The following is a 72,089-nucleotide window of genomic DNA, read 5'->3' on the forward strand; positions in this document are numbered from 1 at the left end:
AAAAGAAAATGTCACTATGTAATTTTACGCAGGGGCTTCACTTTCGTTGAAGCTTGCAACAACAACACAGCTGAATGGCCTTGCTCAGTCTCTTCTCTGTCTTTGCCACTTATTTTTCTTTACGTCAACCCATACACGAACCCATATGTGAACCTACTCAGGTATTTCATGCTCTAGTGACCTTCTTCACGGCTTCCCTTGCCTTTTTGTAGTCTGGCATCTGTTCTACCCTTTAGCGAACCTCTGACGAACTTCAAGTAAAAATAACTTTAGACAGATACTACCTCAACAGCTCATATGATAGACCAACGATACTCAAATGCAGAAAAAAATACCACTCTTTATTATTTCAGAAATAGATATGGATTACAAAGATCTTTTCATGATGTTCTTTCTCTGAGATTGACTGTGTTTGCATTTATCAGACTTGGCTTCTCAATATATGAGATAGCTTACTGAAGGCTTCATAGAAGATACACAGGCTCATTCTTTGACCATATTAACACACATATAGACTGACTCTATATTGATATGGCCACTTTAGGTTCTTATCTGTGCCGAGCACACAGATCACAGGCTTCTTAGATCACCTAAGACTTAGAGATCTTTCGTGATGCAAGCAGATCAGACTGGCATCCGCAGTTGTAGGGTAAGAAATTCTCTCGACACTTGGACTCTCTAAAATTCACACTCCAACCTCTGATGCCGCAAATGAGCCTTACCCCTTTCTTATATAGGAAAAGGAGGGGAAAGATATCCGACCATCGGGCAAACAAACTAAGTACTTATTATTATGTCAGTCAGGGAGATGTGGCTCAAAGCGCACCAAAAGTCGGAGAAGTGCTCCGAGTCTCATGACTGAAGAATCTTTGTACATAATTACACTGTGGAAGATTATAGCAAATCCCACGAAAAGCATAAACTTTACATAGTGGAGGATTTTTGAACAGTAAAGCCCACGAGAAAATTGGTCACAAACTGTCTTGTGTCTAGACATCATTATTATAGTGTGGATACTTTAAGGACAAGCCCATGAGAACCTACTGTTTAATGGGGTCATCCAGGGCCGTGATTCTTGGAAAGTGATATTTATTGTACAAGTGTCCATCCAATGCTTTCGTATATATCCTTCTTACTATCATGGGTTTATTTAATACATATTGATGCTTTATTTTGGTCATGACAAGCCATTCAAGATGTCTAGTCATGTACTGGTGTAGGATTCCGTGTTCTGAGAGCTGGAGGAGATCCCGAACAGTCTTGCATGGGACATGAAAACAATCTCCAATATTCTATTCAAAACATATGTCACACTGCATATGATAATAGGAATCATAATAAACAGGATTAATGGCAGTTTTGTTAACACCATAATCTTTCCACCATTCATGTAACCAATCACATTACTGATTCCCTTATGAAGAGCCTATTGTACCAAATTTTATTTTTGTATAGTGGGTTTCACCTTTCCCATCCATGTTCAAGATATCCCACCATAAATTCTTATATCTTGCAAAATTGTAGACAGTATCAGGAAATATTAAATTAGGATCATTTCCAGGCCAAAGTGCAGCATTATTTGTCCTTTTTGGCCAATAGGTGTTTCTAGTTCTGTTTATACAAAAATATCTGTGATAGACCTTACATCTATCTCCCCCTTCTGACCAAATCATTGAGATATCATGGAAATCATTTGTTAAAGCCTCTTCTGCTTGATGTGTAGCTGTCATGCTCCTTGAATAGACCATATCATGAATCCATCAGCTCCCCTTTGGATAGACTTTTCTTTCAGGGACTAGATGTAGAATATCTGTCTGAGCTTGAAGATTTGCATCTAGCACCTTGGTGTTTCGTAACTTCCATGTTGGTCTCCATTTATCCCGATAGTCTGACCAACTTTGATCTTCATGAATAGATCTTAAAACTTCCTGCTGCTAGTTAGGATTCCATTCAGTGACGATTATCATGACTTGCTACGACTGTTGTATATATTCTCTGCTGAGAAAATCAGGAAAGCAATTTGATGATCCTTTGATATGTTCAACTTCAAAGTTGAAGTTGGCGAACAGAGCCTGCCATCTGGAAAATTTCGCCTCTTCTGGCTTCTTAATGTCTTTTGTCAGCACTTTCTTCAGCGTAGAAGCATTTGTTCTTAACAAGAAATTTTTGTTAACTAAATTGATCTCAAATTTATCAATGGAGTTCCAAGTAGCTTTAACCTCTTTCTCAATGGTGGAATAATTTCTTTCAGTTGGGTTCCAAGTCCCAGAAGAAAATTGAACAATCTGTTCCTCGCCATCTTTTTTCTGTTTAAGAATACCTCCCCATCCGATGTCACTAGCATCTGATTCAACTATTTTAAAAGCATGATCATCAGCAACATATAATATAGGGAGTGACTTTACATTGGCTTTTATGTTCTTGATAGCATTTGTGTGCTCATTTGTCCAAGGTGAAGGATCTTTAGCCTTTGGTTAAGTAGGCTCCGGTCTGTGGCACGGTCCTGGTAAAAAATGTTGACATAGTTCAAACAACCAAGAAATCTTTGAAGTTGGGTTTTGTCAGTAATTTTATCTGGAAACTTATTTTCAAATTCCAAGGCATGTTTCTGTAGAGTTATTTGTCCTCTCTGAATAGTATGACCAAGGAATTTAATAGAAGTTTGAAACAATTCAATCTTCTTTTTTCTCAGGACTAGGCCATTCCTCTTGACAACTTGCATAAAAATCTGTACGTGTTTAAAGTGGTCCTATACATTCTTAGAAAAAATAAGAATATCGTCTATATATAAAAGCAACCAATCAAAATAAGGCTTGAAAATAGAATCCATGACTTTTTGGAACTTTGATGGAGCATGTTTCAATCCAAAATGCATGACGTTCCACTCATAGTGTCCTACTGGTATGTTGAATGCTGTTTTAAACTTATCCTTCTCTGCAATGGCGACTTGCTAGAATCCTGATTTAAGATCAAATTTAGAAAAGATCTTTGCTTCGACAATCCTACTCAAAAGATCTCCTTTGTGTGGAATAGGATAAGTGTTATTTTCCAAGACAGAATTCAGAGGTTTGTAGTTTATTACTAGTCTGGGAATACCTCTAATCTGTTCGAATCTTTTATTTACATAGAAACCATAACAATTCTAGGGGCTGTCAGATTCTTGGATTAATTTTCTATCCAGCAATTGTTTGATTTCTTTTTCACAAAGAGTCCTGTATTCTTTGTTCATGGGGATGGCCTTGCTCTTATAGGGTTTTCCTGTATGTTCTGCTTTATAAGGCAGTTCAACAGAATGTTGCTTCCTATGCCAGAAAGCATTTGGTTCCCCAGAACAACATTCTTCAATTTTTCTTCTCAGGTCAGAAATCTTTTTCTGGTTTACAGGATTTTTCAGTTGTTCTTCCACCTGAATAGTAGACTTCAAATCTTTGAGGTCTATTAATTTCAATTCTGCCTTATCCAATTCTTTCATTGCTTGGACCATGGTGGACACCCTGGGATTTGACACATATGGCATTTCAATCCTTTTGAAGTTGCCATCTGATGTAGGAACAGTGATAAAGTATCCAACTCTATTTCCTTTAAATCTAATTGATCCATGGGGTTCTACAGCGACGAAAAAGACATTTCCTAATATACAGTCAACAGGAATGTCTGCAACTGCAAACTTCAGCTTGATGCAGTGTCTGTCAAAGCATAAGGAAGCCTTAGGGACTTCATATTTAAGTGTCTTGTTTCCCAACCCTATGACTTTCCGATTTGCTGAAACCCAGTACTTTGCTGGAATGACTTTAGTATTTAGGATATTTACATCTGCACCTGAATCTATTAGTGCAGTTAAAGAAAACATTTCATTTTGTATACAGATATCTACAAGAACATGATGCCGCTGGTATTCTATTGCTAGAATTCTCATTTCTCTAAAACCTGCTGCAAGATCTCTTTTTCCTTCAAAAATTTCAACATTTTGTTCATTGGAAACTGGTGCATCATGCCAACTATATGTAGTTGTATTTGCAGAGGTATTTTGTGCTAGAGGGTGTTTTCCTTTCTCTAGCTCTTCTACTTTGGACTTTACTGTAGAGATTTCAGATTTGAGGTGATGGATTTCTCTACTTACCTCCCCAAAGTGAGTGAACGAACTTTGTCCTGTCGTTGGTGTCTCTGAAAGGATTTTGTGTTTCATTCATAGGAGGCATCTATAAAGAGCGACTTATTTGAGCTGCTTTTGGAAGCACTGGAAGAGTATAACAGATCAAGAAAGGCTTCAAGAAGTCTATTCTTCATATCTCCTTCTTCCATACCACGTATCTATGCAAGAATTTTCAGTTCATCTTCTTCAATTTGTGCCATTAACACCTTTTCTTTGTGATGTTTCTGTTGCATTTCTGGTGGCTCATCTTCTAAGAAAGCATTGGAAGAGTCAGAGTCATAATTAGAGGAATGATAACACTGACAATCATCTGAGTCTGAATAGAAACATGGCTGTACATGGGCATTAAGTTCTTCAGCTGAAGAACTATAAGATTCTGCTGATGAATCTTCAAGCTATTGTTGTTGTGTTTGTTCCCTTATCACAATGTTAGGGCAATGGTCTGTTCTGTGGCTTATGGATCCACATTTCATGCACAACATAGAACCTTCTATTTTCATAGCTTTCTTTTGTATATTCAGAGGTTGAAATTTCTTACCTCTGTTTCTTTTTTATTCTTCACCAATTGGACATTTATTTGAAGTATGAAGTTTTTTTTGCCACACAACCAACAAGTCAGTTTATTCCATTTCTCCTGCTTGGAGCTATGGAGATGAATGTCTGATGGCTTATAATAGTGTGTCTTTGGGATATATTTATAATATCCTTTTCGAGGCCTTGATGGATCCTTCCTTTTCTTCTGTCTCCTCTGGAAGTCTGTTTCTTTGCTTTCTTTGCCTTTCTCCTGGCTTTTCTCCTTTTGACAAGAGGGTCATCAATGTTCAAGCCATATTTGCTACAGATGGACTAACTGTCCGGCAACCTTGAAAGATTTTCTAGAGATTTATTCACTTTAGAATTTGTACACAGACTAAGCAAAGCTTTAGTAATAATTGAATAAATTTCTCCCCAAGTATACAATTCAAATGGTAATTGAAAAACTTCTTGCAGTCTGATAAAATCTACAAATATGGAGGGAAGGGCTGCAAGGCATACTTGTTTCCAAAGGAGGTTCTTAGAATCTTTCACCTCATAGATGTGTTGCATCCAGTCTCTGTGAAAGTATTCATACTGAGACATCTTGTTGCACTTAAGGTTCATTAAAATAACCTCATGCTTGTCTGCAATCTCTGTCTCAGATCCACACCAATGTTCAAGGATCATGGAGGTGAGGGCTCCAATCATATTATTTTGTGGTGTGCTGTCCAGATTGTGGATAATGTCTCCAGCTTCATCTTTAACCAATTCTTTCTCCATTCTATCAAGTAATGTTGGAGATGATTCAATCTCCCACCATCTTAGGAGAGTTCCAGTGAAACATTGGATGATAGTTTTACAAGCTTCTAATTCATTCTTTCCTCTTAAACACATAAGCTTGTACTCTGTAAACATCATGTCTATCATCTGTCTTATTTGACCAACACTTAAATTATCTATATTCCATTCTCTATGAGAATATAGAAAGAAAGTGTGTGTCTCTGGAATCTTTCCTTTGCCACTCAGATCAGGAGCAACATATCTGCTGAACTGACTCTCAAGGGGCTCATAAATAGGGAGTATCTGGGACTCTAGTTCTTTGAACAAAGAAGCAATAAAAATTTGTTCTAGAGGATTAGTATTTTCTTCTAAAGATTCTGCTAAAGACTGAGAAGCTTCTTTTGGAGTTTCCTTGGGAAATAAATGAGGGAATCTATCAACTGGTTTGACAGGATTCTGGATCTGTATATTCCTTTTTCTCAAGAAGGAAGCAGGCACTAGTTTTTCAGATTTAGATATATGTAACTTATCAAATTTTTCTACTAAATATGATATAAGTCCTTTTGTAGAGTGCGTCTGGTCTACAACTTTATCTTCTACCTCTTCCAATTTATTCAGTGATTCTCTAGTATAACTTTTCAAAACTGAAGATGAAAACTGTACATCATTACATGGTATTTTTTCTAGTCAAAATAATGCTGGTGTTTATTACAATCAATCGTTAATTTTGTAGAGGATATCAATGTTGTTTTTTTTTAGAATTTTTTTTATCAATTTAATGAGAATTGTAATCTCAAAACAAGAAATTTAGCCTAAAAACATTTTATTTGTTTCTTGTCTTTCTTTATTAATTGGCAGAGCAAGTGTTTATGATCTCTGATTTTTTGAGTCAACGGTGTTTAATATATTTATGCCTCACTTGGTGGAAGATGGTCTAACTCTCCTTGGTTACGATGAGGAATGCTAGGGATGAGAACAAGAATTTAATGAAGTCAACCGATATTCTATCACTCCCTCGTCCGACCAACATTTGGATTATGGAGTCTACTCACTGGTGGTTGCTTGGCTAGTGTGTTAACAAAGTCTTCTTCTATATGCCATCTACCTAGTCTATCTCCATTGCAAAAGAGTTTCATGTTGTTGTTGGTTTAGTTGTTGTTCCTATATTTTTTTTTGGCCAGTACAATTGGGTGCCCAGACATCTTGATATGGCTAATATTCTTAAACCTCCTAAAAATAATGAAGCCTGCCATGTCTTAGACAAGCTTCTGGATGCGTCACATGTATTATTAGTCTCCATTTTGAAACTGAAAGACATGGTGAAGCGCCAACATATCTCTTTTCAACTATTCTTGAGGCTAAGTTGCTCCGTCAAAAAGCAGACATGGAGTCAATTGTGGATGACCTTCGTGAGGAAATTTTTGCCATCAACAAGCATATTGCAACCTTAGAGGTTTATGGATGTGGCAATGCGTCGAGGGTGGCAAGAATGGATGGTTCTAGTGCAGCTGCAGGAGGAAATAAAGCCCGTCATTTTAAGGAAGACAACCCCAAGAGTCCTATCTAATCTAATTTTAATGCTTGTTTTGATGTTTAACATGTGACATTTATCATGATTCTATATAAATTTTGCTACATTATAAAAAGCTTTTGTAATATTTATAGTAAAAATATTTTTAAAATAATTTAGAAATTTAATCTCAAAATCTGCAAATTCTTTGAATATTTTATGAACTACAGAAATTTTATAAATGCAAATTTCTGTCAAGGTTCTAGTACTTAATCCAATCTTGTTAATATAAATATCCTAACCATTATGTTAAAAAGGATTAAACTTTTCCGTCTTTTCCATTTATATATATATGTCATAATCTGATTATTATATATATATATATATATTTAACCATTTAGATTTTAAAATTAAATTTTACAATTATTTCATAGGCTAAAAAGTGATTCATGCACCTTGAAAACTCTTGTCACGTTAAAATATGTTATTCTATAACTTTGAAATAAACAATTTCAACCTTAGGAAAAAGTCATATTGGATCTAAGAGACCAACATTTTGCCTTTTTATTCATCCGTGTTGAAATTTGACCATTAACTTTTACTAAAAATTGAACATGAGAATGGGGAAAATAAAGTGATTCAACCACTTTGGAAAACCTCATTCAACTCGGATTATGCAATTTATCACTTTTAAATAAATAATTTCAAGTGCCTTGAAAATAAACAAGTATTAAATTTATTCATTCTATTTTTTTTTAATTATGTTATTTATCACTTTATTGAATTTATTCATTCTAAATTTTTCTAAGTTACGTTTTTTTATCACTTCTAAATAGATAATTTCAAGCTTCTTACAAATAAACAAATATGAATTTTATTTGTATTTTTTTGTTTTTATTAGGTTGATTTCTTAAAGAAACAATTGTAGGGTTAAAATTAATTCATATTAAAAAAAAAAAAAACAAAACAAATTATAGTTTAGAGGAATTGGTAATTGGCCAGGGTTGTATTTGAGTAACGCAAGCTGATTATGATCAGTACCACTATACTTATGGGGACTTATAACTTGTTTTCCTTTGCGTAGACTGAGTCACGATTAGAAGATTGAACCTTAGATTTCTTGCTCTGCACGTCTTCAAATTACTTCGAACACCAATTAAACTACTCCTCTAAAACTATTGATTTTAATTTTCAAAATAATTTATTAAAATTTAATAAAATAAAATTATTCACTTTATATATATATATATATATATATCTTAAATCTTTTACTAAAGAAAACCTTTGGAGCATAGACCTACAAGCTCTCCCGCGTCACAGCCTCCCCCTGAGCTGCTTCAACCTCATCTTTCCCTTTGCTCCCTCCCTTGATGGCCCCTCCAGAGTCGTATCCGAAGGGGGCTCACCCTGCTCATGCATTCCCTTCTGATGCCATTGCTTTGGCTTTCTCCAGCCTCATTTCCTCCCTTGGAGCTCCCCGTGAGTGCCCTTTGATCTTCAAGTTCGTCAAACATATTGAATATATCCCAGAAATCGTTTTGCCTCCCTATATGCCTCGCAAAGCAAATCTTTCTTTGATTGAGCGAGGTCTAGTTGGACAGTTCATTGGCTTCTAGCCTTCTCCAAAGACAGTTCAGAAATGGGTGGAAAGGAACTGGCTTCCAAAACCCAAGGCCAAATCTCTATTGATTTTTGTGGAAGGGGATATTTCACTTTCTACTTTGAATCCAGGGAAGATCGAGATCTTATCTTCAGAAATGGAACTTATTTCATGGAAACCATAGGACTATATATGAATAGATGGACTCCAGATTTTGATCATGAACTTGGTGTCACTAACATAGTTCCAGTTTGAGTTTGTCTTCCTCACCTTCCCCTTCACTGTTGGGGAGATGATTTTGTAAAAGCTATTGGCAATGCTTTTGGAAAATACATTGACAAAAGTGAGCGAAAAGAAAACATGCAAGCTTGTGCTCGAATTTGTGTGGAAGTTGACCTAGGAAAAGGACTCCCAAAGGCTGTGAAGATCAAGGTTGACAATTGGGCTCACATTCAACAAATGGATTACAAGAAACTTCCCTTCAAATACAAGGTATGTCATGAATATGGTCATTTTACAAATAAATGTCCAAAGCGAGAAGCAGATGAAATAGTTGAAACACAAGAAACTCAATGGGAACCTTTCAAACACAAAAAAATATGGAAATAAACCTAGAAAGTAGTCCATCCCAAACCCTTATGAACTCCCTCCCTGGGCTACTCCCCCCCCGCTTTTATTTCCCAACCTTCAGACTCCAATCCTTTTTCCTCCTTGGCCTCTCCTCTTGAATTTCCCTCTACATGTGATGATGTAGATCCTCTCATCCGTAATCCCTCCCTCACCTCCCCCCCTCCTCTCCTCCTTCTCCCTCTCTTCCCCCTCGCCCTCTCCCTCTTCTAGCTTCTCCTTGTCCCCCTACGAGCCCTCTTGTCCCCTATTTTGAAAGTATTATCACTACAAACAAATCCAAAGAAACTCTTTCTCCTCCTGAGAACCACAAAAAATATGGAAGGAAAACAAACAAGGAAATACAAGATGAAGTAGTGCAAAAAGACACCTATAATGAATACAAGGAAACCAATGGACACCTATATTGACAAAGGTATTGGATACAAGGAAATGGTAAATCAGTGAGTGAGAGGAAAAGGATCCTCATCTCTGTTATCACTCAGAAATTTTCCTTAGAAGTTATCAGAAGAAGGAAAATACTGAGGTAACCACAAACCAATCTTTTAAGTATAGGCTCTAGCCAGCCTATGACTCAGAGAGGGCTCTCTCTATATGATTTAGCTTTGTTCGCTGGGATTTTAGGCCAGTTCTAAATGTTCAGGGGTTTTTTATTTGTATTGAAGGTTGGGTGGTGGGATTCTTGGGATAGATGGATAGAATGAGGTCTTTAGGCCATTGGGCTATGGAGTCAACAAATGGGTAGCAAAACTAGATCAATTCATTAAAGGGAATGTCCACAGGGCAAGCTAGCAAAGTAAAGTGCAAGTTTTGGATCAGAGAGGTGGAATGGTTTGAATCAAGGTGAGAGAGAAACTAAGAATTCTCAGACCGGGAATTAAAGGAGGAACATAGGGTAATCAGAAACAAAGGACAATTAAGAATCCTTTGCTATAGATTATGAAGAACAACCTAAACTAAGGAGCAATTAAGAATTCAACTTAGATATGAGAAGAAAACATTCAGTGTGAATAACAGTTAAAACAGAGTGCAATTAAGCAAATTCTGAGATATCATTCCATGTTATAGCATTAAGATTTTTAGAGATACAATAAAGATTGTGGAAAACTTTAAGGAAAATAATAGTCAACGTGAGAAAATACTTATTTGCACTTCGCTTTGCACATGAATCCTATGAAATATCTGGTCTTTATTCATTAATCCAACTTGCTGGTCCAGTCAATGATACAATAGATTTACAGACTTAAGATCAAGAAGTCTATAGAAATGTCTTGGAATTCACCCCACATACTTCGAATTGTGAAGTATTTATACACAAAATATCTCAAACTAACTTGAGATTTCATCTAGGAAAATAAAATATCTTCCTGTAGGAAGATAGAGACAACTATTGAACTACTTTGATGTTTTCCTCTTTATTATGGTACTGCTGGCCTTTATGGTTGGTTTTAGCCCTTTTAGTTTCCTTGTTGTTTGTTCTTTTACGTATGAGAGCCTTATTAACCTTTGACTTTCCTCTGATACTCTTTGACACTGATACACTTTGGCATGCTGACCTGTCCTCTCCTGTTTCCTTGGCTGCTCCATTTTCACCGTACGGTAACCTTTTTACTGTAAATTTCTTACAGTAAATCTGTCATTTCCCCCCCCATTCATTTTCAGGTAACTTGACATTCATCATCCTTCGGTATATCTCATCAGCGTCAGTACACTTGGAAAAATTAGGCTTGGTGATGAATAAGCGTTTTACTTCATGTTGGATGAAAAACTGGTTCTCAAATGTGTTATATAAAACTTTGCCTGTTGGCAGGGCTTTTATTGCTGAAGTGCTAGCTTGTTCTTTAGCCAACTGCCTGAGTCTATTGTCATATTCCTGTTGTGTCATAAGCTTGTCATTGATGACCAATGGACTGGGTAATCCTTTCTCCCTCAAAATTTGGAATTTGGCCATGAATCTATCAATGGCCACCTGCATGTTCTTGCACTTTTCCTCCAAGTTTAGCATTAGGTTCCTCTTGGAAAGAACCTTTCTTATTTCCAAAATAGTTTCAGTTTTGTCTTCTATGTCCAGCTCATGGAGTTCATACCTGTTCTTGCTGTTGAGAAAGTGGATGAGTCTATTAGCGTCCTCGAGCATATCTCCCAACTCCTCCTTTACTTTTTGGATAGCTTCTGTAGCTATCTTTATTAATTCTGTTTGTTCAAAAATAACTTGAATTGATGGCCAAATATCATTGACAGAGTCAATGATATTGGCCCATAACAGTTCCTTGGCCTGTCCAAGGGGTTTCTCTAATGTTAGGTCCTTTTCCAAGGCTTTGACCCTTTCATTCATCCTGTTGGCCTTCTGAGTTTCTTCTTTTTGCATAATCTGGGAAAGTTTGTAATCAATTTCTAAACATGCCACCTTTTCTTTTAGTTGATTCATTTCAGTGGCTTGGATGGATATTTCATTCATGGCCTTGACTAATTTATCTACATCCTCTCCTGGTGTACCTATTGTTGTAGACTTTGCTGTAACTGGCAATGATGTGGCAGGTGGAGCTGTTGGTGCAAGTGAAGCTGCCAATGTGGAAGGGACTGCTGTAGACACTGTATAATAAGTTCATCAATGTATTCACTTGTAGTGTAACCCAAAACACATGATATCATGGTTACAATGTACTAGCCCCATTTAGAGAAAATAGTTGATACATATGGAGCGGGATCCTTAGGGATGTGTTTTTCCTCTCTAATGAAGGTTTGGAACAACTGGGCCAATCTTGATGGGCTTAGCTTGGGATACTGGTCCAATAGGTCTCCAATTAAGATTGGGGTTAGGTTTGGCCCTGGTTGGAAGTGCAACATTTCATTAATGGACTCAGCTATGATAGTGAATAGAACCTTCTGGTCATGAGACGTTATGGCTCTATGGTTGGGGATGTAGCATGCATAACACATATGAACAACTTCTGGAAAGATATGAACTTGGGGGAACTGGTATCTAGGTAAATTGGACTCCCAGAGGCCAATATCATCTGTATGGTTCAGGTGTCTGTCTTTGCTTAAGCAATGAATTTTGAGCAGGAGCTCTGTTGAAGTTGTATCTTTGATTTGGAAATCCCTGTCAGCCAGGGGAAGGTGGTCCAGGTCTAAGTGTGGAGTGGTAATGGGTCTAATGTCCATGGCGATAGGGGCAGCCATAATTTAGTTCTTGTGGATTTGAATTATGCTCTGGGGGGTTTTATCAGAGGTTTTGAGACTTTTCAGAGGGTTTAGGCAAGCAGCTCTTAAATTGGCAGTATTCTTACTCAATTTTTAAATTAAAACACTGCACAGGCTAAAGGTTTTGAAATTTGCAGGGGTAAGAGGTAATTCATGGTGAAATACCTGGAATTGGGCGAATTGGCTCTAAAAATGATGGTTCATGGCAACTGCAGTGGTTGGCGTAGTCCTGGTACAGATTGAAAAGTCAGTTGGGTTGTCTGCAGCATCTTCTGGAGTGGACTTGGAAGTCTGTTTGGTAAATTCAGCATTTGCAGGGATTGCAATGGTTCACAGAGTTTACAAAGAGAATGCGTGAAAAAAGGGCGAAAGAGGGCTTTGCGACCTTTATGGAGAAAATGATTAGTTTTGGTGGGTTCACTTTTGGATGAATACTTGATGGTTTTTCGGTTAAGTGGGGGAAGCGGTTTTAGAGGGCCATCACACCACTTTTGTGTTGCGGGCGGTATTTGGGAGGGGTCACCCAATGCGATATAACTTTTGACACGTAGCATCGAGGGGGTCGGGGAAAACCACTTTATCGGGTGGTTATCATTCAGCCATCGGGCGTGGTCGATATGGCTATGCGTTGTTGGATGAGAGGGGGCGATGATCAAACAGTAGTAAGGCGGAAGAGATGCGCGGGGGGAAATGAACGAGGGTTGATGGGGGGGCCAGGGGTTTAACCACGACAGTTTGGGATTAGTTTAGGGATAAATTGTCGGTTTAAAATGATCGGGCTGAGCTTAATGAGGGATTAGGGAGTCGGGCAAGGTTAATACTGGGATTAACTTAAGTTTACCAGGATTAGGTAAACTAAGTAAGGTTATATCGGGGTATGGATAACTTCTATTAGTTTTTATTGAAACCAAAGGTTGGGGTATTTTATATAGGGATTTAATATTTATACGGGAAAAGGGTTTATAGGAGCTATATAATTAAATTAGAAATTAATATGGAATGAAAAAAACGGAGATGAAAATAATATTAAGTGTAATGTAATATATGTACATTTCTTTTACATACACTTAACTTAGGATAAAAATTTTGTGGGTTTTTTGGATGGAATAGGATTTAACATGGTATTTCTCACTTTTCATAGGTTAATGGAGTTTAACCTTAGGAAAAGGAGTTTTATTAGGGAAATGAAGGGGGGTGATTTATTATGAAGGGGATTCTAATACTTGCATCCATAAGTCATTAAGCCAAGGGTCCGGTCCCTCCAAAAGTCAGAAAAATGCTCTGAGCCTTTTTGACTTAAAGGATTTTAAGTACTAGAACATCTTGATGGGGGAAATTAATAAGTAAAAGGGGTGAAATGAGTGGGAGGATGTTAATTAAAACACATTTGAAAACCATTGTGCCTGCTTTGTTTATCGTTCATGCACATTGAAAGATGTATCTAAACATGACATAACTGCTTTTATGCAATGAACTTGATATTTCTGCAACCTTTCTTCTACTTACCCATTCACTTACCCTACCTCTTTTTATTCACTTTATTTGGATGCATTTAGGCTAGCAAACTCTTATCAATATTTTTCTTTTCTTTTACAAAGTAAACTATCTAATTCTAACCTTATATCATCCAAGGGCTCAGATTAAACTGATGAGCTCCTTTTATTTTCTCTACCTATCTAATAATCTGCCAAGGTTAAAATGTTTGGTCAGATTTTATTCTCTAACTATAAACATAAAATTCAAAGCGTGAAATAGCCAAGTTAAAAAAATTTGACTATCATTGATTGTGGCATGAGCAACAAGATGCACACAATCATTATTATGCATAAAAGTAAATAGTAGTGGAATTTTGACTTGCTCACTTTCATGGTCTCTTTTGTTTTGTGGGGTTCATATATTTTCATTTTTTTGGACCTTTTCTTATTCTTTTGTCCTTTTTCTTTCAAGACATACCCTCTTTACATTTTGTAAATTTTTAATATGGAAAACATTTCTTGAAAGCAAAGGTATGTACAATATTATAAGGCTTAACATCAATCATTCAAAGTTATGACTCCTATTGGTATAGGAACCTAGCAATCTCCATCACATAGAAAATAATGAATCTGGTCTCTTGGAACTGTAGAGGTCTTGGGCACGCTCGAAAGTAAATGCAACAATAGATCTTATGAGAAATGAATGCCCTATTATTCTTCTACTTCAGGAGACCAAGTCAATAGAACAAGAAATGAATAAAATAATTCAAAAATAAAGAACTTCGAAGGAATAACAATAAATGCTAGAGGAGCTTTTGGAGATATTTGCATAATGTGGAAACATTCTTCCTGGGAACTAAGTTGTTTGGTTAAGGAGCAACACTAGATCAAAACATAAATAAAAAACGAAATATCTAGAAATCAAATCATCATTTTCAACCTCTATGCCTCCTCTCATTTCAGAGATAAGGATTAATCATGGAAATCCTTAGCTAATCACCAAGATTTAGAAGTCAATAGAAATGTAATAGTTGGAGGTGATATCAACTTGATTTTGAATGCAGAAGAAAAGTGTGGAGGCAACTTCCAGCCAAACCCCTATAGGAATAAGTTTGAGATCATAATAGAAGCCCAAAATCTAATGGATATTGTCCCTACGAATGGAAAATTTACCTAGAGCAATAGAAGAATGGGTCCAGGAAATATAAAAGAAAGATTGGACATATTTTTAATTCATGTCAGCCTTATCTCTGGCACTAAACCAGTGATTTCAAAAATTATTTGTTCCACAACTTCTGATCATAAGCCTGTCACTCTTAGATTTGGTGAAAATAAAAACTTGGGTCCATTCCCTTTTCGATATAATCCGTTGTGTTCTACCATCGAAGAGGTCAAGAAGTTGGTGGTTTCAACATGGAAACTAAGCATCAATGTATCTCCAAGCTACATTTTGGAAACTAAGCTAAAGAAAGTCAGGATCGAACTTAAAGAGTGGGCCAGATCCCACTACAAAGAGCCAAAACAAAAGAAACTTGAGCTTCAATCAGAGTTAGATCAAGTCCAGGAAAGTATGGAAGCTAGAGAGGTTACAAAAGAAATGCAATTGAAAGAAAAAGAGATCTATTGGGAAATCTACAAGACCAATAGAAGAGAGGAGGAAACCTAGAGAATAAAATCCAGGAATTTATGGATTCAGGTTGGTGACAAGAATACTAATTTCTTTCATAACCTTACCAAAATGTGAAGTGTAAAGAATCACATTGAGATAATTATGGGAGAAGGGAATTATGAAATTAAAGGGTAGGAAGAAATTAAAGAAGAAGCACATCATCACTTTAAAATATTGTTAGTTGTTGAAGAAGAGAACACCAATCATGAAGACTTCATAAGACATATCCCAAATTTAGTCTCGGATGAGGCTCATGCTTCTTTAACTAAGCTTGTAGAAGAATAGGATCTCCAAAACGCAATATGGAACCTTCACCCTAATAAATATTCAGGGCTAGATGGTTTCTCTATTTCATTCTATTGTTCGTTCTGGGAACTCACTAAAAAATATCTCCTAAATGTGATTCATCGGGTTTTCTGAAAACGCAAAATTGGAGGCATTATCAACTCTACTTTCTTGACCCTCATTCCTAAAGAAACTAGGCCTACCTCTCTTCATCGGTTTAGATCTATATCCTTGTGCAATTCATATTACAATATCATAACTAAGATTTTAGAAAATAGACTCAAACTCCTCCTCCCTCTCTTGATTTGGAAAATCAAGGTGTTTTTTTTCCAAATAGACAAATAGTTGACAATATCCTGTTTTTCTGAGAAGATATTCACTCTAGTTTATCTAGAAATGAGCAAGGTTTCATCTTGAAGCTTGACATGGAAAATTCCTTTGATAGAGTTAACCATTCATTCCTCTTATTTGTCCTCCAAAAATTCAGTTTTGCCTAAGACTCCATTGTCCTTATAAAATCTTGTATCGAAGGCCCTTGGATAACCCCCTTAATTAATTGAATACCTTGAAAAAAAATTCAAAGTTATAGAGGCCTCAGGCAATGCTATCCTATTTCTCCCTTTCTTTATATTATAATGGTTGAATCTCTAAGCAGGAAGTTAGAACAAAATAGGCAAAGAGGTTCTATCACTAGGATCATGAGTCAAGAGTATGAATCATTCTCAATTTATTGATGATACCTTGTTCATGGGTGGAGCCTCCTGCACTGTTTCCAGAATATTTAAAGTCATTTTGGATCAATTTCTTGAGGCCTCAGGAGGTCTTCTAAATAACGAAAAGAGTAGTATATTTGGATGGAATTCCCTTATTAGAACTCTTCAATGTATCTCCCAAATTTTTGGTATCCCCTTCAAATCAAATTAGTCTCATTTCAAGCATTTAGGCTTACCAATCTCAAAATATGTCATGAAGGCTGAGGTTTGGTATGCCAAAATAGACAAAATGAAGAAGAAAATGCAGAATTGGGGAATGCAATGGCTCAATTTGGTTGGGAGATTAACTCTAATTAAATCAATCCTCTCCTCCCTCCCATTATATCAATTCACAATTATTCAAGTTCTAGCTAGGATCCAAAATAAAATTGAATTAATTATAAGAAATTTTCTATGGTAGGGAGGCAAAATAGAGACCAAGAAATTTAGTCTAGTTAGTTGAAAACAAGTTACAACCCCATATGAGAATGGAGGAACTTCTACTCGGCTCCCTGGATTGATGAACATTGCTCTGGGAGAAAAAATCATATGCATCCTTATCTCAGGTGAAACCTCTTGGTGGAAACAAGTGCTTGAGCACAAATGTATCAACTCCTCTCAGCACCATCTTCTCTCCTCAAAGTTGCCTACTAGGCCTTGTTCCAAAATATGGAAACTCTGCAAAAAAGCTTTGCCTTTAATCAAAGCTAATACCTCCAAAATCCCTAGGGGAGGGCATGACATAAACATTTGGACTGATAGCATCATGGGAAATCCCCCCCTTTCTGAACTTCAAGGTATCCTCCCTCTTAAGACTTGGATGAAAAGCAAAGGCATCTTAACTCTTGATCAAATTTCCTCTTGGAGTCAGCATGACAATTCATGGGATGGTTGGAATCCCCCAACATTCCCCCCTGAGCTTCTTCAATAATGGAATCTGCTTCTACACCATCTTAAGGGAGCAACCCCAATTAGCTTCAGACAACAAGATAAATTTAAATGGAATCCAACAGGTCGTGAATATTCAATTAAGTCTGGGTATGGGAAACTACAAGAAGATCATCAACAACCTGTTTGGCCTCTCTGGAAGTTAGTATGGAAAATTGAAAGCCTTCCCAAAATCAAAGTTTTTATATGGACCATGCTAAAGGGGAAAATTATTGCAACATATAATCTTAGAAAAAGAGGTATTTAATGTCCCTTCATCTTACCCTTTTTATCTAAAGTAGAGGAAACAATTCTTCATTTATTTATCACTTGTGAATTCTCTATTAAATGTTGGAAAACCCTAGTTATCCCTCTCCAAGTCCATGTCAACTCCAATCTTAGCTTAACTAACTTTTTTGCTAATTGGAATTCCAGCTACCCTTATCCATTTAGAAATAAGAACATGCTAAAGTGCTTCTAGACCTATCTTCCATCTTTCTTATGCTGACATATTTGGTTAGCAAGGAACAAGTGCATCTTGCAAAATATAAAGCCTAAAGTTAAAATAAATTTGGCCAAAACCTGGAGTCTTTCCATGGAAGTCATCCTATCAAAAGGGACAAAAAAAATGGATGACAAGCTCCTTCAAGAGGAAGAAAGACTCTGGCTCAAATTTGTTCTGGATTGACCTCCAAGCTTGGTTTGTCTTCCCAGGATAACTCCCCTCAGATCTGATAAATGGAAGGTTCGGTTGAAAGAGCAAGATTTCTCAATTTGGTTAAAATCTCTCAAGAGGCCTTGTCTCTTCTTTGATGGCGCCTCCAAATAAAATCTCGGTCTTGCTGGAGCTGGAGGTATCATAATCAATCATTTGGGATCAAATTCCATCACATTTGAGTGGGGTTTGGGTGAGTCAAATAACAGGGTCGAGGCCTATGATTTTTTGTTGGGAGCATAGATTCTTTGCAATGGAAACTATATGAACCCAATTTTATTTGGTGACTCAGTTATACTTATCCGACAGATGGTCAAGAAAAATAAAACCCCAAGAATTTTGCTCTATCCCAAATAGTTTCCAAAATACAACATTATATGAAAAATCTTGGAGAGATCTCATACTATCATGTTCTCAGAGAAAAAAATAGTAGAGTTGATGATCTTGCAAATAAAGCTTGTACCAGACCCCAAGGAGAGGTCAGAATAAATGAGGATATCTTTCTAAAATTCATTCCATAATCTTTCATCTTTTCACATGCACAATTGGATCACAGAAAAATCCAAATTCAGTCCCCTTCTTTCTAAGGTCTGTCTCTGTCAAAATCTTCATGAATCTCTCTCCCTCAAATCTCCATCTCCCAAGTTGATAAGAGACTCTCCTCGTTTTCACATCCTTTGTCTTTTATGCAAGCTAAATATCTAAGTGTGCATCTCTGAAAGGTTCACGAGTTCCTTATCGGTCCTCCTCCCTCTTTATATTCCCTTTGTTCCTCTCCATGCACCACACTACCTTCTGAGCCTCATCCCTTCAAAGCTTCAAGCTGCCTTTTAACTCTTATTCCTCCTCCCTGCAACAAGCCTCCCCTCCTCATCTCTTCGCTCCCCTGCAGTGGGACTTCCTTTCTCTTCTCCCTGCTTCCCTGTAGCACCTTCTCTCCTCTTTCTTCTCTCCATATTTATGAGATTTCTAAGCCCCATATCCTTATTCTATGGGTTTGATACAATATTGTCCCCACTGCAACACCATCAGAGTTGAGCTAGAACAGATCAGGATGTTGCATAACCAACGGAAGGATCAATGTTCTTATGAATTTGGATTTCTTTACCATGAATGCACAACCCAGAGGAAATCCATTGACAAACTCAATGAGCATTGTGCTCATATTGAGCAAGCACTTTAGTCTCTGCAAGACATGGTGGGAAAGAAGTTCGGGGAGAATTCAAACTCAAATGATCGTTGCAGTGGGTACTAGCAGAAGGAAGAAAAATTGATCAACAAAGAATGAAATGAAGAGACAACTTTTGTTTTTGTCTCGGAACTCATGAGAATATGTTCTCTGTCAATCAAAATGCATTTTCTATATCTGTTTTGAATCACTCCTTAGTTAATCATGAATAGAAAATGCATTCTTTTACTTCATCAATATGTGAGAACTTATAAACCAAGTGTAGTAGGTAAATTAGGAATTTTGCTCCATCTTCCTTCTTGATTTGCTCAAATATTTTGTATCTCAGAGTTTATCACCCTTCTTTTTTCAAATGAATATATCATAACCGACTTTGTTAACAAACAAAAAACTTTTACTAAAATATTAACCAACATAGATGTTTTCAAATGAATATATCATAACCGACTTTGTTAACAAAAAAAAAACTTTTACTGAAATATTAACCAACATAGATCCATCTTAAGTACGAATCTAACATGAGCCGAGAGGGATCAAATTTCTTCACATGCAAACTTTTTTTAGAGTGCAAAATACAATGTGTTATTTTTAATTGTTTAAATTGTATTTTTGAATGCTAAATAGAGGACCAGATAAAAAATTTAACCATCAAAACTTATTTTTTTCTATATATAGATATATATGAAGTTGTTATAGGCATAAATTAGTTGACATAAATCTTCAAATAGTTTATTTAAATATCTGGTTGAAATATTTTTGAAAAGTATAAGATTTAAACATGCACATTTTTTTTGCTTCTATTTACTTGACAACATATTCATTTTTTTTTAATTATATGAGACATTTTTTTTCTATTTAAAACATAATTTTTTTTTTTTAAAGGGTTTATTTTTTATTTTTATTTTAAAGGGGTTGCAGACGAACAAACATACTTACACATCCCTGCATGCTAGGTTGTAGAACCAACATAGATCCATCTTAAATACATATCTAACATGAGCCGAGAGGGATCCAACCATCTTAAATACATATCTAACATGAGACGAGACGAGAGGGATCCAATTTCTTCACGTGTAATTTTTTTATGAGCCTACATTACTTAAATATTTTGTATAGTTATTTAAATTTTTTTAATTTTAGATTTTTTAATTTTTTAATTTTTAATTTTTATTTTATTTTGGTTGACATGAGCGAAAATTCAGCTTTGACGATGGATGGACAATGTAACATATCATATTGGGTTGTAGAATGAGCCTCTCTCAATTGAATAAGCTTCTCTGCTTAATAAATATTTTATGGATAGCATATACCACCGTTGAAGAAGGATGAACATGCGACCGCTCTGATGCAGCATACTGCCAAACGCTGCCGAACCCTAGCCAGTCGCCGCCCCTGACCGCTTACACTGTAGCCGCCGCCGGACTTCTGCTGGTAGCCTGCAATGGCAATGGCGGTAGGAGGGGAGAGCTCCGCCTCCCCTCCAAAGGACACTTCAAGCTCTGACAAAGAACAACATGCACAGCCTCTGCACCCCTCTGGCGCAGTCCCTGACGCTGGGCAAGAAGGACATCGGATGAATGAAGAAAAGACACCCACGGCCCCGACAGAAGAGGAAAATACAGACAAAGAGACGCACAACAAAGCTGCGTCGTCACAGCCAAAGGCGACCTCGGCCACCTGTATCCCAAAGGCTGCAGAACGAATCAAGGTTGACCTGCCCAGCCACCGCATCAACGGTGAGATCCAATACATGCAGGATCATGCACTAATAGGAAAGTTTCTAGGTTTCTGGCCTACGGAAAAAGCCTTACAAGGTTGGATAGCATCAAAATGGAAGCCCAAAGGACAAGTTACTCTGCAACTAGGTCCAAAAGGCTTTTTCACAGCAATATTTCACTGTGTGGAGGACAAAGCGCGGATATTCGAAGGAGGACCATACTTCTTCAACTCTTCAGGTCTCTATCTCACGGAATGGAAACCAAGATTCAGCCCGGATAAGGAAGATTTCAGCTGGGCTCCGGTCTGGATAAGGATGTATTCCCTCCCAGTGGAATACTGGAAAGAAGAAACGCTGGCTGATATAGGCAACAAACTGGGCACCTTCATCCGAGTCGCGGCTGAAACAAAAACCCGCAAATATACCTCGTATGCTAGGATCTGCGTCCAAATGCACCTGACCAAAGCTTTAGCTGATTCGGTAAGTCTCTTTCACGATGACTTTGAATGGACACAACCTTTAGATTATGAGCATATTCCCTTCCGCTGTCGCAAGTGTCATGAGCATGGCCACCTCTTCCGAGATTGTCCACTAAATTTACAGTCCAAAGCCGCTACCGCTGTCTCTGACAAAGACTCCGAAGGTTTCATAAAAATTCCCAACCGCCGTAGGCATGCCAAAAAAAGTCAGCCAGTCATGGACAACGCCTTCAAAGCTGACTCCCAGAACAGATTCTCTGTTCTTGCTTCGCAAGTTACGCAAGACCAACCCAGTTCTGTCCCCCCATTCAAGACCACTTCGCCCTCTACTTCCCTCAACCCCTCAGCCCCCTTGCAGTCCTCAGACCCTGCTCTTTCGAATCTCACTCCTAACCCTTCTCTGGAGAAAGGAAAATCGGTTTCAGGTCTTAGTCCCTTCTCCTCCTCCCAAGAGAGATCTATGCCGGATAATAAACAGCAAGACATTGACATGGAGACAGATGCTACTCTAGCTCTCAGTCTTCATGAAGAAGCGGATGAGGAAGAACAGAGTGATACTATTGTCATGGAGGAAGATCAGGTGGATGTCAGTTTAGATGGTTTAGATATCTTCAAACTTGAAACTGCATGCAAACAGAGAGAATACAACTCAATTCCCCCCTGGCAAATAGACAAACTGGAAGGAGTCTTAACCAAGGTGCAGCACAATAAAAACCTTGGCATACAAGGAGGCAGCCCATGGGACGGAAAAAAGGTGCTCAAAGAAACCAAGAAAAGAGGAAGAAAGACAGACCTTCAAAGAACCATAATAATAGGTGAAATACTTATGGAATCGGGGCGATTCCCTAAGTTGACAAAGTTCTATAAACCTAAACCTCAGTTTACATGAAGTTAATATCCTGGAATGTGAGAGGACTCAACAGCCCCTCAAAACATAGAATGATCAAAAACTTGATTCAACAAGAAAAACCAACCATAGTTTTTCTTCAAGAGACAAAAAGCAGCACCGAAGCTATTGAAAGAATTCGCGGCAAGGTCTGGGCAGGAAGCAGCTCTATTTCTGTAGACGCCTCTGGAGCCTCAGGCGGTCTGGCCATTCTGTGGAACCCGCAGATCATCTCATTATATGACTTCCATGCCACTCTCCATCTTATTCAAGCCTCCTTCCACCTCATAGGCACCGGAATCCATGGGCATCTCACAAATGTTTATTTTCCTCAGACAATACAGCAAAAATTGGATCTGCTGGAAACGATCTCTATCCTCAATGAAAATAGGCAATTCCCACTTTGGATTGGCGGCGGCGACTTCAACATAATAACATCCATGGAAGAGAAACAAGGAGGTAGAATCAGGCTCGACAGTGACAGCGATGGCCTCAGACAATTCATACAAGCCAATCAACTTATGGACATTCCAACCTCCAATGGAATCTTCACTTGGACTAACAAGCGTCGAGGCATTCACCATATTGCTTCCAGGCTTGATAGATTCCTTCTCTCGGATAATGCAATCCACCTGGGAGGGGATTTCAATGCCTCCATTATCCCCCAAGGAGGATCTGATCATTGGCCAATTTTGCTACAATGGTCCAGGCCAGGTAACTGCTGCAACAGACCTTTCAGATTCGAAGCATTCTGGTTCACAAATGCCAATTTTAAGGAAGTAGTCAGCGATGCATGGGCATCTTACATCCCGCCAGAGGGAGCCAAAATGTATCAATTCCAACAAAAATTGAAAAACTTGAAACACGTCCTCAAAGTTTGGAATCGCACAAATTTTGGTAATATCCAGGCAAAGCGCCAACAATTGGAACAGCAAATGCAAGTACTTCAACAAACTCTCATTCTTGACGGCAGAACAGATGAACAAGCACAACAGGAGCAGATACTCTGGAACCAAATTGAAGAGCGCCGGAAACAAGAGGAAATTCTCTGGCGGCAAAAATCCAGAATCAATTGGCTAAAAGAGGGGGAGAAGAACACAAAATTCTTCCACAAAGCCACAATTCAAAGGCGAATGCACAATAATATTACCTTCATCAACAATCAACAAGGTGAAAGAATTGAAGCACATGAGGACATGGAAAAGGAATTCACAGGGTATTTTAAGGAAATTCTAACGGAACCCATAGATAACAGGGATGAAGCAATCAGAGCCATCACGCAGCACATTCCCAGCATCATAACTGCAGATCACAATAACAAACTACTCCAGCCCACGTCCATGCAGGAAGTTGAAGAAGCCATGGCTCAGCTCAAGGATGGAAAGGCTCCTGGGCCTGATGGCTTCACAGCCAATTTCTTTCATGAATTTTGGGAACTCATCAAAGTTGAGGTATGGGACCTCGTTGAGGAATCCAGAAGCATGCATTGGATCCTCCCGGCCCTCAATACCACCTTCATAGCTTTGGTACCCAAGGGAGAAGAGCCCAACAGGCCGGAAAAATACAGACCAATCACATTATGCAATGTAATCTACAAGCTAATCTCAAAGGTCATCGCAAACAGGCTCAAACCTCTCCTGCCCTTACTCATCTCTCCAGAACAGACAGGATATGTGGAAGGTCGGCAGATCATGGATGGAATCATACTATCAAATGAGGTAATTCACTCATTAAAGATTCTTAAGAAACCAGGTATGATTCTAAAACTAGACCTTTCTAAAGCTTTTGATAAGCTTAGTTGGAATTTCATTCACAAAATGCTTTTAGCCTTTGGCTTTAGTGCAACCTGGACCAGGTGGATTATGAACCTCATTACCTCTCCAAGCTTCTCTGTTCTTTTGAATGGTTCTCCCTCATCTCCCTTTCGACCCTCTCGCGGCATTAGGCAGGGGGATCCTCTTTCACCTTTTCTCTTTGTTCTAATGGCAGAAGGTCTTAGCAGACTTCTCAAATCTGTTGTTGCCTCTCAAGAGCTTAAAGGTATTTCCATCCATGGTCTCAATCCTCTGTCTCATCAGCAGTTCGTTGATGACACCATGCTATTCGGTCATCCCTCCTCGAGAGAAGCCTCTGTTTTCAAGTCTCTACTCTCCCTTTACTCCGATGCCTCTGGCACTTCCATTAATGCCTCAAAATCTCAGCTCTTCTTCTTTAACACCCCCCCCTCTACACAAAGAAATATTGCCAGAATTCTGGGATTCACCATATCCCATTTGCCATCCAAATACCTTGGGGCTCCTCTTTCTGATTCAGCCATCAAACATGCTTCCTGGAGGTCTCTCCTTGATAAGCTTGAATCAAAGCTCTCATCTTGGACCTTCCGTGCTCTAAACATGGCAGGTAGACTAGTCCTGATCAAATCAGTCCTTCAAGCTATGCCGCTGTACCTCTTTTCCATCATGGCAGCTCCAAAATGGGTCCTTAAAGCCATTCGCAACCTCCAGCGCAACTTCCTCTGGGGCTCCACTGGACGGAATCGAAAATGGGCTCTTGTTAACTGGAAAGAAGTTTGTAAAATCAAATCAGAAGGAGGACTAGGACTTCGGGATCCGCTTCAAAGTAACAACACAATGGGAGCACGAATGTGGTGGAATTGGATCTCCAAACCTCATTCACCTTGGGCTCGATTATGGCAAGCAAAATATGCCCCGGGAAGTCAATGGAACGATCTCATTAGAATCAACTCCACAGCCCAAGGATCACCCATCTGGAACACTGCAAAGATTCACAGCCACTTCATTCAAGAACACAGCTTCTGGGAAATCCACTCAGGCACGACAGCCAAGTTTTGGGAGGATTCGTGGCAGCAGCTCCCCAAACTTGCAAATCTATTCCAAAAGCCCCTCTGGCAATCTCATATGCAGCAAGAGAACCTTATCCAGGTTCACCAATTCTGGCATCAATCAGGGCATCATGGCTACCAATTATGGAAACCAGCGAGCAGATGGCAGAGGGATTGGCAGGGCGAAACATATTCAGATATTGATCAGGAACTCACTCACCGAAGAATCCGTCACTCCAACCAGCAGGACAAGCTCAGATGGGGTCACACGCACAAAGGCACATTCACCACTAAAGAAGCACATCAACTGCGCTATTCAGACATCCAAGCGGATAAAGATCAAATATGGGCACGAGTTTGGTTACCAGGGCTATGGCCTAAGATCTCAACCTTCTTATGGCTGCTAAGTAAAAGGCGCATTCTCACATGGGACAATTTGATAAAAAGGGGATTCATTGGGCCATCAAGATGCCCAAATTGCAATCTCAACTCTGAGACCATCAGCCATTTAATGGAGACATGTCCGCTAGCCAAGCAACTTTGGGAGAAAGTGGAGAAATGCAACAAGAGAACAGAACCCAGGGGAGAGGATGTAACGGAAAATATCAGGAACTGGGACAAGAACCCATTCAAAAGCCAGCTTCTCAATACTTTATGGGGTCTCATACCAGGCTTTTTGTACTGGATTCTCTGGAAAGAGCGCAACTCCAGAATCTTCAACAACACTTCCCGGACAATAGACGCTCTGTGGCTCATCTACAAAAAAAACATCCAGGAAACCTTAGCCATAAGAACCTGGTATGATACAGACATGCCAGAAACGCAACAAGAGAGGGACATTTTGAAAGAATGGAATCTTGATCTTTCTGCCTTTGCCAAGGTCATCACCCGTCCCCCACGCAGCTCCACCTCCCCATCCTCCTGGTCCCCACCAGCTACCAATTCATTCAAGCTCAATTTCGATGGGGCAGCTAAAGGAAATCCTGGACCTGCCGGATTTGGAGGAATCTTCAGAAGCCATACAGGAGCACTACTGCACATTTATTATGGTTCAATAGGCAAAGACACTAACAATGTAGCCGAGCTGGAAGGACTCTGGCAAGGGATCTGTCTAGCAGAACAAAAGCACTTCTTCCCTCTTGAGGTTGAGGGAGATTCTCTCATCCTTATAGCAGCAACCAAGAAAATTCAGGCAGGGGCTACAGCAGTCAAGTTAGCAACTAGCTGGAGATTGCTAAGTAGATTGGAATCCCTGGAGGCAAAGCTTAAGAATCCCCAAAGTATAACCTTCCAGCATGTACGAAGAACAACAAACCAGGTAGCGGACAGAATGGCTAACCAAGGTGTTTCTCAGCTATTACCATACTTCTCCGGCTCTTTGGACATGGTAGATGATGATCAACTTAAAAGGGACTGCATCTCTTTGGTGCAAAAGGACCTCTCCCTCCCGGATGCGGGTGGCTCCAGCGCGTAGTAGGTTAGTGGCTCATCACATGGGCATGTGTCAGCCCGGACGAGCCATGCATTACAGGTCCAGTGATCATTTAAGATCGGCGGCGACAGTCCATCTGCGAGATTTAATTCGAGTCCTTTCGGTATTAACTGCTCTCCTTGGTAGCGGGAAAATGGAGTTACAAAGGCCTGGCACCTCTGTCATTCTCCCGCAGTCATGCATAAGGTTTGGGCGTTCGGAGGTTGCGTTGGATTACTCTCTGGTTCTGAGGGAGATTACGAAGGGGTACTCCTGCTCTCTGGCCAATTTGGGGATGCAGCGTGAGCGCCAAAGGATGATTAGCAGGCGCGGAAGCTCCAGAGGTCGTGCTTCGTCTCAGAGGCAAGCTATTTCCCCCTCTTCCTCAATTGAGGTTTCATCAGACCACCGTCGCTCCAGAGGACGTGCAGTCGGCCGTGGCAGGGCAACGGAGCACCGAGAAATAATGGATTGTGGCCACTCTGCGCATCCCATGGTGAGATATCGAATTCCATGCACTCTGGCAAATTCAACTTTCATAGTTTCGGTTTCGGTGGAGCATTGTAGCAATCCTGGTGGTCAAGAGGAAGCTCTGCAGGCAAGCCCTCCTCGGAATCCAGGGTTGGTTCCCACAATCGACATGCAAGTTCCTGCTATTGACATGCTGCGCCCCGATAAAGATAGTTCCTCCCCAGACCCTCGGGCAGGCCCCAGCGAACCCGCGCAGAGGAACAATCTTCCCGACCTGGACATCCCCAAGCAATTCAGATGCAAAGAGGAGGACGAACCGCACACCACAGATGATGAATAACTCGACCTGCAGTTCGCTCCAAGTCTCTGAGAAGGGAAAGTTTTCTCTGTTTGCTCTCACCGTTATCTTGTATGTGTCAGGACTCAGTCCTTATGTGTTTCAGTCCTTATATGTTTCAGTGTCGGATATCCATATATGTTTCAGTCCTTATGTGTTTCAGTGTCGGCTATCCATATATGTTAAGTGTCGGTCTTATGTACTGTCCTGTGTCGATACGCTTCCAATTTTGTTCCCATGTAATCTTGGACATGATTATTCCTGAGCATTCTGTCAATCTCTCGACAGGAATCACAGGGCTACGGCTCTGTTGTAACACTGATGCTGTAAATTTTGACTTTTTGTAATATAATAGATTAGTCTGATTCAAAATATATATATATATATATATATATATATATATATAAAAAATATAAAATATTTTATAATTAAAATTTTAAAATTTTATAAAATTCAAGAATAAGAATTATTAAAAATTGGCTTTTCCTTCCAACAATCTTATATTATACATGAAGTTATGCATGAATTTTTTTTTATTTTTTTTTGGGTCATATATACTTTACGACTTACCAATAAATTATTAGAATGGACTATATCAATGTTTTGATTTATACTTAATTTTATTATGAAAGTCTTTGGTTATAGTTAAAAAGTGAAGTTTAATATTTAATATTTTAATTTGGTCGTTTAATAATATTTTTTTCTCATCTTATAAAAATTTAAAATTAAATTATTTTAAAATTTATTTTTATAAAATAAAATTAATTAAAAAAATATTTAAAAAACATGAAACATTTAAATTACACTATAATTAAATTATTTAATAACATTCTTATTTCATAATTACATTGATCAAGCAACATATATTCTTATATTAATAAAAGTTAATATCAAGCAACCAATGTTCTTATATTATTAAAAGTTATGGATATGGTTAATCTCACACTTTAAACCTTCTCTAAAATATATATTCGTGGGAATATTTTTAAAATCTAAACGGTCTTCTTAGACATTTGGAAACATATAAGATGATTTAAGAATGAAATAATATTAATATGAGAATATTTTTGGTAAATCATATTTTAATTTTGGTTGTTTATATTTTTAGAATTATTTAGTGAAATTTGAATGGAAGTATTGATCTAATCACCGATGATTATATATTGTAGAGATGCAAAACAGTGGAAAAATGAAAATTGAAAAAATTAATAAACTAACCACTTAATATGATTCATCATTAAAATTTAGATGAAAGTATTAATTCAATCATCAATTATATACTATGGAGATGCAAAACTGTTAGAAAAATAAAAATTAAAAGAATTAATAAATTAATAAAAACAAAAGTTACATAATTAATAAAATAATTAAAATAAACATTAAAAAAATTAATATAAAAATAAATTATTAAACCTAATTATTATAAAAATATTTATAATAATATGTTAATATAATTTCAAAATTATTATTTTAATTTAAAATTATTACTTTGAATTAATAATAATAATTTCAAAAATAAATAAAAAAGGAAATTACTAAAACTAATCTTAATAAAAATGTTTATAATAATATCTTAATAATATTTTGATTCAATATAAAAAAATATTACATTGATTTAATATCATTACTTTGACTTAATTTGATATAATAATATTAATTTTAAAAATAAACAAATAAATAATAACATTATTACTCTTACTCAATCTTATTACTTTGATGTCAAAAAAAAAGTAATATTAAGAATACTAATAGGAATACATGCATTACTCTTACTTAATCTTATTACTTTGATATTAAAAAAAAAAGAATATTAAGAATACTAATAGGAATAAATGCATTTTATATAGGTATATATAAAAAGGGAATAATGAAAAAAAGAAAAATATTTAAGAATCAATTTCAAAGAAGGGAAAACAACGCTAAGAAAAAAAAGGAGAAGGGGAAGGGCACTAATTTAGGGAAAAAGAGACGGGATTTATCAATTGCTAATCTTTAAGCTTTAAACATACATATTTGCTTACTTGGGATGTTGAGCTTGGACACCCCTTGGGATAGTTTAATTTTTGCGAAAGTGGCTTTCAGAATATGTAAGTTTCTCACGTCCTTGAAGATGGAAAAGTGCCACCACCTTCCCTGCCCACTTGCCCCCCTAAAAAAGAGTAATTATTAATTTTTATTTTTCCATTCTATTTTTTTTTTCATTTGAAATTATATTTCTTTTATTTCACCATGTATAATTCATTTTAAATGGAATTAAATTTTATTTTTTTGTTTTTTTATAAATAACTAAAATTATAATATGCGTTCACATTGATAGAATTTTATTTTTTTGTTTTTTATAAATAACTAAAATTATAATATGCGTTTACATTGATAGGTGCTTTAATTTTGGAATAGGGCTTCCAAAAATTTGATTTAATTATCATTAATTATTAGGTGGATGGTAGAGATTTAACTTCCATTGAATATTCTAGAATATTTTTAGTAGTATTCACAAATCAAAAATTGAAATTTATCTTTGAAGTAGTTACACTCTTTTTGCTCTTTTAATTAAATTGATTAATTAAAAAAATGACATATGAACAAGTGTTATAGGAAATGAGTTATGGTTTTTTTGGTATGTGGTATTAATAAGCTAGGGTATCGGCTAAGGTATTGTAACAAACTTGTTTATTTATAGATTAAGAACCTCCATGGTAAAGTAGAGGTGAATATCCATGTTAAGAATCTTGTTACATTTATTTATTTATTTTAAATTTATATATGTTTAATTGGTATATTAATTTATTTATAATTAATAATAATAATTTAAAACAAAGTTATAATTTAGTTAATTTTCATGATTTTATAAATTTTAGCAATGTGAGATGTATCATGAAGTATGTTTGACCCTTCATTAAGTATTCTTCCCTTCCTATAATATTTAATAAGCATAACTATACATATTTGTGAGGCTCCCTCCTAGGTTCCTCTAACTAAAAGCTAAATTTATCCAATTTTAAACACTATAATATGGGAAATAACTTATTTATATCTAAACATTTATTTGATGATAATATACCATTAAAATTCATTTACCACAAATTAAATAAGTAATAATTTTATTGCAACCATTGACATAAGTAATCAATAAATGGAGGAATACATGTTTTAATAGCTTAGTTGAGATGCTCATGAGCTCATAACTCTATTGGGATGCTCCTATTAACTACCCAACTGGATTTGCCTCCCAGCCAACTAGGAAGTATTTCCTAGCTCAGGGAACCTCCACAGGTTCCCTAGCCCTTCGAGCCCAAGTCCAACCAGATGTAGTGTGTCCAAGTTCAACAAACGCTCTCATTCTCTCCCTTCTCTTTTTCTCCACATTCCTCTCAAAACAAAATCCTCCAAAACTACAACCAAAACCAAGGACCCCTCTTCTCCCCTCATCATCCTTCCTTTTTATGCCTCTTCCTCCCATCCACCTCTGTTATGCTCTTAACCTGCAAAATGATACCCAAATACAGAATATGCGAAGAAAAGATACCCAGAACACAAAATAGCAATGATTTTATTATTCAGAGAGTAATGTTCACTTGCCTCTTCGAGGGGGCAACCTCCAATAAAGCAGAGCTCGACTACAAAATAAGACACGATGCTCCTCGCAGGGAGTCTCTATCATTTATATATGACTCATACATGCAATACCACGGGCCAATACCGTGGGTTTTATTAATACCATCTATCTAATACTACGGCCCATTTGCAACTAACTGTGGTTCCGTTATTAATTGCGGATTAACCACTTACAATTATTAATATGGGCTTTATTGACTCTTGACTATGACGTGATCCCATTACATAAATAAGGGGGTTAGGGTGGGACCCTAACATGCCCTCCCCCTTAAGACTAGCCTTGTCCTCAAGGCTGAAGCTGCGGAAACTACTGAAGAATAGTGGCTGGTTCCCAAGTTGCATCTTCCGGAGAGGTGTCTTTCCATTTGACGAGGACTTCCTTAATCATGCGGCCGCGCAGTTGCTTGTCTCGTGTGTCTAGGACCTGTTCGGGTTGAAGCCAGATGGACCCTTCTTCGTCCAATTCAGGTAGACTGGTCTGAATTCTACAATTGTTCCCAATCACTTTCTTGAGGCATGAGACATGGAAAACTGGATGGATTTTTGCAGTAGGTGGCAAGGCCAACTTGTAGGCCACTTCTCCAATACGCTGAAGTACTTGATATGGTCCGTATAATTTGGGAGAGAGTTTCTGACACCCCTTGTCTTTGAGTGATGTTTGCTTATATGGTTGGAGTCGTAAAAAGACCTGATCCCCTTCTTGAAATTGGCGCTCTGAGCGATGCTGGTCTACCTGTTGCTTCATGCGGTTCTGAGCTTGATGAAGATTCTCTCGAAGATGGGCGAGCATGGTTGCGCGGTGTTGTAGGAGTTGATCCACTGCTTGTACTTTTGAGCATCCCTTGAGATACGAAGTAGGTGAAGGCGGGAGTTGACCATATACTGCTTCATAGGGAGTCATTTTGGTGGTGGCATGATAGTTGGTGTTATACCACCATTCAGCCAGAGGTAGCCACTGTACCCAAAGGTATTGCTTTTCTGAAGTGAAACACCTAAGGTAGGTTTCTAGACATTTGTTGACGGCTTCGGTTTGACCATCTGTTTGCGGATGATAGGAAGTACTGAGTTTTAGTTGAGTGCCTTGTATTCTGAAGAGTTCCTGCCAAAAATTACTGGTGAAGATCGGGTCACGGTCGGACACAATAGAAGTGGGCATGCCATGTAATTTGAAGATCTGATCCATGAAAGATTGAGCAACCAAAGTTGGTGTAAATGGGTGGGGTAGGGCGCAGAAATGAGCATACTTCGACAGTCGATCCACAACCACCATGATGACTGACTTGTTCCCTGACTTTGGAAGACCTGTAATGAAATCCATAGGAACCTCCGTCCAAATTGATGCCGGAATGGGCAATGGTTGTAATGTGCCCGGTGTGTTGACGGTTTCCCCTTTGTGGCGTTGACAGACATCGCATTCTGCTACGAAAGTAAGGATGTCCTTTTTCATGCCTGTCCAAAAAAATGATCTTCTGGTGCGAGCATACGTCTTCTGAAAGCCCGAATGTCCTGCAATGGGAGATGAGTGCAATTCTGCCAAAATGCGACTTTTGAGGGTGGATGTTGGTGATATTACGACTCTGTCCTTGTAGCGAAGAATATCATCCTGCCACGAGTAGCCCTTGGTGGAATTTGGATCTACCTGCAATTGAGAAATGAGTTGGGAGAGCCCGGGGTGTGAAAACCATTCCCTGCGAGCCTCTTCAATCCATTTTGGAATGGGGAGGGAAATTGCTAGCAGAGTACTTTCCTCCTCAAATTGGCGAGATAATGCATCTGCTACACTATTGTCTTTCCCTTTCTTGTAAATGATCTCATAATCATATCCCAGCATTTTGGCTAGCCATTTATTTTGTTGTGGGGAGGATAGGCGTTGCTCCAAAAAATATTTAAGACTGTGATGATCTATGCGGATTTGGAAACGTCGCCCCAATAAGTAAGGTCGTCAGGTCTCGACTGCATGTAAGATGGCCATCATTTCCTTCTCGTAGGTAGATTGGCCCAGATTCCTCCCACTGAGTTGTTGGCTTGTGAAGGCCAACGGTCGCCCTTCCTACATTAAGACCGCCCCAATACCTGTACCCGAAGCATCAAATTCAATGACAAAAGATTTGGTGAAGTCAGGTAGTGCTAAGACTGGAGTGGAACACATGGCATTTTTTAGAGCTTTAAAGGCCTGTTGTGCTTCCTCATTCCAGAAGAATGAATTTTTCTTTAGGAGTTGGGTGAGGGGCTTCGCTATGCGACCATAGTTGCGGACAAATTTACGATAATAGCCTGTGAGACCCAAAAATCCTCTCAAGCTCTTCAAGGTCTTAGGTTGAGGCCATTCCTGCATTGCCTGGATCTTTTTGGGGTCCACCTTGACACCTTCACGCCCCACAATGTGGCCCAAATACTCTACTTCTGCCATGCCAAACGAACACTTGGACATCTTGACAAATAATTTATGCTTGCGGAGCAGTTGCAAGAGTAGATCTACATGCTGAAGATGTGCGGCCCAAGTGCAACTATAGATGAGGATGTCATCGAAGAAGACAAGGACAAATTTCCTGAGATATGGTTTGAGAATGTGGTTCATAAGGCTCTGAAAAGTAGAGGGGGCATTACAAAGACCAAATAGCATGACCAGGAATTCATAATAGCCTTCATGAGTTTGGAAAGCAGTCTTGGGGATGTCGACTTCCTTCATGCGAATTTGGTGGTAGCCTGAGCGAAGATCTAACTTAGTGAAGAATTGAGCCCCATTGAGTTCATCCAGCAAATCATCAACCACCGGGACGGGAAATTTATCTTTGACTGTCAACTTATTGAGGGCCCTGAAGTCGGGACACATCCGCCACTCCCCATCTTTCTTGAGCACCATGACCACTGGGGATGAATAAGGACTAATGCTGGGACGAATGACACCTGCTTCCAAAAGTTCCTTGATGATTTTTTCTATTTCATTCTTTTGGGTGAATGGATATCTGTATGGGCACACATTTGGGGGTTGGGCCCCTGGAACCAAGGTGATGCTATGATCATGTTCCCCTCGCGAGGGTGGAAGCTCATGAGGCTTGTCAAAGACCGGCAGATGGTTATTTAAAATCTGTTGCATCTCAGGATGAATTGGCAGAGGCTTGGTTTCGATTGCCTGGATGGCATTAAATTGAGCTACAACTCCATGATTGCCCTTTTTTAACAATTTTTCCATCCGATGCGAGCTGATGATAGAGGGGGCTCCTGCCTGGAGTCCACGGAAGGTATGTGTGTAGTTTTTCTGCTTAAAACTCATATATAACTCCCGGAAATCCATTGTGATTGGCCCAAGAGTTCGGAGCCATTCAGCGCCGAGGACAATGTCGCAACCCCCCATGTGTATGGCAAACATGTGAGTTTTCAACTGATAATCCCCCATTTGAAGTTTGACATTTTCACAGCGGCCTTCACATTTCATTGTGCCTCCATCCGCAATTTGAACTTGGAAGTTAGAAACTGCTCGTACAAAACAATGCACTGCTTCTGCGGCTTTTTGATGGATGAAATTATGTGTACTTCCACTATCAATCAAGACTACTACTGGGCGATGTTTAATAAAACCTTTGATTTTGAGAGTTTGAGGGGAAGAAATCCCTGCCAAAGCATGCAACGAAATAACTGGTTCATCAGAGACATTGTCCTTTTGGTTGTCTTCTTCTAGCGGCTCATGTTCCTCCAGTGGTGGATCTTCCTCTGTTGAGCTGTAGTCAGTGGCATCAATTTGAAAAAAATTGGGTTCCTTGCATTTATGACCTGGGGAGTATTTTTCATCACAGTAGTAACATAGGCCTTGCTTTCTTCTTTCGGCCATTTCCGCAGGTGACACCTTTTGGACCTTAAGTGTTTGAGTCGTGTTGTGAGCCTGTGGGGGGCGACCTTTAGCGGAGAAATTTGGGCGACTGTATTGGGCTGCTAATGCACGTTCCACGTTACGAGCGACCTTGCAAGCCTCCGTCCATGTGGGAGGGTGGTGCAGTGGGACTTGGGCTTTGATAGCTTCTTTAAGACCGCTGATAAAACATTTCGTGTAGAACACATCTGAGAGACCCCAAGTGTGGAAGGCTAAGGCTTCAAAAGCTGTAATATATTCATCCATTGTACCAGTCTGTCGGAGCTTAGTAAGACGACCCAAAAAAGATGATTCCTGGTCAAAGCGGTCTTGAAGAGCTTTGGTGAATTTGGTCCAAGTCTTAAAAGGTCCAGTGCAACGTTGATGCCATTCCCACCATTGCCACCTTTCATTGTCCAAGTACATGCTCCCCAACATAAGCTGAGTCTCATCATCAAAGATGCGATTCAATTTGAAATACTGCTCCATTTGTGCTATCCATGTCGACGAATGAGAGCCGTCAACTTTATGCATATCCAACTTGGGAGGTCGCTGACTGGGTGGTGGGTGGGTGTGCCAGACGTGAGGAGAGTGGCTAGACTCACCCTCATTGTGTTCAATGCCATTATACTCCTCCTCGTGGGCTGGCTCCTTGCCCTTCGGGACTATTTTCTTGACCATGTTACATAGTCTAGTAAGCTGAAGGTGGAGGTTGTGCATTGATTCTTCAAATTTGTCCATCCTTTCATTGGCCATCGCTTGAGCTCTAGTTTCTACCATACACCAACCGGGTTTTTTGAAAATTGGGACCGCCTAAAAAAATTTCACTAAGAAGTGAATGGTACCACCGTGCTCAGCTCGTCGTCCTGATTCTGATGGGCTAGATCACCAATAAGCACCCCGAAAGATCCCAGAGAGTTTTACTCCTTCCTGATCAATACTGCAGTGGCCAAATCCTCAAAATGTCAATGCGGCCAAAAGTCCTGCGAAAATTATACCCCGGTATAGGAACCCTTCACAACGACTCCGATCTGGGGGATCTGAGAGATCTGAATGGCGGATCTGATGGCGGAACAAACTGCTTCTGCGGATCTGATGGATCTAATAGATCGGAATGGTTGATCTGCGAACTCGAGACTGCGGGACTGATGTCTGCTGCTGCTGCACCCCTTTGCACAGGCGGATCTGGAAGAGATGTTGTGTGATCCCCCGATAGAAAAGGGAACTAAGGTCTTGAGGAGTGTCAGGTGCTACAGATCGCAATATACATAAGGGTCTGGTAGTAGTACTCGGCCCAATGTTTCAGGGCTCTAACTAAGGAGGATCGACCGTACCCTTAGCCGTACAACCCGACTACCCTATCGTACGGGCGAGTAATCTTCCCGAGTGCTGTTCTCGGTGTACTGTAGCCGCAAGACGGCCGACGGTTTATCTATGGCGAGGTTTCAAGGGAGCCTAGGGGGCTTCCGATATACCCAGAGGGTACGTGGAAGACAGTCTGTGCGCGGTTCTGTCTAATGCGCTACTACTCGAAGGGGTACCCACAGGGGTTACAAGGGAGTCCAACAGACGTGACCACCTCTTGTATTTCCTGCGTGCATGCCTCCCCAAATCCGCAGGTTTATGCGCTCAACGACAGATCCCGTGGTTTAAAGACGTCGGAACACGTCTCTAGCCAAAAAAAAATTTTGCTAAGAAATGGAGATCCCACCGGCCCTGGAAAGTGCTCTGATACCACTTGTTATGCTCTTAACCTGCAAAATGATACCCAAATATAGAATATGCGAAGAAAAGATACCCAAAACACAGAATAGCAATGATTTTATTATTCAGAGAGTAACGTTCACTTGCCTCTTTGAGGGGGCAACCTCCAATAGAGCAGAGCTCGACTACAAAATAAGACACGATGCTCCTCGTAGGGAGTCTCTATCCTTTATATATGACTCATACATGCAATACCACGGGCCAATACCGTGGGTTTTATTAATACCATCTATCTAATACTACGGCCCATTTGCAACTAACTGTGGTTCCGTCATTAATTGCGGATTAACCACTTACAATTATTAATATGGGCTTTATTGACTCTTGACTATGACGTGATCCCATTACATAAATAAGGGGGTTAGGGTGGGACCCTAACAACCTCAACCACCTATCATTAATTTCATGACTACCCCCTCATCCTTTAATTTAGTATCATTGACTTTTCTTACCATATCTTCTCCCAAGTAGATTTGAGAAGACATTTTTGGGATAAGATATGAATATTTAATTTGGAAATTAATTGGAGAAGATCATATCTTCTCCCAAGTAGATTTTGAAAAGACATTTTGAGGATGGATATTTAATTTGGAAATTAATTGGAGAAGACCATATCTTCTCCCAAGTAGATTTTGAGATGACACCTTGGGATATGGATATTTAAATTGGAATAAATGGAAGGAGACCATATCCTATCCAGAATTAAATTTGAGAAGACAAGTTGGGAATTGAATAATAACAATAATAAAATTTATATCAGTAAATAAAAATTACAGTTTTACAAATGCAAGTATATACCAATATTTCTTGATAATTATAAGTCAATATTTTCAGGTAAATAAAATTTGCATGTTAAGATTAAGTAGGGAATTACATACACCCCTCCTTCAGAAAAATGCATCCCGAAGTTAGAGTGAAAACATACAAGGATTTCGAAAGCAGTTTGACAATAAGGCATAACAAAATAGAGAGAGAGTTATAGTAGTAAAATTTAATAAGTCAGACAATGATACCACTTTCCATCGAGAGTCTCCAACTAATCTATATCCTCCTATCCTTCCTAACCTACTTCCGTTCCCACTCTATCCATCCTCTGTTGTTATATACTATGGCATCGGCTATACCAATCTAATCACTGATAAAACCAATATGGTGGAAGCATCGACTATATCGACCTAACTTCCCCAGCAGGCAACTGGAAATCGTCATCACATGTCTAGGGGAGCGTGTCCATCACTACCCTCCCACGATTCTAGGTTTGGAGGTTACACGATGAGAAATACCTCCACTCCTCCTCACAACTAGGGTCAACACCCTAATATGGACCACACTACAGTGTTGGTTGGATACTTGTCATCGAATAATCTAGTCTGGTAGTCTTGTCACCTGCCATTTACATTTTACCCATGTCATAAGAGTGCATATCAAGTAGATACCAAATGTAACATAACAATATACATCATACCATTCCTCATTGGATGTCTCGACCTTCCCCAATGGAAGAGTAGATCTTGGTTATCATATAGTTCTTTCCAATCTATAGGTTAGTTTTCATCCATGCATATATATAACAACAAAATAGATATAGATACGTGATCTTAAACATCATATTATTAAGTCTAGTATTCACGTGTCAATTTTTTAGTTCATACTGGAAATAAATCTTACATTAGATAAATCATAATTTCACTAAGTCATTCATTAGATAAATCATATTCACTTAAGCCATACATGAAACAATAATAACTTTGATAAGTCATGCACTAGATAAATCATAACCAAGTAAGTCATACATTAGGTCATACATCAAACATTTTAGCCATCAATACCTAATCCATCTAATGATTTATATAAGTAGTTTCACATGTCCAACTAAATGCATCAATATTACATAGCATTCATAAATAAATAACATGAAACTACAAATAGAGCCTTAGCATAGGTAGCTATCTAAGTCAAAATGGGCATCACAAATGCTCAAAAAGTGAGGGGTAGTCACGACGTATAGTCTCTGCATCCTCCCAAGTAGCCGATCCTGGGCTATACTTGTCCCACTAGACCTTAACTTGGTCCACCATACGACTTCTAAGCTATCGAACCCTCTGGTCCAATATGCATAATGGTTCGACCACTATGGTTCCCATGTCCGAGACATGCAATTCCCTCCAATCTAGTTTGTGAGATTCATCAGAAACATAATGTCGTAAAATATATACATGAAAAACATCATGAGTTTTGTGCAAATGGGGTGGAAGTACAAGATGGTAGGAAAATGGTCCAGTCTTCTCCTTGATCCTAAAAGGTCCTACAAACTGAGGTGACAACTTCGTCGCTTTCCCAAACCGAATGGTGCTTTTCTTGGGTCAGATACGAATAAAAACTTGGTCCCCTACTTCATAATTGCAATCAATCATATGTGAATCAGCATAAATCTTCTGTCTATCTTGTGCTTCCTTTAACCTTTGTCAAATTTGTCTTACCTGTTCCTCCATTTCTTGAACTAATTCTGGCCCAACTATTGCTCGGTCCTCCAACTTTTCCCAACTCAATGGCATCCTACATGGCCTTCCAGATAGAGCTTGACAAGGAGGCATCTCGGCTGAATTGTGGTAACTATTATTATAGGCAAACTCTACCAATGGTAAGTGCCTTTCGCATTGAGTCTGATTATCCATGACTTACATTCTAAGCATGTCTTCCATAACTTGATTTACTCTTTCAGTCTTCGCATCTTTTTTTGGATGATATGCAGTGCTTAGGTTAAACTGAGTCCCTAGTGTTGACTGCAAACTTGTCCAGAACCTAGATGTAAATCGAGAGTCTCTATCAGAAATGATCTTTGTAGGCAACCCATGTAGTCAAATAACTTCACTTATAAAAACTCGTGCCACATCAGTAACATCGTAAGTGTCTCTTATTGGAATGAAATGGGCACTTTTGGTCAATTTATCAACTATAACCAATATAACATTGTGCCTCTATGACGTGAGTGGCAAACCCACAACAAAATCCATAGAAATTACCTCCCCTTTAGACATAGGGATGTCATGTGATTGTAGGAGTCCTGTTGGATGGCGATGATCAGCCTTCAATCGTTGACATTCAAGACATTTGGCGACAAACTGGACTATGTCATGCTTCATGCCTGCCCAAAAGAAGAGTTTCTTCGTGTCCGCATAAATATTCTTCACTCCAGGATGTGCACAATAGAGTGCTCTATGTGACTCTTCGAGGATGGTCCTTCTTATACCCCCTTCCTTAGATATGTACATTCTCCCTTGAAATCTCAATAGTCCATCTGGTTCAAGGACATATCCTTCATACTTTGGTTCTATCTACTTCCCACTCTAGAGTGCTGATATAACCTTTAGATACCAACTATCTTCAAAGAGTTTCTCCAACACATGTTCCCTCAAATTTACCTTTAAGGCTGCTAGGGAGAAGGTTCGTGACCTCCTGCTTAGTGCATCATCCCACCAAATTCTCCTTTCCCTTAATGTATGAGATCTCAAAATCATACTCAGTCATGAATTTTCTCAACCGCCTTTGTCTAGCATTCAAATCCCTTTGAGTGAAGAGGTGCTTCAGTCTTTGATGATCTGTTCTAAACTCAAATATTCTCCCAACGAGGTAGTGTCTCCACAGTTTCAAAGCTAATATCACTGATGTTAACTCTAAGTCATGGGTATCATACAACTCTTCATGTTTCTTCAATTTTCTAGATGCGTAAGCTACTACTCCACCTTCTTGCATCAATACTACTCCCAATACATGCTTCGAAGCATCGGTGCAGACAGTGAAGTCTTTTTCCATGTCCGGTACTCGATGGATTAATGCACTAGTTATTAACCTCTTTAGTTCTGTGAATTCAGTGACGCATTCATATGTCCATTCATACCTGACCCCCTTTCGTTGTAATGTGGTGATGGGTTTTTCAATCCTCGAAAACCCTTCCACAAACTTGCGATAATACCATGCTAGCCCCATAAAACTGTGCACCTCATGAGCATTTTTCAGTACTGGCCAATCCATTATGGCCTTTAGCTTTTCCGAGTCAACTGAAATCCATTTTCCTGAAATGATGTGCCCAAGGTAATGAACTTTCTTCTGAAAGAAGGAACATTTTGACAATTTTCCATACAATTGATTTTCCCTTAAGCAAGTCAATACAACCCTTAGGTGTTTTTCATGCTCCTTTTCATTCTTGGAATACACAAGAATGTCGTCCAGAAAGACTTGCACAAATTGGTCCAAATACTTCCTGAACACACCATTCATGAGGCTCATGAATATTGCTGGTGCATTGGTCAAACCAAATGGAACAACTACAAACTCGTAGTGCCCAAACTGAGTTCAAAATGTAGTTTTTGAGATGTCACCTTCATTAATCCTTAATTGGTGGTATCCAGATCGTAGATTGATCTTTGAGAAAATCGTTGCTCCCTTCATTTGATCAAATAGGTCATCTATTCTAGGTATCAGGTACCTATTCTTTATTGTGGCTCTATTCAAGTCCCTATAATCTATGCATAGCCTTAAGGAACCATCCTTCTTCTTGACAAAAATCATTGGTGCACCCCAAGGTGAAATACTAGGTCTGATAAATCCCAAGTCTAAGAGCTCTTTTAACTACATCTGCAACTCACAAAGTTCTAGAGTTGTCATCCTATAGGGTATCTTAGATATTGGTTCTGCACCAAGTTTTAGGTCGATTGTGAAATCAATCTCCCTTACAGGAGGTAATTCAGGAAATTCCTTAGGAAAAACTTCCTTGAATTCTGACAAAATTGGGTGTTGATATAGGGAGGGTGTTTTCTGGTCACTTATAGCCTCGACCACTTATAGTTTGCAACCTTTTCGAATACAACGTTTTACCTTCATCATGGATATGAATCGTAGCGACAGTCCTCTCTTGATTCCACAAATCTCAATTGGACTACCTTCATCATCTAAACAAATCACCTTCTTCTTAAAACAGTCTACCAAAGCTCGATGAGCTTCTAGCCAGTCCATTCCAATAATTACATCGTACGTCCACAATGTTGTGATGTATTCCTTCAACTTAGTTATACACACCCCGAGCTTTACCTGACATTGGTCAACACTAGGTCCTACTGCTTGTTTATCCCAAAATCCATCTCAACTTGCTTAAAGTCATCGTGCTCATAGGTTGCCAACCCACATTTTTCTAATGAAACTGGTGAAATGAAACTATTTGTAGCACCTGAATCAAACAAAATTTTAACTTTTACTTTGTTTATCATACCTGAGGTTTCTACCAGGACAAACTGGTGTTCAACTTGTTGGTTATCAACTATTGCATAGATTCAATGGTGGCTACTTGTTCCCCCCATTGGTGCTTTTCCTTCTCTACAGTTGTTACTAGTTTGTAACTTAGGATAGTCACGCTGGTAATGAGGTCCCTCGTATCCCCAACAAGTGATGTGTGGTAGAATTTGAACAGAATGTGGTGGAGTTCTTTGGAAAGAGTTCCTTCCCTTGGGATCCTTGCCCCTACTTGCTGCTCCTCGTGTATGACCATGATTTTCACGAATCCTTGAAGTTGCAGGTGAAGATGCACTAGTAACCATTGAGATCCCCACTATCGGTGCTCTGGGTACAACCCTATTCCCATATGGCGGTGGCCTCAAACTTCTCCCTCTGGGGAAGGTACGAGGGGCCTTCCCCATAAACCTTGGTTGCTGTGGAAAAATGGTTTTGTTTCCACCCTTCAAGTCTAAGTGCTCTTCAACATAACAAGCATGTTCCACAACTTTTGAAACTGAGGATGGTTTCCACATTCGCACCATTTCCCTAATATTAGGGTTCAATCCATAAATGAAACGATCCGCTTGGCGCTGATCATTATCCATGTAGGAGACATACTTGACCAATTCCGTAATCTAATCTCATATTCTTCTACCGTACGATTTCCCTATACCAAGGCATGGAAGGCTCCTACCTGTTGTTCTTCATAATATGCTGGTAGGTACTTTTTCCTGAATCTCTCCTCAAATAACTCCCAAGTAACTGTGTCCGGAGTGAGGTGTAGTTGATGCTCTAAGTTACCCCACCAATTTAGAGCACTATCTCTGAGTTGGAATATCACTATTTTAGCTTTTTAATTGGAAGTATAATCTCTTAGTGCGAAGCACCTTCTCATTCCTTCTAACTAGGCTTCTGCACATTCGCTAGCACGACCTCCAGCAAACTCTAGGAGCTTAATATTTTGGAGCTCCCTAGTAATGTCCTCGATTGGAGGTCCTCTATCAGAGTCCCTTGATCCCTCGAGATTTCCTAACCCTGATGGAGGGTGCTCTACTTCCACTTCAATTGTTTGGCGCCCTCTTAAAGTCTCATTAATTGCTTCTAGGGAACGCAAGATGAGGTCCAACTCTGGTGAAGGTAATGGGTTATTTGTAGGAGGCCCTTGTGATGACCCTCCTTGACCTTGATTTCTTCGTGTCCTCACCATTTTGAATTGTTCAAATATTTGCATGATATGCAAGACTCATTAATCCAACTTAGGACATGTCCACTCTTAGCTGACTCACATACATGTGTATAACGATAGTCATAAGTTTTTTTTTTCTTTTTGCTTTTTCTTTTACTATGCTCGTAAACAAGCATTATTAGTACTGAGAAGATTCCCAAGGATATACCAAATCCTCTCATGTGTGAGTTCTACATAACTTACTATTTTTCTCTTGATACTCACTAGGGTACTGGTGCAATGTACTTTGTAAGTCACGCTCTAACACAAAATTGTTTTCTTTAATACCATAGTTATAATTTAATATTAAGCTAATTGATAACTTGGTTTAATATATTCAAATAATAAAGTTAAACACTAATGTGGATAATACCCTTTTTAGTCATGTCTTCCTTCTATGGCCATTAGTTGTTCCTTCCCAACCTTTATATTACATTTTAAAATCATTTATGTCCATTTTATGAATCTTGGGATCTCCTATAGGACATATAAACATTGGTCTCACCCCTTGAAGAGGCAGTTTCCTTGAAGCAAGGTTTCTAAGAAATTATATATATGTGTGTGTGTGTGTGTGTGTGTAATAATTAGATTAAAGAAGAAAAATAGCATTGCTAAAATAAATGTGAATTCTTACGAGCTTCATAGACAATGTCTAAAATATTGTGGGATGAAAGAATGCCATTTTTGTGATATTAATAGAATGGAGAATGAAAATTAATATCATTTATATACTTGCATTAGACCAAACACATAAATCTTAATTTCAAAATGTATTTAACATATAATTTTCATAACTTCTTAACTCATTGAAACTAATGGAATTGAGAGAAGCTTTTAGGTCAATATTTATGACTCAATTTCGATAGGGACTTCTTCTTCTTCTTCTTCTTTTTTTCATCCCGAGGTTTAAATTGATTTTATTTCTAAATCTAGATTGGTTCTTCAAGTCTTCCAACCTAATGTTTAGAAAGAGTATTTCATTTGCAAATCGTTTCATTTCCCATGCTTGAATCACTTAAACATTTTGCATATCTCTTAGATCTATAGTGGTTTAACTTCAAAAACTTTTGTTGATCTAAATAATAGATTGACTAAGCATACTAAAGCAATGCTATAATTAACCAAACTAAGTTTATTTCATAGCTTCATTAGTTTAACTTCATTATTGATTAGGGGTTTGACAAACTTGACATTATATCTTCAAAATTCTATATAATTCATGATCTCATGACCCACATGCATTAAATTGATATCCAGGAATGCTTAATGAATTTCCTCTTTCTGGTTTGTCAACTTTTTAGGGTTCAAGAACTGGTTTGACATAGTTGGCACCTATTCTCTTTAGCGTTCACTTGTTTTCATTTTCAAAAATTGGTGCTGAGAATTCATTTTCAGTACCAAGAGTATTAAGAGAGATGGGAATCCATGGATCATTTTAGATGCCTTCACCATATTGGAAGGGCGCTGCTAATCACCTGGAAATGTATAACTCATCCTCACATTTCTAATTATTGCAATCTACATTCAACCCATTTCTGCTCATTTTTAGACCATCCGAATGTTGGATGCAGCAATGGCTCCATTATGATGGGCACATATTTAAGTTCATTTGATACACAAAAGCGATTGAAGGATATTCTAGCACAAGGCATTTGGGTGGAGTGTAATACCCATATTCATTTCTTACAATTATGCACTGATTCGAGAGCGCTAACAGAAGGCAAGTTGGTCCATGCCCACTTGGTGAGTACTGGAAGTGAGCTTGATGTTTTCCTTCAAAACAGATTTGTCCACATGTATGCCAAGTGTGGGAGTTTTGGAGGATGCACGCCACATGTTTGAAAAAATGTCTGAATGAAATGTGGTCTCTTGGACTGTCATGATCGCAGGATATGCATAGAGCAGAAATGGCGAGGCAGTGCTGCAATTGTTTTGCCAGATGTATAGGGAAGGAATAAAGCCTGACCAATTCATCTTCTCTAGTATATTAAAGGAGATTGGGAGATTTTCGGGCCTGGAACAGGCTAAACAACTCCATGCCCAGATAGTTAGAGCAGAATTTGAGTCAAATATCTCTGTGGGAAACGCTCTTGTAACATGTTATGCTAAATGTGGTTGCCTTAACGACGCAAGCCAAGTGTTTAGCAAAATGTATGTGAGAGATGTAGTTTCATGGAGCACAATTATTTTTGGGCATGCACAACATGGACATGCAGAGGCTCTACAGATTTTCAAACAAATGCAGCAAGCATGTGTAAAGCCAAATGAGTTGACCTTGTCTAGTGTACTAAGTGCTTCTGTAGGCTTAGCATTGCTTTCTAAAGGTATGCAATTTCATGCCCTTGTTGTCGTAAGTGGGTTTGATTTGAATATAGGAGTGGGAAATGCATTAGTGACAATGTATGTGAAGTGCGGAAAAGTGGAGGATGCACAACAAGTGTTTGACGATATGAACAAGCATGACCTGGTATCATGGACTGCCATAATTGCATCAAACGCACAACAAGGGCATGGCGAGGAAGCCTTAAAAAAAATTAGTGACATGCAAAGTTCTGGCATCAAGCCCAATGATTTCACTTTTGCCTCTGTTTTGAGTTCAAGTTCCAGTTTAGGAGCATTGGAGCAGGGGAGGAAACTCCATACCTACGCAAGATGGCCTTATATGGTAGGGGAGTCAATATTTCTTATTACATCAAGTGACTTCTTATTACCTCAAGCGAGAACAAAATTGAGAAGCTTAGATATCAACTAGAGTAGATTGATGACTTAGGTTGAGTTTTGAAACTGGAAGCCAAGAGAAGGCCTTGGAAATAGATCTCTTACAACTAGTAGGTAATGTAAACAATCCCATTTCATATATGTAGAAATCCACAGTTGAATAAACAGAGGAAAATTATTGTAGAATGGGTTTTGAAACCCCACGATTATTTAGAAACATGGTCAGAGGATCTTCTATCCCAAAGAACATGTTGTCTGCTTGGAAGGTTGTTTCCAAGTATGTGAGTTGGAACTAGATGGGTAGCAGTTGTAGATGGGACTTAGTATTATGACCAATATAGAGCTGAAAGGATCAAGGCCAATGTACTGAAGAGAATGCTCGGCATCAAGCTCGCAGGATAATGAGGAAAGGCATTTGGACCCTAGATCATGGATGGTTTTCAGGGTGTTAGTTCATTCAAAATCTCTCTTTACTCTAGACAGACTGCCCATCTAGGAAATCCAAAAGTTTATCCCTCTTGAAGCCAAATCCAAGACCCTATTTCAGGAAATGACATCGGCCCTTTGATAACCCAACCATAACTATGATATGAATAAACTTTACTCCTTATTTCATCATAAACACCCTTTGGCCCCCATCTTCAATGCTGGAAGGACATCTTCAGATCCTGAATTTTGTTTGGCTCGTCATTTACCAGGACTGCCAACAAAACCTCATCTAGTGGAAAGTGATTTCATGGATGCTCAGTGTTAGTTTGTGATAAACAGAATCTCTGAAGCACATTTTGTGGAAATGCCAGATAGCCATATAGGTTGTTGGCAGCAGGTTCAGATGCAGGTTTCTTCATGTGTCAAGGGATTTTCCTTCAAGGGAAACCCTGTTGGGTGACTCCAAACAGTTAGTTCTTTCAACATTTATGGGATTGCGGAATTGCCTCAAAAATGTTGCTTTGTTCTCTATCAGGAAACTAAGATGTAAGTGTATTTTTGCCAATGAGGATAGCTCTGTTCTTCACTTTGTAGAATTTGGCAGGAAGAGATATGTAACCAACTGAAAGCCAAGTGCTATCTCCTAATATAGGATGTCAAGGGTTTAGATGCTTTAGCCTATTCTGAATTTATCTCAGCTTTAGCAGAGGTAAGGAAGAAGTTTTGATATGTTTTTCTCCTCCACCCCTTGGATATACTATATAATGTTTCTACTCTTTGTAAATATTATTTGTTTAATAAATAAAATAAATTAAAGGCACCAAGGATATTTAAGCAACCTCTCACTCAAGTAATCACCAATTTTGGTTAACATTGCTACTCCCACAACTTACAGTAAAAATAGTTAAGATCTCTAATGAAAGTTAAAACGTTGGCAACAGATAATTAATTAGAGTGCCCTTCTGATTTTTTTTTTTGCCAAAATGTTTTGCAATGGCCATTTAATGTTTGCTATATACACTGCACAGTCACAAATGTGAACTACAAATTGCAGGGACGTCATCTCAATAAGTCCAGGAATACAAATCCATTCCACAAACTATGCAAGAGCATTGATGCAAGAAGATTGTGTGAGCGTACAAAAACAATACCCATGACAAGGCCCAAGAATGTAAGGGGAAGTAAACGTTGCATGCTAAAGTGAGCTAATGCAAATGCAATAGCACTAACAAGTACAGAGCTCCAGATGGGCATATAGCATGTTAGAGAGGGCAAAAGGAATCCCCGGAATATCACCTCTTCCCAGATAGGTGCACAGATTGAGACAACTATGGCATAAAGAAGCATGGCAACTGGATCTCGAGCCATTATTGACTTCTCTACGTGGGAGGCTGTAATGGGAGATGGAAAGGGCAACAAGTCTAGATTAATTTGTGATAACATGTTCACCAGGGGAACATCAATCAACCCAAGCAAGCATCTATATGCCAATTTCCTTTCCAGCTGATACGAAACCAATTATTTGGAAGAGGGTGGAAACGAGCTAAGCATCGGTACAATATTGCCAGTCCAATAACTCCCTCCACAATATCTATCACAAGGATGTACATAGCTTGGCCTCTGTATGTCATATTCAATCTAAAATCAATTTGTTATATATATATATATATATATATATATATATATATATATATATATATATATATATATATATTACAAGTAATTATGAGGGTTACAAGCTCTTATAGCGGAAATTTGGGTCTAGTGGGTTTTGGGTCCAGATTTTGAATCTGGGCTCTGATACCATGTGTGAGGCTCCCTCCTAGGGTCCTCTAACTAAAAGATAAATTTCTCCAATTTTAAACACAATAAGATGGGAAATAACTTATTTATATCTAAACATTTATTTGATGATAATATACCATTAAAATTTATTTACCACAAATTAAATAAGTAAGAATTGCATTGCAACCATTGACATAAATAATCAATAAACAGAGGAATACCTCTTCCAATAGCTTAGTTGAGATGCTCATGAGCTCCTGACTCTGTTGGGATGCTCCTCTTGACTACCTGACTAAATTTGCCTCCTAGCCAACTAGGAAATATTTCCTAGCCCAGAGAACCTCCACAGGTTCCCTAGCCCTCCGAGCCCAAGTCCAACCAGATGTAGTGTGTCCAAGTTCAGAAAACACTCTCATTCTCTCTCTTATTTTTTTATCCACATTCCTCCCAAAACAAAATCCTCCAAAATCACAACCAAAACCAAAACCAAAACCAAGACCAAGGATCCCCTTTCTCCTTTCATAATCCTTCCCCGTTTATGTCTCTTCCTCCCATCCACCTCAACCACCTATCATTAATGTCATGACTACCCCTCATCCTTTCATTTAGTATCCTTGACTTTTCTTACCAAGTAGATTTGAGAAGACATTTTGGGGATAAGATAAGAATATTTAATTTGGAAATTAATTAGAGAAAACCATATCTTCTCCCAAGTAGATTTTGACAAGACATTTTGGGGATGGATATTTAATTTGGAAATTAATTGGAGAAGACCATATATTCTCCCAAGTATATTTTGAGATGACACCTTGGGATATGGTTATTTAAATTGGAATAAATGGAAGGAGACCATATCCTATCCAACATTAAATTTGAGAAGACAAGTTAGGAATTGTATAATAACAATAATAAAATTTATATTAGTAAATAAAAATTATAGTTTCACAAATGTCAGTATATACCAATATTTCTTGATAATTATAAGTCAATATTTTCAGGTAAATAAAATTTGCATGATAAGATTAAGTAGGGCATTACAATATTGTTGTTGTTGTTGTAAGCTCATTTACTATATTTAATCAAAGCTGAATTTACATCACATAGAAAGCTTCTTAGATTGTTCTGGCCTATTAGTTTGGAAACCAAATCAATGGCAAAATATGAGGCTTGAGCATAGTTCCATCAAAATTAAAAAAATATTCATAAGAGGTATGTTAAAAAAAAAAAACTAGAGATTGGGTTGCTCCGCCTTATAGAATAACTTAACAAGAAATAGAAAATCAAAGCCTGTAGGTTGAGACAAGACAACATGAATAGCTAACATCAATATAAAAAACTATGAAAATAAACTGACTCGGATAATTAGATCCCTTGTGTTGGAGGGGTAGGAATAACTAACGGAGTAGGTTTTTGATCTTGCAAAAGTATTCGCTCAATGTGCTAAAGGTGTTAGTCCATAATTTTGTAAAGTAAATGTTGTTCCTCCATCTTGAGGAGGATCTTGTCTTGATTAACATTCCTTTCGAACAAGACTTTCCCCATCATTTCTTTAAGCCTCCAATACAACTCCATAGTGAGAATATATTGGTTATGTGTGCCTCTCTTAGTTCCCAAGTCAAGTATTTTCCCAACAATGGCCTCAAAAAAAGAAAATTCTCAATAATCCACTAGCTTGTCTGCCACCTTCAGTTTGATATCCTGAATCTCTTGTTGCACGACCAATGGAGTGTGATCCTAAAGTGCATTGTGATTGCATGTGCACGAGCTCGAGCTTGTGCATTGGCGATGCCATCATGAGCTCTTTCACTTCTATAAGATTGAACTCTTTAATGTGGCATATTCGTCGGGAGGGGAAATTCAACATGTGGAAATCAAGTGCAGTGAACGAATCATGTAACAAATCCACGTTAAAATTTCATGTAATAAAGTTAATAAAGACAAAATAAGACCAAGGGCATGGGACATGTATTCCAAGCTGAATGTTGGGAAAATCATCCTAGTGGGTGTTCACTTAGGTTTATTATGGCTAAGGGGAAATTGACAAAGGCAATGGCAAAGGATTTGAAAGGGAAAAAAGGAATTTATTTATGAAAATAAAGGAAATTAGGAGAAAAGGAAGGTGAAAGGTTAGAGGTTTCATGTGAGGAGGAAATTGAAGGAAAAATGAAGAAATTAGAGGCATCAATAATAAAAAGGATTCAAAGCATCAATTTCGGGTCTTTTGTCAATTTAGTTTTGGAACTGGTTTCAGAGAAGAGAAGAGCACCAAGAGGAGAAAGAAAGCAAGGAAGCAAAGGAAGGACAAGGAAAGAAAAAGAAAGCAAGGATCAAGCAAGTAAAGGTTGGACCAAATGACTCCAATGGGAATACTTGCAAGTAACAGGTTGCATGTATGATTTCCTAGTTGGTTTTGGCATGCATGGTATATGCATGTGTGTATTTGGTTCATTTGTTGTCATTGGCATGGTTTTTGTCTGGTGTGACAATAGTTTCATCCTTGCCTTACCATTTCCAGATAGCCATGGTGCGATGGGATTCATTCTTAGTTGAGCTTTGGATTAACAAAAGGTTTTTGGATCTAGTGAGGTGGTCTTAGGAAAATCCCAAGGGTTGGGAGTGGAGATGGTTTTCTCTGGGAATCCCTCAACAGGTGGGTGGAGATAGGAAAATTCCTCAAGGAATGGTGAAGGAATTCTAAGGTATCCAAGCTTGGTTTGGTTTTGTGATCTCGAGACCATTTTAGGCCAGATCACGGTAGTGTGAGGATGGAGGTGGTTTAATCTCTAGATTCCCTTTGTTGTTTATGCATCAGTTTATTCCATAAAATCCCACATTCATGCTTGGAATATGGCATGATGGTGATTGGTTGAAAGAGATATTTGGTTCAGCTCAATATATGGTCGGGTGGTACGTGGAAATCCCTGACTTGGTTGAATTTTTCCTATAATTGATAAGAGATATATTCCCTTGTAATTCATGAGTATTTACCCTTTTTATTATGTGGCTTTAATGGTTGTTCTATCATTGTTATTTATTTGGTTATATGTTGATTATAAGCATGGTTTTATGATAGATTATAACTATGTCTCTTATCATGTTTTGATTGGTAAATGACTGCTCAATGAATGCATGACCTAATAGATGTTATTGCAGCTACTCTGAGAGGGAATTAGACCTTCTTGATGATTCTCATATAAGTTTCAGATCTCTATGTTCAGATATGCATTCATGACCTATAGATTTCATTTTCTCCATGTGTTTGACGAAATTATTGTCATTGTTAGACCGGTTTAGGTCAAGCCCTTTATTATGTTTTGTGGTAGAGGCTTTTTCCTTGTGTCATTTATTGTTTTGGAAAGTTTCATCAAGTTCTGGGAAATGTCCTAGAGTCTAGCCTTGAAAAGGTGGCACAAATTTCGTCGTAGTAGGCACAAAACTGTGAATTTGATACTGCAGTCGCATGGATGTAGGATTATGCATGCAACTCAAGGCGTTCAGTCACATGGATGCAAGATTTTTCATGCGAATAAGAGTTTAGGTCAGTGAAAAAGTAATTTAACTCAGGGTTTGAGCGCCTGGAGAGGTGGTTTAGCTCTTGGGGGTCCTGTAGCACCTGAGGGAAATCAATAAAGTTTTGGTTTGTCAACTCCATTTCCTTAAGGTGATATAGAAAGTTGAGTCATGTCATAGTAGCCCTCAGATCATGTTTATCCTAGTAGGCTAGTGAAAGTGGGTAGATATGGGAGGGGTGGTTACAGAGTTGTAACAGAGCATGGTTCAAATACTTGGACATGATGGGCTAGATGCATGTTGATATGAAAGCATTGTCGTGGCTATGGTTCCCATGTATATAAACAGTGTCATAGTTTATGTTATCATGTATGATGCTAATATGTTCGCTGAGATGGAGTAGGAGATCCAAATTATCAGAGCAAGGTTGCAGCACTAGACCTCAGGGTAAGAGCAGATCATCATACAGGTTTATATATTTGGAATGCAGGTATGTTGGTTAATGGTTGCTATATGCATTATGGTTATATAAATGCTTTTCATCTATTGTTGTTATGGTTACATACATGATATATGTTAGTTAAGTAGTGTGGTTATATGCACGCACATTGGTTAAGTCATGAATGATGGTAACTTGTTGTTATATGCATTGTGATCATATGAATGATGATGATGGTCATTGTAGCTATGATCTTGATGTTACATGTATCGTGATAATTTGGATTGACCTGTGCAAATGGTTATGGTTATGATATTCATGTATGAGTTGATATATTTGTGATATTGTGTTGTACTAGTCTGGACTGACTTGTGCAGATGTGATAGTCTCCCCTGAGATAAATTGAGGTATTAGTTTCATTATGTAATCTATTTATCTAACCTAGTATATTTACAAGTTGTTTGATTGTTTGATTAAGTGCATGATATGAGCATGTGCTTATTATATTGCATGAAGTAATGATCTTGTTTTAAGATGGTTGTACTAACACATTATGTGATTAGACAATTGATATGCACTTGAGTGCAAGTGGGTGTTAGTTTTAGTATTATGACTATGATTGTGAGTTGATTTTAGATTATGACATGGCTATTAGTCTTGGCAAAGGTTGATTTCAAATTAACAGATATAATGTCTTGATATTTTGGAACATGTGTGACATGTGTGACATGTGTGAACAAATGTAGGGAAACCTATTTGGTATTAGCGTGACAAGGTAAGAATTGATTTGTTTATATAACTAGCAACTGGTTGATGTGACAGTACCTAATAAGACTCAATTGCAACAAGGTGAAAAGGTAAAATAAATGAATTGGGTGAGAATTCCTTTGCCTACGTTTAGCAACCACAATTCCAAATGAATGAGTGCTTTGTATAAGTAAATGAAGTCTTCTTAACCTTGATCTTTTTTGGCATTATGTGGATATGTGATAGATTCATGAACAAGTATTTGATAGGTATAACCAAGGAAAATTTTAAGGATGGAAAAATTTCTTGAAGTTTAAAAACATTGGCGAATCTCACTAATCCCTAATATGCAAACTATAAAATGTTTATTGATATATTTGTAAAATTATTCAAATTTATAATGATTTTATATATAGCCTCTATACAATGTTGGTGATTTTTAAGGTAAAATAATTTTATATTCTAAAATTTGGGCGAATCGTCTTTTATAAAATTGGAAATTGGCGAATCTTTTTTTTGGAAAAATCATGGAAAATTAGCCCACTGGGCGAACATTAGCCCCTAAAATTTTCCATGGGTATAACAACTGGTTTCTAGTTATGGATGGATTCGTTAAGATAATGGGAGTCCCTTGAGAGATGATATATGTACGTGTTCAATTACAAAGAAGTGTGCTTGGCATAATAAGGTAAGGTAAATGGTATATTGTCATATTTATTTATGCACTGACAGTTGGTGGTTTATGGCAATATGATGCAAGGGATTGCATGGCAAAGAGACTGCCATGAAATCTTAAAGAAGGCTTGGGTTGATATTTCCCTTGAAAGCGTTGGGAACCCATGGGGTTGAGTCATGATGTTTTTTGCTATTTTTGTGCTTACAATGCTTTGTGATGTGTTTGTGCTTGACTTGCAGTTTTGTTTGTGTTTGGTGCATGGCCATGCCACTTTGTTGTGGTGTTGTATTGTTGTTGGTTTTTTTCATTGTTTTCTTCTTTTTGTTTCTTGTTCTTGTCTTTTATGTTTTGAGGGTCTTGGGAATTGGTTGGAGAAAGAGGAAAATTAATGGAGCTCAATGAGAGCTGAATGAAACCCAACAAGTAATGTAAGACCCAGTGCATGAGCATAAGGGCACTTGAAGGCAAGAATATGACAGCCAATCAGATTGGTTGGATTCATTAGGGTAAAGGGACAGTGGCAGGATAGTCATGAGAAAGGTAATTAGGAAAGGTAAGGTGAATGAATTTGAGGCTCCATATCCCTTGGCTATGTTGCGAATTGTTGTTCTCAATGTTGTGCATGGATAAAGGGAGTTCTCTTAACGTTGACCTTATGATATCTAGTAATTGTGTTGTGATTATGATTATGTTAATGTCTATATATGTATATATGTCGTTGTCTGACAGGGTCGTCGGGGATGATGATTTTTTTATATTAATCTATGTATGTATGTATGTATGTTGTCTGACAGGGTGTTCGAATATCATTATTGTGGATGAATGATTGCTTATGCAAGTGAATGGCATGAAGAAGTTCCTAGTTTATGAGGAATCAAGTGGGAAGAGTAGCCCTGCTAGATCTATGAGGTCAATATCATGTGGATATGAACTGATATTATGTGATTATACTATGTCTATGTTTATGCTATGGGCAAGTAATGTTGAGGGATACATAAAGCGGAATGAAAGAAGTGTGATTTGCAACATGTGGGGACAAGCATGGAGAGTGGAAAGACACTAGAAGCAAGGTTGCTTGGTAGAGACAGTGTGGTCTCCAGATGTGCAGTACTGGTGTTGTATACATGTTGTATATGTGGTATTGTGTACATATGGTGCTATGTACATGTTGTATGTGTGGTGTTGTGTACATATGGTGTTGTGTTCATGTTGTACATGTGTTGTCGTGTGCATGTTTTATATGTGGTGTTGTGTACATGTGGTGCTATGTACATGTGGTGATATGTACATGTGGTATATGTGGTGTTGTGTACACATTGTGTAGATAGTGTTACATGTGGTGTTGTGTATACATCATGTAGGTGGTGTTGTGTACATGTGGTGATGTGTACATGTTGATCAAGTAGTGTTATGTACATGTGGTATTTGTTTTGGGTATTGTGTAGTTGTTGTATCATGACATGTGTATTCATGGTGTTGTACGGTGTGTACATATATGTGTTGCGTTATACACTGGGTGTAGGTGTATGTGTTGTGTTATACACCGAGTGTAGGTGTAAGCGTTTTGTTGTACACTATGTATGTGTATGTGTTGTACAATGTGATGGAACATGCAGGTATTGATTGTATTGGCCCTTGTTGTTGCTATTGAGGGTTGAGGCGGTTTAGTACCTAGATGCCCTTGTTGTTTCTATTAAGGATTGAGGCGGTTTAGTCTCTAGATGATTTGAATTTTCTATTGAGGTTTGAGGTGGTTTAGTCTCTGGATGCCCGTGTTGTTGTTATCGAGGTTTGAGGAGGTTTAGTCTTTAGATGACCTTGTTGTTGCTATTGAAGGTTGAGGCGGTTTAGTCTCTGAATGCCCATGTTGCTACTATTGAGGGTTGAGGTTGTTTAGTCTCTAGATTCCCTTGTTATTCTTATTGACGGTTAAGGAATTTTAGTCTCTAGATGCCCTTGTTGTTGCTATTGAGGGTTGAGGCAGTTTAGTCTTTGGATTCCCTTGTTGTTGATATTGAGGGTTGAGGTGGTTTAGTCTCAGGATACCCTTGTTGTTGATATTGAGGGAGGAGGTGGTTTAGCCTCTGGATTCCCTTGTTTCTTAAAGAGAAAAGAAGGCACTAGGTGCTTGTTGGGTTTGGCAACCGATTCAATGTGTGCATGGAAAGGATAAAGAACAAAGGAAGAAGTAAAAGAACCATTTGAAATATACGTACGAATATTTTATTTCATCTTTTTACTACGTATGTGATCTATGATTTTGATTTATGATGGTTGCATGTGATCTATGATTTTGATTTATGATGGTTGATTTTTGAGCTAACTGAATGTGATATGTTTATACATGATGATGTGATCAAAGAGTTAGTTTGAATTGTTGTGACATGAAGTAAATAGAATTGCAGGTGTACCTTACTGACAAGCTACCAATTAGGTGTGAATTGAATTTATTTCAATTCCTTTTGAGTCTAATGGAAATTATGTGCTTGGTACATGAAAGAAGGGAAATGCCTGGTTTGGGGTGGTTTAAACTAACTGCAAGAATTAGTAGCGACAAAAGGAATTGGAAAAGGTAGCAATATGTTGGTAAAGCACTTCAGGAGCAGGGTCATTATGGGAAACTAGTACCCAATAGTGTCCATTGATTTCCATGAGAATGTTATGACTAGTATGATAGTTTTTAGATAGGAATATGCCTTGGTTTTTGGACCTTTCAATGCGAGGAAACCTTGGCAAGGGATGGATTGTCTGGGAAAGGGAATGTCAAGGAACCTGGAAGGTGAGTGTTTTCACAGAAGGAGTGACCGGATTTCCCTAGGGACTGTGTAGAATATAAGGGAAGGTCAGGGAATACATTTGTTTTGGTCATTAGCGCCATTGACATATGGAATCAAAATCACATTGGGAGTGTGCCTTGGAACAATGAGCCGGTAACTGTTCACTAAGTGTACATGTGGTGCAGGATTGTAGCGATCGACATTGGATGCAGGTTTAACCTTGGCAGTGGATTCTAGACTTCCTCGAAAGGATGTGAATCCCGATACTACTTTTGAGGCAGGAGGTGTGAGCCTCTGGATTCCCTTGTTGTTGATATGAGCATCATATCCATTTATTTCTTGGTTATAGAAAATGTGCATATGTATATATGTGTATTTTATTGTAAATATTGTATGAAGCTAGATTTATAAAGCTCCATAGACATTATGATTATTTGTTGGTTGAAGCAAATGTGCATAAGTATATGTGGTTGTTATTATAAATACCGTAATGAGTTGTGTTATAAATATCCAGTAAACGGTATGATTGTCATGTTTTCAGCAGGATGTCATTGTAAACATTACAACAAGTTGTGTTATAAAGCTCCATGGGTAGTATGTTTTTGTTTTTTAGTGGTTTTGTTGGTCACAGGTGTCATTGAACACCAAGGACGGTGTTCCCCTGAGGGGGAGGGGTCTATAACAACCACGGGTTAAAATTTCATGTAATAAAGTTAATAAAGGCAAAATAAGACCAAGGTCATGGGACATGTATTCCAAGATGAATGTTGGGAAAAACATCCTAGTGGATGTTCACTTTGGTTTATTAAGGCTAAGGGGAAATTGGCAAAGGAAATTCCAAAGGCTTTCAAGGGAAAAAAGGGCATTTATTGGCATTTATTTATGAAAATAAAGGAAATTAGGAGAAAAGGAAGGTGTAAGTTTGTAGGTTGCATGTGAGGAGGAAATTAAAGGAAAATAGATGAAAAATGAAGATATTAGAGGCATCGATAATAAAAAGGATTCAGAGCATCAGTTTGGGGTCTTTTGTTAGTGTAGTTTTGGAATTGGTTTCAGAGAGGAGAAGAGCACCAAGAGGAGAAAGCAAGCAAAGGAAGGACACAGAAAGCAAAGGAAAGAAAGGATCAAGCAAGGAAAGGTTGGATTAAGCAAATTCAATAGGAACACCTGCAAGTAACAAATTGTGTGTATGATTTCCTAACTGGTTTTGGCATGCATGGTATATGCATGTGTTTATTTAATTTATTTTCTTTCATTGACATGGGTTTTTCCTGGCGTGATAGTGGTTTCATCGTTGCATTACCATTTTTGGATATCCATGGTGTGATGGGATTCATTCTTGGTTGAGCTTTGGCTTGCCAGAAAGTTTTTGGATCCAAGTGAGATGGTCTTGGGAAAATCCCAAGGGTTAGGGGTGGAGATGGTTTTATATGGGAATCCCTCAACAGGGAGGTGGAGATAGGAAAATTCCTCAAGGGATGGTGAAGGAATTCTGAGGCATCCAAGCTTGGTTTGGTTTTGTGATCTCAGGACTGGTTTAGGTGAGATCACGGTAGTGTGAGGTGGAGGTGGTTTAACCTCTGGATTCCATTGGTTGGTTATGCATCAGTTTATCCCATGAGATCTCAAATTCATGCTTGAAATATATCACGGGAGTGATTGGCTGAAAGGGAGATTTGATTCAAATCAATCTATGGTCGAGTGGTACGTGGAAGTCCCTGACTTGGTTGGCTTTTTCCTATGATTGATAAGAGCTATATTCCCTTGTAATTCATGAGTAATTACACTTTTTATTATGTGGCTCTAATGGTAGTTCTATCAATGTTATTTATCTAGTTATATGTTGGTTATAAACACGGTTTTATGACAGATTATAGCTACGACTCTTATCATGTTTTGATTGGTAAATGATTGGTTAATGACTGCATGACTTAATAGACGTTACTGCAGTTTCTCTGAGAGGGAATTAGACCTTCTTGATGATTCTCAGATAAGTTTTAGATCTCTATGCTCATATATGCATTCATGACCTATAGATTTCATGTTCTCCATGTGTTTGACGGAATGATTGTCATGGTAAGATCGGGTTAGTTCAAGTCCTTGATTAAGTTTTGTGTTAGATGATTTTTCATTGTGTCATTTATTGTTTTAGAAAGTTTCAACAAGTTCTGGGCAATGACCTAGAGTTTAGCCCTGAAAAGGTGGCACAAATTTTGTGGTAGTAGGCACATAACTATGAATTTGAAACAACAGTTGCATGGATGTAGGCTTTTGCATCCGATTGGAGGATTTTAGTCGCATGGATGCAGGCTTGTACATGTGATTGGGAGTTCAAGTTAGTGAAAAAGCAAGTTAACATAGGTTTTGGGCACCTAGAGAGGTGGTTTAGCTCTTGGGGGTCTTATAGCACATGAGGGAAGTCAATAAAGTCTTGGTTGGTCAGCTCCATTTGCTTAAGGTGGTCTAGCAAGTTGAGTCATGTCATTGTAGCCCTCAATTTATATTTACGCCCGTAGGCCGGTGAAAGTGGGTAGATATGGGAGGAGGCGTTTTAGATCAAATGAAGGGTGATAAGAGAGATAAGCATGAAATAGAGCTTGTAGACTAGTAAAACATCTGTAAAAACAAAGGAGGAAAATACCCAAAATTGAAGTAACCAAGAGCTTGCCAAAGATCCCTAGAGGATTACCTCCCCTGAAGCAAAGAATAACTAGAGTGAGGTGGGATTGTAGGTACGACCACGACTAGAAGCAATGAAGAAAGAGAAAAGAATTCACCAGGCCATCCTTCCACCAACCTAGAAATGGTCACTAGAAGAAAAATTGCATGTCGAGCTAGGAGAGTTTGAATTCCATCACCTATTGAATCTCCACTACAAAACATTGAAATGGGAAGCATTTCCTTGTTAGGTAGATATCAACATGTTTCCATCTTGGGAAACGTGAGTGGAGAGTGTTAATGCACAATCAAGTCAATGAGGTTCATTGTAGAGCAAGACTCCCATCTTGATGTCCATGGTCGCCATTCAATGGTGCATGTGCACTCCACTTGTTATCCTTAAACATGTGAGCATGTGGGGGGCGCATGGTAGCCAATGTTCACTTCCCTACCACCGCCTTTATCTTGTCGTTCCTATGAAGCCACATGAGCATTTAATGCAGATGTTAACACCCCCATCGGGAATACTTATTATTATTATTAACTCTTATTCTAATTAAAAAAATTACCTATTAAAATAATAAAATTCCTTATTAATTACATGTTAACCTTAATAATATTACTTTTTATAATAATAATAATAACAATAATATCAACATAGTATTAACTTAATATTATTTTAATCATTATTAATAATATAACCTAATATAATTGTAATAATTTAACATTAATTATAATAATAATTCATAACCTTACAATAATAATACTAATAATTATAATTATAATAAAGTCATTGTAATAATAATCCATGACTTTTTGATAATAACAATAATTACAATTCTTGTTTGCACATTTCTATGTGTAGGATTTGAAGAAGAAAAGTCTGGGATATGCTCCACAGTTTGAATTTCTAGTCGATGTTTCAAGTCCATACCAGGACCCATCATCAGGACAAAATGATTAACCTAATACTAATTATAATATTAATAATATATAACCTAATAATAATATTATTAATATAATATAATAAATATTACACATTTCAAAACTAACACACATTTTTTTTGTTGTAAGCATGTAAGAGACATTATATTACCAAAAATATGTTACATAAAGTACATTCATAAAGTAATTGTGAAAGCCAGTTATCAGACAAGAGGAATTTTGCTTGGTGTTGAGGCCCAACTGAAAAGAACTAGAAATGAACCATCTGCCCTTAAGGGGAAACCAAATGGTCCTTTAGAATGATCAAAGGTATGATTGAAAAGCATGGGCCATACAAAAATGTTAATCTGGCATACAAAAAGAGTGTGTGCCCTATAGAAGGGATTCCTACTATTGTGGCCATCAAATCTAAAATCACATAGAGAATATAGGAGTGACAATAGCAAATGAAACATGAAGGAAGACTTGATCAAGTTGCCTTCTTTCCGTTGGGACCGAATGGTGCTTGCTATGATGTCATGTTCCCTCCTTTGTTAGCTCTCATATTGCCTGGAGAGTCTTCTTATATTTTTTCTTCCACTATTAAACAACCTTAGGAGCTTTTATCTTAATGAGAGAGCTCGTCGATGGCAAGCTCGGTAGCACTGGAAGGTATTTCTTTGAATTTCCTTCTTTTGCTTCAGGATTCTGGTTGGGAGAGTCTTAAGCTATGAAGCCCTTTCCATGCATTTCTCCATCGATGGGATCAGGGAAAGGAGGGGAGCCCAGCTAACTGGAGGAATTTATGTTCTTAGATCTTTCCAACAAACTGGAGGACGTCGGGGATAGAGTAACAGGTGGGAAGTCAATTCTAATGGCTCTAGATAAATAGTGCAAGGAGGATCGAGTTCTATTGAGTTGAACATTCGCCTCAACCATCCTTCATTCTACTCCCTCTTTGGCTAACTCCATGGTCCAGAGGTGGCGCATGAGCAAGTTACAAACTACCCAATGGCCATCACCCACGAATTTGCATTCCTCAACCTCCATTGAGGCTAATCTGCAGTGAATGTGAACATGAATGTCTAATTCAAATGGTTCAACATGTTCTTCATGCCAAGGATTGTGAGGTGGACGCCCATGGTATCTCCCTCCCTGCCTTGCTCTGCCCCTTTCTCTGACCATGGTAGTAGACTGGGAGTCCACAGACCTAGTGCACTGACCTTTGGAAACTATGGCAAGAGGAGCGATGGAATTACCATGTTTGTCAACTTCAATCCATTGCATGTAGGAATGAAGAGGGAAACCACAAGACATGTTGATTAATTGGTGCATCAAAGAAATTATAATGTCGATCCCAAGGAGGATATGAGAGGAATGATCTAGATAGTCATTATTAACTTGAGTGTCCTTCACCTGGAGAAGATCGACAATGCATGACCATCACTTGGAGGCCTCATTCATTTTAGGAGTGATTGTTGTTCTACCGGATCTGACATAGCTTAGTGATCAAGGGGTCACCCATATCTAGGATCAAAACTAACACATGTTTCTTTAACAACCTCATTTCATTCATTTTAAGTATACAAAATTAATTATACTTTAATAATTATTTTAATAGAAATCTAATCAATATAGTTATAACATTATGCTTAATATTAAAACTAATTAAAATTTAATTTTATTCTTTAATATAATAAAATAATTTTTTATTTTATTTTGTAATACAAAATTTCAAAATAGTTGACTAATTTCCTTCCCGCCAATATTTTTAGTCTTTCTCATAATATTATTAATTATTCATTTTTTAATATTTTTTTCCCCTAAGATCCTTTTCTCTCCTCTAGGTTAACCCTCCCTCTATCCCCCCACTCCCACCCCCACCTCGCCTTTTATGGTCTTCCATTTCTATCCATTATTGCTTGATCTTATTTAACCCAGTATGACTCTCTTTTCAGACATTTGAAAGCTTCATTTTCCCCTGATGATGAATGGAGTGTCCTCTAAAAATGTCCTACGTTTCACACTCACTCCACACTTCTTTTAGAAGCAACAACATTCTATCAATATTTGTATGTTTATGATGGATTGATGCATATCAATGTTTACTTGCCATTTAATTTAGCCCCCGCCCTACCTTTTATAGTCTTCCATTTCTAGCCATTATTGTGTGCTTCTATTTAACCTGACATGACTCTCTTTTCAGACATCTGAAAGCTTCATGCCCCTGATGATGAGTGAAGTGTCTGCAAAAAAACATCACACTCATTCCACACTTCTTTTAGAAGCAACAACATTCTATAAATATTTTGATATTTATAATGAATTAATATATATCAATATTTACTTGCCATTTTATTTATATAAATATGTTTTTTTTTTTTCTAAATATGACTAATTCTATTATCGTACAAAACAAAGATACAAAATAGAGTACAATGGGCAAGGCTAAGAAATTTTGCCTGTCAGCCCTTGCCTTGCCCTGCTATCAGTTCCAAAATTGAAAAGTTCAAAATTGGAGTTGTTGCTTGACCATTGCCGACACAATTACATAACATGTATTAACTGAACAGACACCAGGGCCTTGGACTGACCCGGACAAAGACAAACATACAGCTGGACAAAGACAATCGACACCTGAACAATTACAATTGACACCTGAACATTACAGCCGACACATTGACAGAGATAATGCCGCCACTTAGCCGAGTTATACAACGAAATCCCAACAAAAATAGCAGAGATTACCGGGGCGAGTTCAATCATCTTCAGTAGTCTGGGGCGCCTCTTCAATTCGGCACCCGAAACGGAGCGTGTCCTCGGAGTCAGAAAGCTGGATGACCGCGTCTGGGCTTCCCTCTTGGGCTGGCCTACTCGGACCAGCAAGTGAATAACCAGCATGCGTAGAAGGGCCAGCGTCCGGGTCGAAATTGGTTGTTGGGCGCTCAAGATCCGGCCCATGTTCACGTCCAGGTGCCAACCAACCCGTTCCAGCTCCAACCGGAAGGCATGCAATTGGAGATTCTTCTCTGCTGGAGCGCTGCCCATCCGGCCGAGGCTCGGCCTCCATGTTCTGAGTGACGCCAGGCTCTATCATTATAGAAACAACCAAAGTGGAATTAACTTGAGGGCAGGGGAGCCGATACCTGAGCATTGGGAGCTCCATCTGCCCTTCTTCAGAATTTGGGCTTTTGCCATTATGCCCTCTATTTATATAAATATGTTAATTATACAATTCAATATAATTATTAAAATTTTCTCATCTCAAATCAATAAAATTATCATTAAAGTACTACACATTCCTATAATAAAAAAAATTATATATATATATATGAATACTCATGAAAGATTTGAACCAAAGAGTGTCGTAGAGTGTCGTAACACTATATCTGTTCACTATTAATTAGAAACTCCATAAACATCTTTACGTTAATGGTTTATTAAAAAAAATATTATAAATTTATTAATCTCATTATAATTTATATATATAAAGTGGACTTTTTATATAATTATTAAGAAGTTATATAAATCTGAAATTATAATTAATATATTTTTTTGGTGGATTTAATATTGTGAACCAAATATCATATATTTAATTGGGAAATATTTTTTTAATATTTATTATAAAATATCACATGTATAATTATATTTTTTAATTCAGCATGGAAGAGATATTGTAATGTCTTATTATATTATTGTTGTGTTATGTTATCTAAACATTTTGACTTGGTTAAATTACATAAAAATAAAAATAAAGATAATAAAATAAAATTATAATTAAAATAAAATGGAGGTAAAATAGTCAATTTATAGTGTGGGTTCTAATAAGTCTGGATTCATCTTAACTCCAGGGATCAAATCTCTTTTCACTCAAAAATAGGTTTGCACTTCAAGAACTTTGAACCCACTTGGCATTTGGTAGATTCATAGTTAAGATGGATCTAGATTAATTATGAACAATCCTTCTAATATCTACTATAACTAGGTTTTCTTGTAAATCTCATCAAGTTTCACTTTAATAATGAAGGGATAAACAACTACAATTGAATGAAAGGAAATTCACTCCAAGTGGATGTTAGACTACATTGAATATTATATATTTTCAGGGTATTTTTTAAGAATTTAATATTTTTCCTATATATAACATTGTAGGTGACTATATTAGTTTGAAATTCATGTGTATAGAATGTAGGTGAATATTCAATAAAATACATGCAATTTACTATTAAAATTGGTGAATTTTTTGCATATATATATATATAATAGGTAAATTTTTAACTAAATTGGTGAATTTTTTTTTTATAAAATTTCCAAAAAATAACTCATTTGCCAAATTTTACCCCTAAAATTTTCTTGATTCCATTCCCAGAAAATTAAAATTATGTTTATTTTTATAACTTCTAGTATATATTTTTCTATCTACATTTTATATGTCATAATTTTGTATAATTAATGATAAATGCTAAAAAAATATTAAAAAAATAATAATAAATTAATTAATTATCAATAACTAAATAATATTGTCCAACTAACTATAATTTTCCTGTGTAACACAATTCTATAAACTTATTTTAAAACTTAAATTTTCATCATAATAAGTTAGGATATCATAATAAGTTAGGATATCATGCATAATGCACATGTGCAAATATTTAACAAATTCAATAATAGCCCATCCAAAAATAACTAGTGTTTTTATTAATTTTTCATGCTTCCCACACTTCCTATAAAAATAATTTGTAAGACAATATTCATATGCACATAAAATATGATGAACCATTTCATAATACAATGAAAAGAAAAAATAATGAAAAATTATACCTAAAGTTTTAGGAAAAAAATCCTACCAAACAAAACCAATAATGAAAAATTATACCTAAAGTTTTAGGAAGAAAATCCTACCAAACAAAACCATGCAATTTAATTTATGATGAGTCATTTCATCATTTGTGTGAGACATCGTCCATGTGCCCTTAAAAGTTTTCGCAAAATTAGTGTGTCGCCTACAAGGCACATGCATCAAATGCTTAATCATAAGCATAATAACCCATACTAAGTGATTTGGTTTGTCATTTATAAGCTAAATGGGGCAAGTTTTCATTAAATATAAGGGTAAGCATTATTTTATTAGTTTCTATATTTTTATGTTTTATTTGATGTCGAAAAATGCAACAGTAAATTTTCAATTTGATTTTGCTTTGATTAAATTGAGAAAAAATGAATTTCCATATCGATAGATAATTTGGAGGAAGTGAACTTTTGTGACATGGCTTGTGTTACCTAGTGTACTCAGTGAATTTGAGTTGGAGGAGTTAGAGTTTAGTTAAGCATGTATGATTGCAAATTTGTAGCAATCAAGGCCAGTTATCTAAGGCCGTTTTCAATTAAACTAGTTCTAACTATTAAAGAAATAGTGGAGGGTCAGTTGTGTAGCGGGACTTCAGTCAAACTCAATGATCATCCTGTTAACTTATCAATCATCCCAAAATAGGTAGTATATGCAAAGAATCTAAGTTCCCCAAGTTTGGTGGAGATTCCAAGGCAGTGTAACATCAGTTCTAGACTAATCTTAAGTGTACAGGGGTTGCATGTAGTTAGATTATCAGCCTAAGGAATTGCACAATCCATTTTTGAGAAATTCCTAAATAATGGGGGCCTAATTTCTCAAGGAACAATGCAAGGAAATAAGAGCTCAAGCAGAGGCAAAAATTGACTAAGTCTGGGTTAGAGTTTCTCAGTGAGCATAGAGATAGGTTATGCACTTGCAGGTTGTGCTCAGTTGAGCAAAGAAATTGTAATACATCTCTATTCATCACATTAATGCAAGCAGACATTGGGGTTTTTAGAAGATTACTTTCCCCAGGAAAAATACTATTTGCCTATGCGTGATTTCTTAGTGCATGTCTAAGATTTTTGTCCTAAATTATGAATCAATGTCTACATAGTAGTAGAGTAGGTTTGTGTCTTGTGATTTTGATTCATGAATATTTGAAAATCTACATCATAATTTCTTCATGGTATCAGAGCAGGATTCACATTAGAGCGGAAATTTCAAAGTTGTTTCTCAGGAGGCTAGAATTTGGAGTTTAGTGCAGCGGGATCTCTTCAAAGATGAGAAGATGACATTCAGTGGACTAAGGCTAGAATATGGAAGGAACATCTAATTTTGTTGCATGGAAGGATCACATGGAGGTGGTATTAGATGACAATGGATTGTTGGAATACATCAAGCTAGATGTTGCAATACCACCGGAATATAATGCACAAAACCTTGCTCAGTGGAAGAAAGATGTAGCCAAGGTGAGGAGAATAATCTTGGAGGGAGTACAGTATCACATTGTCTCCAACATCCATGGAAAAGAAACTTCATTTGCAATGTGGAAAGCACTGAAAAAATTGTTTGTGAACAATAGTGACCACAGGAAGTTGGCGCTTAAGGATAAACTTCGAAGTATCAAGATGTAGAAGAACGACATTATTCCGCAATATTTGAGCAATTTCACACAATGTCATGATGAACTTGGCAAGGTTGGTGTAAATGTGTCAGAAACAAACTGGAGGCCCTATTTGGGATTTTTTGGTCTCCTTGTTTTCCCTAAAAATGTCATTTAGGGCTTCAAAACGGCTTCGAAAGTTCAGGACCCGAAAAATTGCCAAAAATAGTAAATTATGCTACAATTAAGGACACTGAAAAATTGAAAGAGACGGTGTTGGGGGTCTAGGTGGAATAGGAGGGTGGCCACCAATATCCTCCTGGATTAAGGGGCAAGTAGAAACATTTGTCAAAGATTAAATGCTTCCATTGTCATATTCTGGCACTATGCCACGAAGTGTTCACACAAAAAGGCAAGCAAGAAGATCTCAAGAGGAGCAGTGGGTGAAGCTTTGGCTTCACAATTCGAGCTTGAGTTTACCCTTATCGCATTCATGACCAACACAGTGACGGGGAGCATGTAGTACTTGGACTCAGGTGCACATGACATGGTGTAGAGAGTTTTTTAGTGACTTAGAAGAAAAATATTTGCAGATGCACATCGAGATGGGGGATGAAGGAAGGTATAATGATACCAAGGTTGGCATAGTCACCTTTCGAAGGGAGTTGAGCTCCCCTCTTAGGCTCAAGAATGGCATGTTCATTCCGAGCCTAAAGAAAAATATCATTTCTGTTGCATTTTTGGAAGATCGTGGTTATGATGTGATCTTCAGCAAAGGAATGGCATTCTTGAGACACATATCCATGGGACAAGTGAAGCAGATCAGGGTTCCTGTATAAGCTAGATGTGGAAGATTGTGTTTCATTAAGCACTAAAGCGAAGAATGTGCAAAGCTGCAATGTCAGTGAACTTTGACACAAAAGACTGGGCCATTTGCATCATGATGCCCTAAAAATTATACAATAGATAACCACAAGCCTCCCCAAAGGAGCACTTGAGCAACAGGATGTATGCAAATGATGTACTTTGGGGAAGTACACAAAATCCACATTCCATGATCGGGACAACAAAGCACATGTAGTCCTAGAAAGGATCCACTCTGATGTCTGTGGACCTTTCTCGACAGCCTCCACTGCCAGACACAAATATTTTGTCATTTTTATTGATGACTTCTCACGGAAGTGTTGGATCTTCTTCATGCGGAAGAAAGATGAGACATTCTCCAAGTTCATAGAATTCAAGGCACTGGTTGAGAAAGAAACTGACAAGAAGGTGAAGGCTCTCAGGAGCGATAATGGAGGTGAGTATGTGTCGAATGAATTTAAAAATTTATGTGTGAAAGAAGGCATTCGACGAGAGTTGAAAACACCCCACAACCCATAGCATAATGGGGTGGCTGAGAGAAATAATCATAGCATTGTGGGAGAAGCGAGGGCGATGTTGCATGACCAAGGACTACCTCTACATCTATGGGCCGAGACATGTAACATAGCAGTCTATTTTCAGAATCGGAGTCCTTATCGGATTCTTGGCATGATTACATTGAAGGAGGATTTCTCGGCGAGAAAGTCAGATGTGTCAAACTTCAAGATTTTTGGAGCCTCTTCTTATTGCCATGTCTCCAAAGAATCAAGGAAGACGCTAGATATGGAAATAGAATTGGGAGTATTTGTGGGTTACACATAAACTCCCCACACCTACCGTGTGTACTTGCCATCCCTCAGAATTATAGTTGTGCGAAGATATGTAAAATTTGATGAGGAAAAAGCGATGTGGTACTCTCTTGATAGGGAGGATCATATCCCACCAAAAGAGGAGATTTTAGCTCCAAAGGAGGAACCTCAATAAGTTGTGGAGAAGCCACAAATTGAGGAGAAGAGAGTGGAGACAACCACTCAAGCAGAACCATCCAAAGAAGGTAGGAAAAGGATTAGGGAAGCTGAGAGAGTTGTGCAAGATGTGAGGGAGAATGTGGGTTCTCCTTCAAATTTGTGCAGGCAGAGAAGGTCACTAGATCGGTACATTGGCTACATGGCTCTAATCACTGAGCTAGTAGAGACTAAGCCAACCTCTTTCAAGGAAGCAATAGAGAAACTTGTGTGGGTTGATGCAATTGTAGAGGAGTAGAAATCTATTGTAAATAAAAGTGTTTGGGAAGTGGTCTCAATATTAGCAAATAAATCAATTATGGGTTCGTGATGGATCTTCAAGGTAAAGAAGGTAGCAAACGGAAGCATAAAGAAGTTCAAGGCCAAGTTTGTGGCTAAGGGGTACTCTCAAGTTGAAGGGATTGACTATGAGGAGACATTCGCTCCTGTAGCAAGGTATTCATCCATTAGATCAATTCTTGCTCTGGTTTTGCAGATGTTGTGGAAGATCCACCAAATGGATGTAAAAACATCATTCCTCAATGGAGTCATTGAGGAGGAGTTGTACATCAAACAACGAGAAGGATTTGAGACTTTTGATCGAGAGTCTCATGTGAAAACTCAAGCGAGCATTATACACTCTCAAACAAGCACCCGTGCTTGGTGCACTAGGATTGATAGTTATCTCACTGGTTTGGGATTCACCAAAAGTGAAGTGGATGAAAACCTCTATCATACCTTGGTAGAGGGTAAATTGTTGATTATTGTCTCATATATTGATGACTTGATTTTAACTGGTGATGAACAATTGACCAGATCTTGCAAGGAGGACCTTGCAAGAGAATTCGAAATGAAGGACATGGGTCTCATGCACTACTTCCTCATATTGGAAGTATGGCAAGGCGATGGGGAACTGTTTGCCTCTCAAGGAAAGTATGAAAAAGAGATTCTGCATGGAGAGTTGCAAACCCATGGAGACACCTATAACGACCAACTGGAGAAAGGAAGATACCATTTTAGGTGAAGAAGTGGATGTTATTATTTATCGACAGCTATGGGTTCACTGATGTACCATGTGAACACACAGTCAGATATGTGCTATGAAGTCAACTGACTGAGTTAATCTATGGTTAGGCCAACCAAATTATTTAGGAAAGTAGTTAAGCATGTTCTGCGGTATCTCAAAGGCATTAACCAGTTTGGACTATGGTACAAACAGACAGAGGGAGTGAAGTTGTGTGGCTTCATAGATGCAGATTGGGCGAGAATTCCATCAGACTGAAAGATTACATCAGGTGGAATTTTTAATTTTGGGTCTACAACAGTTTCCTAGTACAACAAGAAGCAAAGATCTGTGTCGCTCAACTCAACAAAAGCGGAATACATGGCTACAGTCAAGCAACATGTGAGGCAATCTGGATGAGAAAGATACTTATTGGATTTCTTGGTCAAATGACAGATCCAACTGTGGTCTATTGTGATAATTAGAGTTGCATAAATCTCTCTGAGAATCATTTTTTTCAAGATCAATTGAATCATATAGATATCCAGTATCACCATTTGCGGGACTGTGTGGAGAGGTGGATAATGTTGTTGCAGTATATTCTGACAAAGGAACAAGATGTTGACATTTTGACAAAGGTCTTGTCAAGATGGAATTTTGAGTTCCACAAGTGCAGGATATGGGTGGTTGATAATCCCTTTCTGGTTGAGAGAGACTGCTGAAAAATGCAGCAAGAAATTCTCAATTGATTTTGCCTTGATTAAATTGAGAAAATTTGAATGTCCACATCAACAGACAACTTAGATGTAGTTAACTTGTGTGACATGGCTTGTGTCACCCAGTTTACTCAGTAAATTTGAATTGGAGGAGTTAGAGTTCAGTTAACCATGCGTGATTTCTAATTTGTAACAATCAAGGTCAATTATCTAAGGTTGTTTTCAATTAAACTAGTTCTAATTGTTGAAGGAACTAGTGGAGGGTCAGTTGTGTAGTGGGACTTCAGTCAAACTCAGTGATCATTCAATTAACTAATCAATCAACCCAAAATAGAAAGTGCATGCAGAGAATTCGAGTTCCCCAGGATTGGTGGATATTCCAAGGCAGTGTAACATCAGTTGTAGACTAGTCTTGAGTGTACAGGTGTGGCATGAAGTCAAATGACCAACCTAAGGAATTGCACAAACTATTTTGGAGAAATACCTAAATAATAGGGGCCTAATTTCTTGAGGAACAATGCAAGGAAATAGGAGCTCAAGAAGAGGTATAAATTGACTAAGTCTAGGTCAGAGCTTCTCAGTGAGCAGAGAGATATGTTATGCACTTGCAAGTTGTGCTCAGTTGAGCAAAGAAATTGTAATACATCTCTATTCATCAGATTAATGAAAGAAGGCATTGGGTTTTTTAATAGATTTATTTACGTAGGAAAAATACTATTTTCATGTGTGTGATTTTTTATTGAATGTCTGGGATTTTTGTTCTAAATTGGGAATTAATGTCCATAGAGCAGTAGAGTAGGTTTGTGTCTTGTGATTTTGAGTAAAACTTCCTGAGCAATTGCAAATCTACATCATAATTTCTACACTTGAAAAACTAATTTATGTGACACAAAATCCATATGTGTTTAAAGAATACTACAAAGTTATGTAAACTATGAATAACCATTTCATTATATAGTAAAAGGGAAAATGAGTAACCATTGAAAATCCATATGTGCATAAAAAATATTACATAACCTATGAATAACCATTTCATTATAAGAATAAAAGGGAAAGGAGTAACCATTGAAAATCCATATGCGCTTAAAGAATATTGCATAGTTATGTAACCTATGAATAACCATTTCATTATAAAATAAAAGGGAAAATAAGTAATAATTGAGAAAGTTTCAAGAAGAAATGGAGAAAATTTCAAAATACACATTTTGTTTACTTCATTTCTTATTAGAACCTCTCTTCTTCTTCCTTGAAATATCCTATTGGGTGGTAGCTCAACCAATAGCCACAACAACACTTAGTAAACTAGTGGTAGTGGAACCACCAACTACACTCCATTGATGGTAGGAGAAAATATACAGGCATGGGTGGACTACCTTGAATTGAAACTTTAAATCCAACCTCAAACGATACGCCATACTTATTCCTGGCATCATGGGTAAAACAGTAAGAAATGTGTTGAAAGTTGGACGAGCAACGTGTACAAATCAAGCATTCTGAATCACAACAATCGTCTTGTTAAGAAAATGAGCCATGACAGATAAAATCAGATGTGATACTAAATTTGGTAGCTGTAAATGCTCTATCTCGGCATGATTTAGTGGCAAATGAATGTCCCTTGGCATGAGGTGGAGGAGGATGTGGAGCATGCTACAAGGTTAAGTGCGTGGGTTAATAAAACATTGATATAAAAATGGGCATCTTGCTTCCATTGTCTTCTCGAGGATCCACACACAGCATGGGTCTGGGGATTAAAAAATGGATGCACAATCATCGAATATGGACCTTTTCTGGATATCCAAGGGCCAATCGATATCATGGTGGCCACTGAAAACTCTTGCAGAAACGAACACCACATTATAAAGCATTGGCTATTGACCACAATTGGGGATGTGGGCAAACATCGGGGACCAAAAAAAGCTAGGACCAATGGTCAACATAAAAATATTGATATACCAACTACATAACTAAACTTGGAAGAGTTGATGGTTGAAAATGGGAGGGTCAGACAAGATCGATCTAGGATGAACTGGGATTTGAAGTTAGGTCTCAATAAGGAAAAGTTCAAAAATCCTGTCAGAGCC

The 72,089-nt window shown here is 37.9% G+C and overlaps 1 protein-coding gene and 2 pseudogenes across 1 annotated transcript; 2 read left to right on the plus strand and 1 right to left on the minus strand.

The window, feature by feature from the left end:
- The first annotated feature begins 20,849 nt into the window (after nt 1-20,849).
- Nucleotides 20,850-26,800, plus strand: LOC149190719 (uncharacterized). Its single transcript, XM_089410582.1, has 5 exons — nt 20,850-21,599; nt 21,723-22,352; nt 22,820-23,935; nt 24,144-24,202; nt 24,340-26,800. Exons 1-5 carry the CDS (start codon nt 20,850-20,852, stop codon nt 26,798-26,800), a joined length of 5,016 nt encoding a protein of 1,671 aa, XP_089266708.1.
- Nucleotides 26,801-45,263: 18,463 nt separating this feature from the next.
- On the plus strand, nt 45,264-46,076 carry LOC149190720 (putative pentatricopeptide repeat-containing protein At3g23330 pseudogene; annotated as a pseudogene).
- A 1,398-nt stretch (nt 46,077-47,474) lies between these two features.
- Nucleotides 47,475-48,102, minus strand: LOC149190721 (uncharacterized; annotated as a pseudogene).
- Nucleotides 48,103-72,089: the final 23,987 nt, after the last annotated feature.

Source organism: Pinus tabuliformis, chromosome 3_1 (assembly GCF_031772625.1).
Source record: "Pinus tabuliformis cultivar Carrire ecotype Pingquan chromosome 3_1, CPIR1, whole genome shotgun sequence".
Taxonomy (NCBI): domain Eukaryota; kingdom Viridiplantae; phylum Streptophyta; class Pinopsida; order Pinales; family Pinaceae; genus Pinus; species Pinus tabuliformis.

Bases quoted from the DNA above. Each gene is read 5' to 3' on its own strand.
- LOC149190719 (XM_089410582.1), top strand. From the start codon at position 20,850: ATGGCGGTAGGAGGGGAGAGCTCCGCCTCCCCTCCAAAGGACACTTCA. The intron at 23,936-24,143 runs GTATGGGACCTC...TCATCTCTCCAG, and splicing joins GGGAACTCATCAAAGTTGAG to AACAGACAGGATATGTGGAA. The intron at 24,203-24,339 runs GTAATTCACTCA...AACCTGGACCAG, and splicing joins GAATCATACTATCAAATGAG to GTGGATTATGAACCTCATTA.